This window comes from Sciurus carolinensis, chromosome 17 (genome assembly GCF_902686445.1).
Source record: "Sciurus carolinensis chromosome 17, mSciCar1.2, whole genome shotgun sequence".
Classification (NCBI taxonomy): domain Eukaryota; kingdom Metazoa; phylum Chordata; class Mammalia; order Rodentia; family Sciuridae; genus Sciurus; species Sciurus carolinensis.
In genome coordinates, this window is record NC_062229.1 from 36,272,623 (window position 1) to 36,344,711 (window position 72,089).

Genomic DNA, 72,089 nt, shown 5'->3' on the forward strand with positions numbered 1-72,089 from the left:
TACTGGGATTATGACTCAAGTTCTAATTTCTATGCAATATTTTGCTTATGGTTTCCTAGATTTAGAAATTCAAATCCCAATCATGATTGTTGTGCTGTATCCCTGACTAAAAATTTTCAGCAGAAACATTTTTCTCCTCCTGAAGCTCAGCTTGTTAGTCCCTAGACCTGGGTTTTCTTAGTCCATTTCCCCCTGACATCATGGCCTTTGGAAAGTTCCAGTGCCAGCATAAGATCTACAACTCAAGCCTCAGGACTCTATTAGCCCCTGTTTGCTTAAGGCTCCTGAGGACTTCCCTCACACTTTCGTGAGATTTGCCCTATGTAGAAAAGGATACTTATTACATCTTCCTAGCTTTTCTAGGTATTTGGGGTAGAGAGGATGGAATTTCAAGTTCATCTATTCACTAACTAGAACTGAAAGGTCTCCACTCACAATTATAAGTATATAAAAATATCAGCAAGCAAAACACTTATAATCCCAGCTACCTGGGAGGCTGAGGCAGGAAGATCACTTGAGCCCATGAGTTTGAGACCAGTTGAGGCAACACAGTGAGAACTTACCTCAAGAAAAAAATAAAAAGAAAAAAAAAAAGGCAATGAAAACAAATGTATTTGAGAACTGAGATCAGAGAGAAGGACATTCTTAAAAGTGCCTTGAATATTTATAATGCAGTGCAATTCTGAATCTTAAAAAAAAAAACTTACCGTGGGGCTGCAGTTGTAACTCAGTGGTGGAGTGCTTGCCTGGCATGTGTGAGGCCCCGGGTTCAATACTCAGTACTATATATAAATAAATAAAATAAAAGACCCATTGACAACTAAAAGAATAAAAAACTGACCTACCTAAGTCTATGAACTATGATGACAAGAAGAAAAACAGAACCCACAAGACAGGTTTGGAGGGGTTAAATGTTTATTCAACCAAGCTTTAAATTATACATCCACCTACAGTCTGTAAACAAATACAGTACACGTGTAAGTAAATGGGCAGCAAATCAGAACCAGTGGAAAAACTAAAGTTCCCTTTGCACACTGGCACCTTGCCACGACACCCTCCGTGGGCCACTGCCACAGGGCTATGCTGGATTTCAGAGTGAAATGAAAGAACCAGAAAGTTAGCTCCACTGCTTCCCGAGGGTGGGTGTCAAGACAGGCATCTGCTCCACACCAGGCAGGGTGGACCACAGCAAGGCAACAGGGTAGTTTTTACATTCACAGATTGGCTGAAATAGTACAAATTACCTTTCTAATCTCGGTGTCTCCCTCCCTATCACCATCATTAGTAAGAAGTGTGAATTAAAATACATGACGGACCACAGGTGGTTACAAAAATAGATGACTCGTAGAGTAATAAATATCTATAATTAGCAGAGCATAAACTTATAAAATTTACCTTCTCCCATAATGTGCAGATTATTATAAGTATGTTTGAGAGGTACAGTCAGCAGAATTCAGGTGGTCAGAGGGGATTTTTTTTTTTTTTTGGTACCAGGGAGTGAACCCAGGGGTGCTTAACCAGTGAGACACATCCCCAGCCCTTTTTATATATTTTATTTTGAGACAGGGTCTGCTAAGTTGCTTAGGGCCTCACTAAGTGCTGAGGCTGGTTTTGAACTTGAAATCCTCCTGCCTCAGCCTCCAGAGCCACTGGGATTACAGGTGTGTGCTATTGCACCCAGGTCCAGTAAGAGGGTATTTGGAGAGAAAATATATTCAGGTTCAAAACCCAGAGGAGGAGGCTGAGTGCAGATGGGAAAACACAAAATCCCAATTCCTCCCAGCACTGGATCCTACTTAGTAGACACCACAATTAGCTTCAGCCCTTTTTATATCTTAAATAGTAACTCTTTGTTACCTATGTACAAACTTTAAAAAAGATTTATCAGGAGACCCCAAAATTAATTTAACAGTGGCACCAAAACTGCTGAAACCTGTAGCATCCTGTGCGCTTTCATGGACTTCTATGTATGAGGCTTTAAAAGGCCTCAGAAATGTTATAGATAGTTTTTAAAATTCCCACAAAAATCAATTCCACAATTATTTCAGTTATAGAAGAAAGGAAAAAAAAAAAAAAACAAAAAAACCTCAAACCAGGGCTGGGGTAGGGGTGGGGGCAAAAATCTCACCAAGTAAATAAAAGTTCATGAATATATAAATGACATTCATATGATCTTTTAATACTTATGGAATGCTATATAAGGTAATTGTGGAATGGTATTCTCAAACCAATCTCATTTTAAGGGGTACAGTCATTCCATTCTAATTCTAGAATTAAAAGCACTTATCCCACATAATGTGCGTTTCAGCGAGGCTGACATCTACTTGGTTGTACTCGACAATATCACCTTAAAGCTTCATCAGAGATTCATGGCTGACCTGAACTGCAAAAGTTCAGAACTCACAATACCACAGGTAGTTTATTCATGCTAATTTCTTGCAGGGAGTGAAGGATCCACTTGAGCTAAGATCGCCTCAGCCTACAACAGGGTTCCCTGGAAACTTTCCTGGGTTTGGGACTTGCCAGGTTAAGCAAACAGCTTCCACTGACACTAACATACATTCTACGCCTTCGAGCGGGATGGACCTACGCCGCTTCCCCCAGTCTCCTGTACACCTGGAACAACCACTGGAGTCCAGGACGCTCGCTTCCTGTGGAACACACTGTGTGGAAGACCAGGATGAAGTAAATTTTCGAAAGTAGTGATTCTCAAATTGGAGTGAGCATCAGAAACACACAGAAGGCGTGCTGAAGCAGAGACAGCACTCAGGAGTCTAGGGCAGGACCTGGGAAACTGCATTCTGAAGAGTGAAGCAGATGCTGCTGGACTGAGGACCATACCTGGAGTGACAGCCATCAATACCCTGACCCACACTCATCTCAGTGGCAGGAAGTCCTCCTGTGGCCTCAGGAAAGACTGCATGTGACACTAGCCACGACCAATTCACCCGAGGCCAGATGAGCCCAGTGCTATCTTAGAAGGTCCCGCACGTTGGCCAGTGGAGAGTGCTGCACTTCACTCTTGGCTCTGTCCCCGCACACCCAGATGACAGGGTACAGCAACTGCATCTTATAGGAGGACTAACAGCAGCCCCCTCTCAGGGGATCTTGTGAGGCTTAAAAGAAATGTTTGCAAAAAAGCACTACCTAGCACAGGTAGGTAGTGTCTGTTAATCAGAAGAATGTCAGTCACAGCAGGAAAATCCCAGGTGGGTTTTCTGTCTTCTGCCACTGTTGAGTCTTTACAAAAGCACATTCTGGCAGCTAATGAAGAGAAAGGAGGCTAAAAATTCAGAAAACTGCAGCAAGAGGGAAGTATATAAGTGTAGTATCTAATTGACAGTATCTAATTGCTTAAAAAAAAACCACCAACCCATAATCAAAGTAAGTTAATTATGCTGGCTTGAGATAGTGTTTAAAAGTTAATACGGTGATCTTTGAACACACTCCCTCCCCTCTTCCTACCTACCATTTTAATGCTGGTTAAATTTATCATCAAAAGAATGAGAAAAAAATAATCCATCCACTCAAATACATATGAATTATGTCTAAAAAATTTAGCTGAGATAGTTCCAATCTTACAGGGTACCACAGTGGGGAAATTTCAAATGCGATCTTTAAAAAGGACATATAATTTTGATTCGTAGAAACCCACAGAATGAGAAATGAACACACACGTGCACATGTGTGTTTAGTTGTTGCCCTGTACGGCTTAGCCAATGAACTGCCTCTCATAATTCAAAATTGAACCTGTAACAATTCATATATGTCCATGATAGGGGCACGACCAAGCAAACATCTCATTGCCAAGTGCTGATTTCCATATGAACCCAAAGACTGATGGGAGAGGCAGAACTTTCCCCAGCCCGTTATGTGATTCCCTTTTAGATGTGCTCTGGATGGCTCTGGAGACAGGACAGCATCTCTGAGACAGGTCGGCCTTCGTAGCAGATCTGATACACCGCGGTAAACAACGGAAACCTGGGCAGGAGAAAACGTAGAAAGGTAAGCTTAGGCCATCTGGCTTACCTCCTAGAACAAATTTATTTTCTTGTCCTGCTTACTAGCCTGCAGATCTATACGTCATTCTGGAAAACACAGTAACCGCTTTCCACATTGCTTTATCCTTTGGTCTGAAGAATGCAGAGCCCCTGCACTGTGGCCACAAGACCTCAGGACTGCCAGACCATTCTCTGCCTAACAAGCTGGGTTGCACTGTTGATAAACAAGTCATATGGTCATCCTCCCAGGGTAAACGGCGGTCATTTACAGAAAAGAGTTGTAGCTCAGGATCTTGGCCAAATCCGGAATGAGTCCAAGTTCCTGTCATTATTTTAAAAGATTGGAGAATAAATTTTACATTGCAAGGAGGTATTGCTCTCCTTCTCCAAAAAGGATCATCCCAAGATGACAATGAGGCTGCCCACACATCACCATAAATAATTCAGGCCTGGAACACTCCTGCAAGAATCCAAGTGAGGACCCACAATTAGCAAAGCCCTGATCTCACGTTGGAAGCTTGATTTATTTTGCAGTTTCCTCCAAGATGTGAACACATATAAGTGGAAGTGTGAAATGGATCAGGGCATAAAGGAACAGCCTAATAATCCATTGTAAGAAAAGGTAACATGTTCCCAGGGTACAGCTGGCTCAGCAAGGGTTTTTTTATGGTGGAAATCACAGAAGAAGAAATAATTAATTTCAATCAGGTTTTTAAGCGTGCACACACGCACACACACACTCAACCTCAAGTGAGCTTGACAGAATCAATAGAGCCTTAAAGGCCATTCTGAAAATTACCCAGCTAGAATCCGATAATGACAATATTTAATTTAAGAAGAGCAAACAGTACCAGGACATCACATGTCCTTATGAGAGTCGTTACTGTAGGTTTTAGAAGATATGGAATGCCACACTATTTTTTGGAGTCAGGAGGACTTGGTCTCAAATCTGACTCCACAACCTATGGACACTGGGCAAGTTTCACAAACCCTCTGACTCTGTTTGCTCATCTGTAAAATGGGGCTGAAGACATTGGCTGATTGTAAGAATTAGATGAGTTCCCTGCTGAATAAGGTGGTGTAGTTGGCATCATGATTATAGGGAAACACAGTAACCCAGTGAGATAAAGGGCTATGTAGAGGTGGGGCTGGGTGGTGGTCCTGGGGAGGCTGGGCAGCTTATGTGCTACAGGACTTCCTCCCTCAGTCAGGTGGCCAATTGGCTGACCCTAGCCCAACCTTAACACAGGTCTGGCTGGAAGGGTAGGGGAGGAAGGAAGCAACCAGTCAGCCACACAAGGACACTGTGAGGCTGTGCATGCGCCTTCACAGGGGTCCTTCTGGTAGCCCAATTCTGGGACAGTTGTCCTTCCCTCTTTTCTGAATTGTTTGAAATTTTATTCATGTGATTTTATCTCTATCACATGACTATATTTATATCTATATCTATCTGTCTATATATATATCTATATATGTCTCTATATATCTGTCTATATATACATGCATAATATATTTTATATATAATAAAATATAATATATATTTTATATATATTATTTTATGTATTTTTATGTATAATAAAATATATATAATATATTATATATATATATAAATTTTTTTTTTTTTTGGTTGTGCTGGGGATTGAACCCAGGACCTTGTGCTTGCAAGGCAAGCACTCTACCAGCTGAGCCATATCCCTAGTCCTCTATCTATATATCTTTATATATAGATTTTTTTTTTTTTTTTTTTTTTTTTTTTTGGTACTGGGGATTGAACCCAGTGGTGCTTAACCACTGAGCAACATCCCCAGCTTTTTTTTTTTGTATTCCAGTTAGAGACAGGGTCTTACTGAGTTGCCTAGGGCCTTGCTAAGTTGCTGAGGCTGGCTTTGAACTCGTGATCCTCCTGCCTCAGCTTCCCGAGCTGCTGGACTTCAGGCGTGCACCACTGTGACCAAGCTACCTTTTCACCTTTTAAAAAAAAGTAATCATTGTTGAAAAATTTACATCTAATGGCAGGTAGTTCTTCCTGATCACCCTGCAGGACAAACCAGAATCTAAAACTTCCTATTTTGTCATATGCCTTATAGAATTGAGGTCTCACAGAAGTTGAGCCTGGTTTGGTGTAAACTCATTTTGGGGGCAGATAGGTGTTTCCCACCACGGATGTTCACATCACACAAAGGACTGAACTAATCCAGTACAGTCCTGGGTGCACTGGCCAAATGCTGGGCTCATCTGCCAGGAGCTGGCTGTCATGAGAGATGGTATCACAGACGGTGGGAACTTACTTGTCTAGGAGTCCCTTCTGCTTGAGGATGCGGTATACCTCAGCAGAAGTCTGAGGTCCTTGGAGCTTCTGTCCATTCAGCATCTCCTTCTCCAATTCTTCAATGGTCTTAAAGGCAAAGGATAAAAAACAGTCTATGGCAAAGACTAGAGAGCAATTGATTTCAAGAGGAGAGTAGGAAGGAGAGCTGCCATCCCTTGCTGCAAGCCAGAGGTGTCAAATGAAGGCGGCCAGGGCAGATAGAACGTGGACAGGTGCTGACACTGCTCTCTGCGGGCTGGGTGACAGTGGCCCACCCCAACCCCAAGTCTCAAGTGAGGAAGGAGGGGAGTGGGAGGGCAGGGAGGGGCTACCTTCCCAGTTCTGGCAAACGCTTCTGCCACCCTGCGGTTCCTCCCTCCGTAGCAGGTGGTGATCAGGTCGGCCACCCCGCAGCTCTCCAGGAAGGTGGCTGTGGACACCTGGCCCTTGCAGAAGATCCTGGCGAAAGCGATCATTTCCATGAGGCCCAGGCGGATGACGGCGGCTTTGGTGTTGTCTCCACAGCGGAGGCCATCGCAGAACCCGGCTCCCACGGCTACGATGTTCTGCAAAGGACACGACAGAGCCAGGCTGCTGTTAGAGCACCCCTGGGGATGAGGCTGCAGAGGGGGACAGGTGAGGACACTGGCTCCACCTCCAAATGCTCAGCCCTGCTTCTCCTGCACAAAGGGTGAGTGAGAGGGTGAGGGAGGAGCAGGGGCTTCTGTATCCCACTTACAGGACGAGGAGCCCACAGGGCTGCAGTGGAGCGGGATCCGCCAGTGGCTGACAGCAGTCTGTGCTTTTTTTTTTTTTTTTTTTTTTTTTGGTGCTGGGGATCGAACCCAGGGCCTTGTGCTTACAAGGCAAGCACTCTACCAACTGAGCTATCTCCCCAGCCCCAGTCTTGCAAGGTTTTTATTTTATTTTTTGGTGCCAGGGACAAAACTCAGGGGCACTCGACCACTGAGCTACATCCCCAGCCCTAGTTTGTATTTTATTTAGAGACAGGGTCTCACTGAGTGGCTTAGGGCCTTGCTTTGGCTGAGTCTGGCTTTGAATTCAAGATCCTCCTGCCTCAGTCTCCCAAGCGCTGGGATTACAGGTATGGGACACCGCGCCTGGCTTGAGTTGTTTTTATTAAAACTGATGCTTTGTTCAATTATAACACTCACACAAAAAAGTGTATAAATCCCAGGTATATTAATTTGATGAATTTTCACAAACTGACCACACCAGGTAGCCAGCACCCTGATCCAGAATTAGTGCAACCTGTGCCATATGGAGAGCCCTTTGACATCCTTCCAGCCAGCTCCCCTTCAAAGGTGGCCGCTCTCACCTCTCACAGTATCAACTCTTTTTACCTGTCTTTCACTATTCTAAGAGCTGGGTACAGTGGTGAATACCTGTAACCCCAGCAGCTGGGGAGGCTGAGGCAGGAGGAACCCCAAATTCAGAGCCAGCCTCAGCAATTTAGCAAGGACCGAAGCAACTTAGCCAGAACCTGTCTCAAAATAAAATATTTAGGGGCTGGGGAGATAGCTCAGTTGGTAGAGTGCTTGCCTTGCATGCACAAGGCCCTGGGTTCGATCCCCAGCACCAAAAAAATAAATAAATAAAATAAAATAAAATAAAATATTTAATAAAGGGCTGAGATGTAGCTTAGTGGTTAAGCGCCCCTGGGTTCAATCCCTGGAATGAATGAATGAATGAATAAATGAATGAATGAAATCATATAGTATCCAGTCTTGTACATCTGAATTCATTGTCTCAATTCCACAGTTGTGAGATTCATTCACATTTTTACATATAGCATGCTTAGTTTAATTGTTGCATACTATTTCCTTGCCTGAGTGTACTGCAATCTATCCTTTCTTCTGTCAATGGGCACCGGAGTAGGTTCCAGTTTGGGGTCATTATATATGGTGCCACTCGAGACACCATGGGACACATCCTTTGGTGACTACATGCAGGCAATTCTCTTGGGATGGCAGAGGAGCTGAAATGCTGGGTTATCAGGTCCACATAAGTGTAGCTCAAGTTTTAGGGTTTTGTTTTATTTAATAATCTCTAAAGGAACGCTCATACAGCGTTCACTCTCCACATGCCTCTGACAGCCAAGAGAGAAAACAGACATGAGCCCTTCTCTTCCAAAGGTGATGATCTGGTACAGGGCCTGGCAACCTAAGGGTCAACTGCTAGCTTCTGCAAACACTGCTGTATGGGAACAGAGCCTCTGGGGGCTTTTGTGCTGCCACAGCACAGGCGAAGAAGCCCCAGAGTCCCTGTGGTCCACGATGCTTCAACATCTTCTATCTGGTCCTTATGGAAAATGGTGCCAACCTTGACCTCACAGGAAAAATAAAACATGTGCACAAGTAACGCCCCCTGGCTCCTGGCCCCTTCCACTTTCCTACTTCCTTTTTCCTTTCCAGGAAAAGACAAGTATTTTGACTCCATCTAACCGCACTAGCGTTTCCAGAAATACCTCATGATTATTTAGGTATTTGTGCCTGAGGAGATCTTACAATATGAGGCAAGCTGGGCATGCAGTGGTGCAGCCTGTAATCTCTGCTACTCAGGAGGCTGAAGCAGGAGGATTGTAAGTTTGAGGCCAGCCACAGTAATTTATCAAGAGACCCTGTCTCAAAATGAAAAGGGCTGGGGATGTAGCTCAGTGGTAGAACAGCTGTCCGGCATGTGGCCACCCAGTCCTGCAAACAAAACAAAACAACCGAAAACAAAATCCATGAAGCAAGTTGCTAACTAAAGGGAAATAAGTAAAAATATGTGTTTTTTTTTTTTTTTTCTTAAAAAAATTATTAATGAAAGAATATTTTATTAACAAAAGAATACTTTTGGGGGAGGGTTAAACCCAGCGGGTGCTTTACCCCTGAGCTACATTTTTATTTTTTATTTGGGACAAGTTCTTGCTAAGTTCTTTAGAGCCTCACTAAGTTGCTGAGGCTGGCCTCAAACTTGCAATCCTCTTGCCTCAACCCCTCAAGTTGCTGGGATCACAGGCATGAATCACTGGGCCTGGCAAAAAATAATATTAAAACACACGACCCATCAATTCTGAGGGATGAGGTGAAAAATGGGAAGAACTGGTGCACTTCGTAGCCTGCCCTGGAGCTGCAGACGGTGAGAGAAGACTGGAGCAAGGAACTTGCTGCCAAAAGCTCGGTCCTTTTTCAATAAGGAGGACACGGTTTTGGAGAAAAAGGGAAATGGTTTATTGCTTTGCTAACAAAGGCGAAACATAGGGGATTCCTTTCCCAAAGGCTGTGATTCTGCACATCAGGAGGAACAGGGGGATTTGAAGGAGGTCTTCAAAGGCTACGTTCCAGGTGTGCCCTGACAGGGGGGTCCCAGGGCGTCCTGAAGGTGTGTTAACATTCATTTGTTAACTTGGGAGATATTCACTTCCTAGACCCTCTGGTTGACATCTCCTTCCTGTGGAGCACAGATAACTCAGGGTGATCTTGTTCCCTGCCCCCAGGTTAGGGAGGGGGAGAGGGCGAAGAGGAAAAGGAAAACAAGTCCCATTTAAAATTGAACCTCAGAGCTATATTCAAAAGGTGAAGTGGACCACTGTTACAAGGGGACACAGGGACATGTGGGACACTAGCAGCAGAAGCTCTGAGGCCAGTGTGGATGACAGGGTGAATGGCTTTGTTAAGGTTGCCAAGGCAATGGGCTGAGGCTTAGGATGGGGATAGTTAACCTAGTGGTTAGACTGCAGAAACTACTCTCTGATGCTTCCTGCTCCACATCCCCATCGATTACAATGTGACCCATGCTGTCATAGGTCCCTGACAAACCAATCCCAGGAAACACGTATGGGCTGAATGGAAGGTACTAGGGACGTCATTTAACCCAGGACTCCTGCAGACAGGAGGGCAGGGGAATTACTTGAGTGCCCACGGCGAGCTGCACCAGGCCCACGGCACGCGGGCTCCTCGTCATTTCCCTGGCGACTCTGAAGTGTGCACCTATCCTCCCATTTCCTGCCTGGCACCAACGGGCTCAGAGAGGCTCCCTGGTTTGCCAAGAACACCTCCCTGGAGAGAGAGATGGAGTCAGAGCCTGGCTCTGCGGGACCTGGTTCACAGGCCCGCTCTGTCCCCTGTGCCTCATGCTTACACAGCATGGGACACTCCCTCCTCCCAGGGTCAGAGAAACCTGCACTTCCATGTCCAGAGAGAGTTGACCCCACAGCTTGCTCAGGGCAGCTCGAGAGGAGAAAAGACTTACAGGAAAAACAATAAGAATGGCAGTAGCTAACCTTACTGACTGTTCTGAGTGCTTCCCAGAGTATTAACTCCTTTAAACCTCACAACCTTCCTGCAAGGCAGCTGCCATTATCATGCTCAGTGAGAGCTGAAGACACGGAGGCCCTAGGCAAGCAGCTTGCCGGAAGAGACACAGCACAGCGTGCTGCCCTGCCCGGGGGCCAGTGAGTGAAAGGAATAGAGAGGCCACCTCAAGTCCAGGTAAGAACTTTCTAACAGGAAGATCTGGCCCACCCAACCGAAAAGACTTGGCAGGAATCTCTGGCACCGAGAGAGCTCTTTCCAAGCAGCACTGTGTGGGCAGACCCTGAGCCCAACCAGCGCTTTCATGTTACTGCATCAGGAGAACAGGCAGATGAGGGGACCTGGGGGCTGGCAGCCCCTCTGGGACCCCGACACCACAGGGCACAAGGGTCTGCACCACCTAGAAGATTCCACTAGATAGCTAACCTCCCCACCAAGGGAAGCAGGGACCTGGACCCTCACCCAGTTTAATCGCTTTATGGTGGCTCTTGAAATCTTTGCCCTCTCCCTCCACCACTTATCACTGTCAAAAGAAAAATAAACACATTTGAACCAGTGAGCGCCTGTGTTTGAATAGCATGCAAGCAGATGTCCTCGGAGATCGCTCAGCTGTGAAAGTTATCATTACCCACTGTGCATTTAAATCTGCTTTAAACTATCTGCAGCTAAAAATACCAGGACTCTGGAAAGACAGACGTGCTTAAGCCTTTCCCCGTCTCCTGGGTTACGAAAGGCTATCGTTCACCCCCAAGTGTAGACTTTGCGATTCTGAATTGGGGCAGGCTGGACACGGCTCTGGGCCTCTTCTGTGGCCATCCTTCCATAAAGAGAATGGAAAGCCAGTGAGCCAGTCAGATGCCTGCAGATAACGCAGACATGCACACCTAGGCAGAATCACCCCACGGAAACCAGGATCAGTATCCACTATTCTCTGTAAGTCCAACAACCCATCTGATTCTTCCTGAGGTTAGCTCCTGAAGCACTTGGCCTCAGAGGCAAACTGCTTTCAGGTTGGGCCCTGTATAAAGTACCCAGGCCAAGGTGTCAATGAAGGCCAAGGTCAGGCCCATGCTTAGCCAGGGCCAAGCCAGGTACCCTGAGATGAAGCTGCTTTAGCTGCAGCATCGGCATCCAAAGGAAGTTTCAGCAATGACATAACGTTTTATATCTGCTCTACCCCATACAGTAACCACTAGCCACGTGTGGCCACTGAGCCTTTGCAATGTGGCTACTGTGACACTAACTGAATTTTTAATTTTAAAAATTTTTAATCAGAGAATGAGGATGGTGAGCTGCTGCTGCAGTCCTGAGCCCAATGCACCCCCAGAGCTGCTTTCCGGCAAGAAGGAAGGCCAGAGATGACAGTCACTACTCACAGATGACCTGTGCCCAGGCTAAGATGGCTGGGAGAGTTCCGGGATGCCTCATCAGCTGGAGGGTCAGCCTTGATGCCTGTTGCTGTCAGCTGAGGCTCTGGGCTGAGCAGCGCTCACCTCCTGGATAAGGAACACTACGGGGCTGGCTATCAACGTTAGGCCTGCCATGCTGGATGTGGCGCTGGACTGGCGCTCAACATTTAGGCCTGCCATGCTGGGTGTGGCGTTGGCCTGGCGCATGGAGGAGACCTATGTCTGGGAGATGGGGTGGGGGGCTTGGCATCTCCTCAAAACAGGCCCTGTGGCGCCTGTATTCACATCCCGCCATGCCATGCTCTGTAAGGCTAACTAGACCTTCAAATCCTAGCCAAGCACCTACAGTGTTTTGTTCAGCTGTCCTGCCACTGTGCCCTGAGAATTCAGAGCAGTTGTAGCTGATGACCACCCAGGCCGCGCAGAATGGCTTCACCCGTAATGTGGTGCTGGACCCCCCAAGAGCGCCAAAGCAGAAGTTCTACCGCTGCCTGTTTCTGGGCCTTCACCCTTTCCGCCAAAGGAGCCGAATGAAAACCAGGATGGAGAGAAGGCCAGGAGGCCAGGTCACTAATGAGGAGGTCCCGTACGGGGCTGCCAGGCACGGGGTGGTTGAAGAGTCCAGAGTGGGTGCTGGAGAGGGGGCACCAAGGCAAGGAAGGCAGACTGACAGCTTGTCAGCCACCAGCAAAAGCCCCGCTGCAAGGCTGGGCCAGAGGGACAGCTCTGGCGACACAGCTGTGACCCCTGTGAACCAGCACAGGAACTTGCCTCTGGGGAGTTTTCTATACTGAGTGCTTACTTCCTTGGCTGACAAAATAGTATTTTAGAAAAGTTCTAAAAGCATTTTATTTCCTTTTTTTGCACTGCTAGGGAGCAAACCCAGGGCCTTGCATGTGCTAAGTGGGTGCTCTTCCACTACTTACCACTAGGTTAGTGCATCTCAATCCCTCGTTAAAATTTTATTTTAGGACAGGGTCTTGTTAGGTTGCCCAGGCTGACCTCCTGCCTCAGTCTCCTGAGTAGCTGGGAATATAGGCCTGCATTAATGTGCCTTGCTAAAAGCATTTTCTTCACTAAAAAAAAAAAGCTATGACAGCATTTGAATTTGTTCTAAAAGCAATAAATAAATCGCTTCCTGTGGGAAAAATTATTATTTAATTTGAATGTAAACATAAATCTCCACGTATAGTCAGCAGCCACCCTGTTGAACTGCGAGGACTTGGCTCATTCATCCAAAGGCCTGGCTTGTAGGTCTAGAAGAGGCCCTGACTGGAGACCAGGCACAAGGCATAGTGCATCACAGCCAATGTCCTGGAGCGACCTCCATGCCCCATAGTCAGAACCACAGAACAGCCACACAGAGGAACGCACGAATCTGCTGGCTTATCCCAATCTATTCTCTTCTTCCAGAGTAACAGAGTCACCATCTTGGAATATGAGGACAAAGGCCATACTTCAGGGAGGCTGAAAGAGCCTGGGTCTCTTAGGATTCTATGGAGGAGAGTTGATCATGTATAGTCTACCTTTTTATATTAAGAAAGAAAGAAAGAAAATCTTCTACCTTGCTCAGCCACTATGATTTTGGGTCTATTTTATAAATTTCATCTTAATCCTGATAAAGCAGCTACATACTTATGATTTCATACTTTTTGTATTAGTAGCTCTTAAGATTTACATTAAAACAATACACCCCAAGGAAAGAAGACAGACACAGTTGAATACAAACTGTACAGTATTTAAAAAAAATTCTAGAGCCAGGTGCAATGATGCACACCTGTAATCCCAGCGTCTGGGGAGGCTGAGGCAGGAGGATCATGAATCCAAAGACAGCCTCAGCAAACGTGAGGCATTAAACAACTGAGTGAGACCCTGTCTCTATAAATATGAAAAAGGGCTGGGGATGTGGCTCAGTGGTTAAGTGACCCTGAGTTCAATCCCCAGTACCAAAAAAAAATAAATCTAGAAAATGTAAAACTATAGTGTATAAAAGCAGATCTGTGGTGCGTGGCTGAAAGTGTGGTGGAATGGAGTCACTCGTGCTAAAAGTCACTTCATCAAACTGAAACTATAAAACAAAATTAAAACAAAATTTCCCCCCTCAAAACAGGAGATTTCTCTGTCTTAACTCCTCTTCTCCTCTCCTCCTCCTCCTCCTCCTCCTCCCCTCCTCCTCCTTCTTCTTCTTGTATTAAGGATTGAACCCGGAGGTGTTTAACCACTGAACCATATCCCCAGCCCTTTTAAATTTTTTTATCTTGAGACAGGGTCTTGCTAAATTACTTAGGGACTTTTTGCTGAGGCTGGCTTTGAACTTGTGATCCTCCTGCCTCAGCCTCCAAAGACACTGGGATTATAGGCATGTGCCATCTCTGCCTTAACTCTTAAAAACAAAGAAATCTGAAGTAATCTGGCATTAACCAATCAGGTGTCTCCCCGTTGTTCTGCTTTCTTGTTTTCACCTATAAAAGTCACTGTCATGAATCACAAATGAAAGCCAACTAGAACTAGAACTAAACTTGTTGTCATTTTGTCTTTTGATAATATATTACTGTCAAAATAGACGTCATTTACCTATCATTAAAAAGAATATGTTGTTTTCAGATTAAAAGACTGACATAGAGAAGAGGTGAAAGATATTCTAAAGGTATTAAGATGCACAGGTATACAATGATTATGCATAACCCCTTTGAATTTTCTTTTTATTTTATCCTTGTAGGGAGCACTTTTAGTGTTTCAGTTCTTGTTATTCAGTAAGTGAAATGACCTCATGGTTTTGTGTACATAAACAATTACATACTGCCAGGTACACTGATACACACGTGTAATTCCAGCTACTCAGAAGACTGAAGCAGGGGGATGGAAAGTTTGAGGCCAGCCTCCACAACTTAGTGAGACCCTGTTTCAAAATAAAATAAAAAAGGGTTGGGGATGTAGCTCAGTGGTAAAGCACCCCTGGGTTCCATTCCCACTACTGGAGAAAAGAAAACAAAAACAAAAACAAAGATTATGTACTTTTAGAACTGGCTAGTAACCAAAGGTCACTAAAGGTTCTTAATGTGAAAAAAGTAAAACATCAAACTACTTGAACAGTAAAATCTAGTTTTTGTTTTTCAAAGTGAATATACACAGGAACGCTTGCTGGCAAGTCTGGAAGAATCTACAACAAACATTCACAGATCACTTCAGGTTGAAGAATGGTCAGCGATTTTCACTTTCTTCTCTCTACCTATCAGTTGTATGTGACAAAATGAATATGACTACTTCCATCATCAGGAAAACCCAAGGGAAGTACTGTTTACACAATGAGAGCAACATATGGCCATTTTTGTCTTTGCTTTGGTAGGTTCTCATGAAGAAGGGTTTCATTTTATTTGTAGTCCTTAGATACAACCAGAAAAGTCAACTTGCACGTAGTAACGAGAGCACTCTGGACTACGGTTCTCACCCGTGTTGACGCCAACTGTGCCAATATTTGCTACCCTCCAGTCATTCACTGCTTGGGTCTTGATCTCCTTTTCTCTATGATACAATGATTAGACTCAATAACGCCTGAGTGCCTATTTTTCAATTTTCCAAAAATCCCAGTTCTGATGCAGGCCCACAGGAATGATGGTAACTAATCTCCTTTCAAAGGGTATCCAAGGGGGACGGACAGTAAGTGGCCCTCAAGCGCCACCTGCCTCCACCCCATCAATCATCTTCTGTCATGGTAGCAGGAACAAATCCACTTACAGGCTTCCTGCCAGGATAACTGAAAAGTCATTCGAAGTTCACACACAAGGCCAGCGGGCTCCCAGTAGCAGAAGCTTTTCCAGAACCCTCAATCTAGAATCTTCTCATTCAGCACCCTTTGCTCTGAACAGGATTTCAGAGCTTCTGCATTGACCACCAAAAGCATCCAGTCACTCAAAAACAGCTCTGGAGCTCTGGCCAGTGCTGAGCAATCAGGCATTCATGATGCCCCCCGCTGCTGTCGAGTGGTCATTAGCTTAATGGAGGACTATTAAAAACACATAAAAATCCCAACCAACAAAAATAAACAAAGCATCCGAAGCCAGCATCTTAAATGCGTAACAGGGCCTGCACATAATGGGAAGAATACCCACACACACATTTAGAAATATGGACACATTTAGAAATGTGGATGTGTGCTGCCTGGGAGCCCAAGTCTGTAATTGCCTTTAATTTTTTAAATGCTCATTGCGTATCATGACGATGCAGATAACACACAATATTCATTCTAGAAAGAAAAAGATAACTGGGAAGAAGCTGGGCATGGTAGTGTACACTTGTAATTCCAGCATCTAGGGAGGCTGAGGCAGTAGGATTGCAAGTTTGAGGCCAGCCTCAGCAACTTGGGGAGACTGTCAAAAAAAAAAAAAAAATCAATCCCAAAAGGACCAGTGATGCAGCTCAGTGATACAGTGACCCCTGGGGTCAATTACCAGTACTGCAAAAAAAAAAAAAAAAAAGAACCAAATAGGGTATTCATACTGAGAACTCTTTTTTTTTCTTTTTCCTTTTTTCTTTTGGTATAATCTGATGCATTAGCTGCCTCCTGGCTGTTTCCCATAGTCAGGACAGAAAGAGATCATGACCTAGGTTTTCAAAGGCAGTAGTGGACTAGTCAGGAGCCCAGGTGAGGACATTTTTTCCTTTACTTCCTGTTACTTAAAAATTATGGGGGGCCATTGCTTTGGACTGAAGTCTTGCACTGGGTCCATAGACCAGCCAGACCAAACTAAAATGGAGTCATCCATGCTAAATGCCACATCACCAAACTGAAACTTGAAGGAGAGAGAGATCCTAAAATACACCGGTCTTTTCCCGCCTGAAAATAGGAGGAAGGCTTCTCTGTTTTAAACCTTAAAAAAGTAACTTAAGTAAGTTGATGTTAACCAATCTTTTTTTTTTTTTTTCCCCCTATTGTTCTGATTCCTTGTTTCTACCTTATGAAAACCCCGTTCTGCCATGGCTGCCCAGGCTCCGTGCGAGCACTTGCTATTTTATAGAACACCGTTGGCTGTCCAGACGCATGAATAAAACAGAACTTCTGTTGGTCTCTAACGAAATTCGTTGCAATTTTTGTCTCAGTCACTGGCCAATTGAGGTCGTTTCTTTAACCTGATCTTTTCCTTCTCAAGGGCAAAGATAAAACTATTCTCAGAAAAAAACTCTTGTCAACAGCAAGACTATTTTTTTTCCTTGAGAAAGAACAACTCACCAAACCAGTAGAGCACAGAATTCAGGGGGAACAAGTTCCTTTTCCTGCTTAAGGTAACGGGCAAAACATGAACAAAGGGAATCATCTGCTCCTGGGTTAGACCCCAGGAAAACCAAAGTGGAATGCCACCAAGCATCAGATGAACAAAGCATCAGAATTCCCCATATGTACAAGAAAAGCAAACCCTGGAAACCCAGGAAAGGCTGCAGCAGAAACAGGAAGGGATAAACAAGGCTCTCAATTCACCATTCTTCACCGAAGAACACACCAAACACAGAGCCCTTTCTTCGGGGTGAGATTCAATGACTCGAACCTGGGCAAGGAACTCCTCTCCTTGGGGCGAATGACAAGGCTGACTTTACCTTAAGAGCACCACAAAGTTCAACAGTATCTGCATCATCAACCACCGTTATTCGAAAATTGGGAGTTTGCAGAAGTTCTTTGAAGAGAAGGCCGTTCTCCATGACTTTGCTACCTATTGAAAAGTTAAGGGGAAAAAAGACATGAGTCACAATCTCTAATCTTAATCTTCATACCTGATAGAGGTTAAAATCATAACTGTTAATACAAGACCAACGTGTTGATCACAAAACACTTTAGAAGATGCATAGGAGCAGAAATAGAAAATAGACATCCCATAGTTCCACAAGGGTCATTTACAATTTGACCTACATCTTTAATTTATTGAATGTGAACAGAATTTTTTCAAAATTGGGTATGTAACATTTGTGGGTTTTTAAAAAATATTTTTAGTTGTAGATGAACACAATACCTTTATTTTATTTATCTATTTTTATGTGGTGCTGAGGATGGAACCCAGTGCCCCATATGTGTGAAGCAAGCCCTTTACCAATGAGCCACAACCACATTTGTGGGTGTTAAAATGTTTTCCCTGCTGGGTGCAGTGGCGCATGCTGTAATCTCAGAGAGTCAGGTGGCTGAGGCAGGAGGATCAAGTTCAAGAAAAGCCTCAGCAACTTAGAAACCCTGTCTCACAACAAAAAGGGCTGGGGATGTAGCTCAGTGGTAAAGCACCACTGGGTTCAATCCCCAGTACCAAGTACACACACACACACACACACACACACACACACACACAAATGCTTCCCCTAAATTTTGGAAGCTGGGAATGCAGCCAAAAAGAGTACTTGTTTTTGCTTCTCCTACACTCCCTTCCTTTGGGATAGTGACTGGACTGTGCTCAATGCTCAGTGGTTTTCATATATTTATCTTTACTTATTTGTTTTGGATACCTGTGGTTAAAAAGCAAAACAAAACTAAAATCTTACACTTAAAACCGCATGTAAAACCTGCTCTGGCTGGTGGGGTGCAGGTGGAACTCATCAAATCCACCCTCCCAAGGGGCTCTGAAATCAGGATCACAAGACTTGCCGATCCAGTTCCAGCTCTCAAGTCAAAGACTCCACACAGCCAACAGAAAGCGCACTGAAGACTAGGGCCCTGGGCTCTGCCGGCCTCGAGGCAGGAGCCCAGCAGCTCCCAAGCTTGCCTGCACATTACAGCCATCTGGGGATCTTTAATAACGCCAGCGCCAGGCCACGTCTTAGACCAATTAAATCACAATCTCTGGAACGGAGCAGGCATGAACAGTTTTTGAGTGTCCCTAGATAATTCCAACAGGAAGACAAGTTTGCAAACCTTTGATTTAGCCTCTTCCAGCTTCAGTTTCCTCATGAGTAAAAATGCTCCAGCACTCTCAGGATGGTTGCGAAGAATCACATATGAAAACTGTCTTGGTTATATTAACACTCAAAGATCACAGAGGATAATTATGGAGTCAGCTGACTTTGCATGATTATGATTCTGATCTTCTAGATGTATAGACAGGGAAACAAAGCCCCAAATGGGTTTACCAACTTGCCATGGTCACCCAGTTAGTAGGAGACAGCCCAAATTCTAACCCATAAGTTGTTCTGGCTCCAGAGCCCGAGCTCCAACTTTATGCTATGCCCCCTCCTTAGAGGGAGGGGGAAGAGAGAAGATAAGCAACAAACAAACATCACAATTAGACCTATCCCCCTCCAAGGCAGGAAAAGAAGGGGGATGTCTAACACATAAAATTATAGTCAGAAGTGATACAATGTAAAAATAATCCAGGGGAGGTGGAGATAGAGAGGATGAAATGTAGATGAAGTAGGACTGACCAGGAATTAATCATTCTGAAGCTGAGGGATGGTACATTGGATTAGTGGTAGGGTTCTTCCTTTTTTTTTTTTTTTTTTTTTTGAAATGTCCCATAATAAATACTGACACCCAATACATAGAAATCCATTTTCTATTCTACACACGTTACCGTTATCTCTTATGTAGCTGAGTTTGCGATTTCCAAATATTGGCACTGTGCCAGTTTGAGCAAGCTGTCCTCTTTCTCTTTTGGACTGTCCAACAAGCCTTCTAGGTGGTTCTGTGCAACACTGTCTCATCATCTGGTTGGTAAAGAAGCCCCAGCCTCATGGCATAGTACCTCCATACCATGCCCCTCCTCTACCTCACCATGTCTCTGCTCACATCTCCAAGGGGAGGGATATTCAAGAGCACCACAGATGACTCCATCTCAAGTCACTTCTGTCCAGCTGTCTGCAGCTGGAAGCCCGAGCTGCTGCTGAGAGCAACCTGAGGAATGGGCAGAAGGAAGTGAGCTCTCTGTTTGCCAAACATATGGGCAGGACCGATGTATGAGCTCCTCTGTGGCTGAAAGTACCACACAGTATCCATCAGAAATGGGCTTGACTTCTGGCACTCTCGTGTTTTCTCAAATGTACATTTTATTTATTTATTTGTTTATTTTTGTGGTGCTGGGGATCGAACACAGTGCCTTGTGCTTGCAAGGCAAGCACTCTACTGACTGAGCTATCTCCCCAGCCCTCAAATGTACATTTTAAAAATTATTAATTTAATCATGAATAAGAAAGCACCAACTTTATTATTATCACCAGTCAGATGTAGCAAGTAGTGAACCAGGCCACCTATACAGTACAGGCAGTACCCAAAGCCATTGTGAAGGACCCAAAATTGAACTTAAACCAAAAGACAGGTAAAGTCCCCATCACACCAAGTTGTAGAGATCATCCACTGATCGAATAAAACTCCCTTCAAACCCTCATTTCTGCCTAGGACTTCAGGTTTGTTGGCTGGGAAGTTCCTCAAGGAGCAGATGTATCCTGGATATTTAATGCTGTGCCTGATACATAATAGGTTTTGGAAAAGCCTTTGTGGAATGAGAAGTCTGAGATGGCGTGGTAAACCCCAAGAACAAAGGGAGCTCTTACCACTAGGGGGCACCATCACTCTCCATGACAGAATTTCTACAAGCTGCTCAACACTGTGCCATTTTTCTTCTTCCTGACAGAAGACACAGTGGGCCAAGATTTCTGAATCTACCATAATTAAAAATTAGCTGGTCCCAAAGGTCATTAAGAAAGGATATCTGAAGGATCACAGTGCAATGATCAGATACGTGGAAGTCACTGCTGATATGATATCACCTAACACCTACTCCATCTTCAAGTCTTGCCAACCACCAGTGCTACTTTTTTTGCCTTTTTTGGGGGGTACTGGGAATTGAACCCAGGAGTGCTTACCCACTGAGCCACATCCCTAGCCATTTTTTAAACTTTAATTTGAGACAGGGTCTTGTCAAGTTGCTGAGGCTGGCTTTGAACTCACAATCCTCCTACCTTAGCCTCCCAAGCTGCTGGGATTTACAGGTGTGTCCCACCGCGCCCAGTACTGCTTTTTACAGCAAACTTCTTTCCCAAGCCCAGGGTCCCCCCCAGAATCCCACATTGCATCTAGTAGTTGTCATGCCTCTCTGGTGTCTTAAATCTGGGACACTCTATTAGCTTTTCATTGTCTTTGATGACACTGGTATTTTGAAGAGTGTGGGCCTGTTGTTTTGTAACTCATTGCTTACTTTGGGCTTGTCTGACATTTCCTCATTTTAAAATTCAGATTACATAAAATAATTTTTAAAAAATCACCTTCATATTCTGCTTCACTTTCAACATTTTGCTTAGCTGAACTCAAGAGTGGTTGGTAACTAGGTCACTAGCATCAAGCACAGTCTAACACACAGAGAAGACAGAAGCAACCCTGGATAAACAAAAGCCAAAGGGAAAAAGATGTGACTTCTGAGCATTTGTCTGTCTTTACAAACCAAAAGGCCTAAGGCACCCAATCCAAAAACTTTCCTATAGCAGACGGGGCTGGAGCAGGTAAAACATCTTGCCAAAATATGCAGGTGGATACAAGGTTTAAATCAGGGACTGGAAATTAATTCCCAGGTTAATAGAATAATCGAATAATCAATCATTTCCAACCAACTGGGAAAGGTTTATTGGCAAATAGGGTTGAGTTGGAACACCTAGTTTTCTTTTTTGTTGGGTAAAAAGTAATTACATTGTTTCACAGGCTATATTAAATTTGCAGATGGATAAAAGAATTAACTATGAAAGAATAAACCATACATTACATACTAGTATGTATATGTATTGTGAATTATACTAGTAGGTACTAGTGTACACGTATAAATAAATTATTTTCTAGAAGGATATTTAGAAACTGCTAAGGAATTCCCTTTGGGAAGAGGGAATTTGATGAGAAATTACAATCTTAGCTTTTATTTTCCACCTTTTCCTACTGATTGAATTATTTTTTACCTGGGTCTGTATCACCTTTATAAATGCCAACCTACACAGGTGAGTAAGCCATTCTTCTGTTGGAGTTCAGAAAATGATACCTCCAAACTATGTCACTGTGCACTTAAAAGTTAAAGGACCCAGGGATCAATGACACAGGGAGGGGCTTCCCTGCAATTCCCTCATCTACCCAAAGATAGAATCCGTCAAAAAGGAACACAGTTGCTTTCAAATCTCCTTACTGAAATGCCATTAACCACGGAAGATTAAGCTCATATCACAGAGGAGGAGACAGAAAATCAAACTCTACACCCATAGCCCAGGGGAACTTTATCCCAGGCCTCTGTCGGTTCTCTGGGCTCAGTCTCTCCACTAAAAATCATTTACTCCCTCTCTAGAATTGCACCCCACCCCCCTCCCCTATGAAGAGGGTATTTAAGCTTCACCATCTGGCCCTTCTTTGAGTTTCATATTTTGTATGACTCCTAAGTGCACGTGCTCTTCAATGCATTCACATTCTTTGTCTCATGTTAATTTATTGCCAGTATGTTTCAGCAAACTAGATTACCAAACCTTCAGAGGGAAAGTGTCAACTTCCCTATACTTTAAAAAAAAAAATTTTTTTAGTTGTTGATGGACCTTTATTTTAATCATTTATTATATGTGTTGCTGAGAATCAAACCTAGTGCCTCACACATGCTAGGCAAGTTCTTTACCACTGAGCCACAACCCCAGTCCCCCTATACTTCTTAATTGTTCAGCTACCTCAGCTGTTCAAAAAATGTTGCTCAAAAAAGTTTTAAATGTCCAAATATGGAATCATTGGTGGAATAAGATCTAGCTATGAAGATATATATTAATGGACTTTAAAAATTGTTACATATTAAGTGTATAAAGCAATTATAAAACAGTTGATGACTTAACAATAAACACAATAGTGTATATAAATAGAAAAAAAATAGAAGTATATATACCAAATTAAAATTAAACAAAATAATGAATGGTTTTCTGGCTGGAGTTGTGGCTCAGTGGTACAGCACTTGCCTGGCATGTGTGAGGCCCTGGGTTCAATACTCAGCAGCACATATAAATTAATAAAAGATCCATTGACAACTAATATATTTAATAAAAATAAGAATGGGGGGCTGGGGAGATAGCTCAGTCGGTAGAGTGCTTGCCTTATAAGCACAAGGCCCTGGGTTCGATCCCCAGCACCCAAAAAAAAAAAAAAAAAAATGGTTTTCTTTCGATTGCCTCTATTTTTCCCTAATGATACAGTGAAATCCCTATATATTAAAAAATAAAGGGCAAAATGCACTGAAACTCTAATTGCCTTGTCTATGAGCAAATGTGAGAATCTGCAGCTACGCTTTCCCCAGCTCCTCATCTCACTCAAGACAGCCCAGCCTCTCCCAGGCTTCCTTTTCCCATGACTCATGTTACTTGTGCATCTGACGAGGAAGAAGTGAGTTCTGTAGTGGCAGATAAAACTTTCACCTTTATATGCAAAGCATCTAAAAATGCAATAATCTTCCTTTTCCAACAGTGCGTCCTTTAATATGGCCCACAGGCACTTGAGAACCCTCAAAACCCTCTTCAAAGGAAATGAGAATTTTCACACCAGAGTGAGAATAATATCTCCACTTCCTAATGTGTAAGAACAGAAAAAACTCACTATTTTAGGACACAGGAGACCCAAATTCATGCCTGGGTTCTACACTGGCGTGTGACCTTGGGGCAGGTAACTTATTTTTTGAGAGTTGGCTTATTCACCTGAAAATGGGGACCATTCCCACCCAGTTTTTGTTGTTGCTGTTGTTCTTACTGGAACCAGTGAGGACTCAGATACTAGCATTTGTGAGCAAAGAAACAGTTGGATTTCTAAAGCAAGGGATCAGCACTGTGACTGTAGCCACCTGCTTCTTGGTACCAACAACCTTGCATTTCTGTGCCTAACCTTTGGGGTCACATAGCCTGGCATACATTCTGGAGGTTGTTGAAAGACTTCAGTTCCACAGACTGTTCTCCTTACATAAAACTCCCACCACTGAATATCACCATAGGAATAAGAGGGGCAGAGAAGAGTCCACCCTAGAAAACACCAGACACGGAAATGGTCTTGTTCAAGTGCCAACTGCCTGGCTCCCGGGGCCCTTCCTTCGGCAGCCCTTACCAATGGTGGTCTCACAGAACTTCTCCGCAGCCACCTCGCTGGCAATGTTGGCGCCCATCAGCACGCTGATGTCAATGCCCATCTTCTCACGGATGATGTCAGAAATGAGTTTCAGTCCCTCAGGGCCCTCGTCTATGCCCTATAGGGATATCAAGATGTTAGTGGGGGAACCACTCAGTTAAAGAGGCATGATTAATTGCTTTATAAGTAATCTAGAGTCAGATAACCAATGGCATGCACGACTTGAAAACCCTACCTTAAATACAAGAGAAAATGTACGTACTGCCTACGTGCTGCTTAAAGCACAATACGTTGAAAAGAATAAAACAAACATGTCTCTACCAGTCAGGTTAAGGAATAGAAGAGAGAGAGAGAGAGAGAGAGAGAGAGAGAGAGAGAGAGAGAGAGAAGGAAAAAGAAAGAGAGGGAAAGGAAAAGAAAGAAAGGAAAGGAAAGGAAAGGAAAGGAAGGAAGGAAGGAAAGAAAGAGAGAGAAAGGGAAGGAGGGATGGAGGGAAGGAAGGAAGAAAGAAAAGAACATAACATGACTAAAACCACAGAAGTCCCCATATGTCTCTCCCCAAGTTCATCCTCCACCTTCACCCTTCCCTCCCCCAGACTGAACCACCACCCTGAATGTTGGAAGTGTTGCTCCCTGCTTTTCCTTATCACTCTGTCACATGTAACTGCCCTAAGCAATTTTATGTCCTTATGCCTCCTTTTGAAAGTCTATAAATGGAATCGCACTGTTCACCTGGGATGTGCTGTTTTGTGCTACATTCTTACTTTAGAGCTACATGAAGGTTCTGGTTCATTTGTGTTCACTGCTACATAGTATTCCAAAATGAATAGTCCACAATTCATTTCTCCACTCTATTGCTGATTGACATGTGGGTTACTGCAGTTCACTCTCACAACATTCACCTATGAACACTCTGGGACTTCAGGGAGTTTGTGACTTCTTTTAATGTCCTGGACTCCACTGCATACATACGGTGAAGCTTACAGACTCATCTTCAGAATTTCGCATGCATAAACCAAAATATATAAGATTACCTAGGGAGCCAATTACATAGAAATACTTATCAAAACTTTTTTGAAACTCTAAATTTGCAATCAAGTAATCTATGCACTGTTTTATGAATGCACTTAGAAAAAGATGTCATGACAGGGCTAATAATTATTATAATTTCCAAGAAGCAACAAGCATAAATGGCATCTTGGAAGATCTGAAACTATTTTGTAACGTGATCTGAAAGTCCCTGTGACTTCAACTGACAACAGGGTCACAGGTCCTGCTAACGGTACTGTTATGGAGACACTGGTTGTGTTCCATAAATGTCCATTTCAGTTAGAGGTTAAAATGAATAAAAATGCAAGATTCTCTTTCCACAATTAAGTGCATGAAGCTCTGGGGGTGATTTGAGGACTTTTCGTTAAAAAAAATCCCTGCTTTATTTAGGACATATGCCTAGGAATGGTGATCAATGTCCCAGTTAAAGCAAAGTAGTGATTCTCAGGTGCAGGCTTAGCCCCAAAGTGGGTTACAGGTTGACAGAAGGGCCCTCACATCACTCTGCTGCTCATCTGCTACAGTAGAAAGTAGCCTTGGACTTGACCTTGGCCTCAACTAGGCTTCTGAGGTGTTCTTTTTTTTTTTTTTTTTAAATCACCTTTTAGGCATCTTTAAAAATGTAAATGAAAAACTGAACACTGCCACCACCTTCCCTCCAGCTCCACATCTCAAGCAGAACAAGGAGGGAAAGAGACTTCCGGGTAACCAACGTCTAGCCATGCATTTCCGGCCTGGTGTGCTCACCAGTTACCTTGATGAGGGTGATCCCCAGGGCTTTCTTGGGCACTCTGCCGGTGATCTCATCGCAGATTTTGTGAATGAACTGGTGGGGGATGACAAACACCAGCAGGTCTGCATCCTGCACGGCCTCGCTGAGATTGGAGACGGCAACCTGCAGTGAGGAGGAACAGTTACTCCTCTGCCTATCCAGGATGCTTTCCCTCCCTGTGCCTTTAGCAGGTGAGGAGGACTGCGACCTTGCCTTTCTTCCCAGGAAAAGTGCCCCTAAATTTCCTTTTAAAAACTGCTCCTTAGATTTTATTTTATTATTATTTTTTTATTCATTTTTTGGTACTGGGGGTTGCACTCGTGAATGCTCTACCACCAAGCTACACCCACAGTCCTTTTTTAAATTTTTTGAGACAGGGTCTTGCAAAGTTGCCCAGGCTGGCTTTGAATTTGTGATCCTCTTGCCTCAGCCTCCCGAGTCACTGGGATTACAGGGGTTTACCTAGCTGCATTTTACGGTGAAATTTTGGCAAATTTGGCCCCTCCCTTGCTGGGAGGTGGCGTCCTTAATGTGCACAAGCCCATCAAACGGAGCCAACAAGAAGCCAGCAGATGCTTGCCGGGGTTGTTGGGGAACAGCTGCTTCCTTCCTCTTTGGAGATGGCTATGGGTCTTTTCCTGGAACAGTGTGGAAAGCTGGTGTAAAGTCTGGAATGAATGCGACCATTTTAGAAATAGGAGAACCTAGGCCAAGAGGCTCCCGTGGGATGAAGCCAATGCTGTGGAAGGCAGAGGAGAAAAACAGGGCCTCGCTGGTATTTTTTAAGCCAATGCACCTGAAACCAGCCCTACCTGGATTTTTTTAGTTGCAAGAACCCAAACCTTCTATCTTAGCTTAAGCTGGTTTGAACAGCAAACATAAAGGATCATTGCCCACAGAGCACATCACAGTCCGAAGTTTAGCATTTAAAACTTCACTGGCTTGCCCGCAGGCAGGGAAAGCCTTTCTTCTTCAAAGGGGTTGTCCAGATTGGTAATTTAGGTTCAGCAGCCACAAGTGAACAGGATTGATTACCAATGTTGGGTTCAGAAAATGATCCCCCCAAGTGAAGGTCTTACAAGCAGCCTCAAAAGCAAAGTTTTTCCCTGACCTTTTCCTTCTCCCACCCATTCCCCAGGCAAGCCACGGAAACCAGAATTTCTCTGCGACCAGACTGCCTAGTGTAGTGGCAGGCACTCCAGGAGGCTGAGGCGAGAGAAGGATTGCTGGAGTCCAGGAGCTCAGAGTCAGCCTGGGCAACATGGTCTCAAAAACAAAAACAAAAGCTCTTCCCAAGGCAAGTCATAGAAACCAGAATCCCTTTTCCCCAAAGCCAGTCATAAGACCTTAAAAATACTACTCTAGCTCCCTGCTCCTTTCTGCCCTGGAGCTGGCCACAAAGAAATTATTTGACTTACCTATGACAGTAGGTCATAAGACCCCATTCCAAAAAGGGTCCTGCCCCAAATCAGGAAGGAATGCTACACAGAGGCCCAAGAAGAATTGGAATAGAAAGACCTGGCTGAATTCCATGCCTCCCCTTATTACTATTAGATTGTACTCCCTTTTTTGCCCAATCTCCCTGCTACCCCAGTACTGGGGATTAAGCCCAAGGGCACTCTGAGGTTTTGTTTGTTTATTTGTTTGTTGTTGTTTTCTTTTCTTTTTTTTTTTTTTTGAGACAGGGTCTTGCTAAATTGCCCACAGGCTGGCCTCAAATTTGTGGTCCTCCTGCCTCAGCCTCCTGAGTAGCTAGGATTACAGGTGAGCACCATGGCACCCAGCTCCTATATTTTTACATACATGACTGTTCATGCTTTACTGAACCTAAGGATGAAAATGTATAGCTTATCATGGCACTTCTGGTCTTCAATCTGTAATGTAAAATAAATTTGTTATACTTTTCTCTATTAGCTTATTGTTACAGGGGTGTCACCCACGACCCTACAAGGTGAGCAGGAAATGGGTCACCCCTCTTCCTGTCCTTACAGCAACAATCCGTCTGCTTTGATCAGTTCCCTTATACCTGGAGTTTCTACGCCTCCCACAAAGCCCTCAATGGCAAAGCTCATGCACTTGCTGTACCCCACTCTCAGCCTTTGCTACCACTTTGATTCCTCATTTCCCCTTGAGTTACTACCCTTGGTTAGGGGGAGGCTGACACTCCCTACTCTGCTTCTCACATGGAGCCTGATGGTCTGAAATCTAACTAAACATTACTGCTTCTCTGGACCTCCTATTTCTTTACTTCCCATCCACCTCTAATACACACACACACACACACACAACCCTCCCTTTCTTCCTTTTCAGGGATTTTCATCATGGTAAAATGGGAACATCCCCATCAAAGAGAAAGGATGGGGAGCTGGGGATAGAGCTCAGTTGGTAGTGTGCTTGCCTCACATGCACAAGGCCCTGGGCTCAATCCCCAGCACCGCAAAAAAAGAGAAGGGATGTAGGTCTGAAGTTCTGAGTCACATGCCTGTAACCAACCCACTGTATAAACTCTGGCAATAACTTAGCTCCACTGACCTTTGTAACTTCCTATGTAAAATAGGAATTCCCTTTGCCACCTAGCTACTTCAAAACAGGTTATATAAACAATGGTGTTTTGAAACTACAAAGACCTGAACAAACAAAAGAGATCATTTAGGTTGGGCATGGTGGTGCAGACCTGCAAATCCCAGCAGCTAGGGAGGCTGGGGCTGGGGGAATCACAGGTTCAAGGTCAGCCTCAGCAAATTAGTAAGAACCTGTCTCAAAGTAAAAAATAAGCTGGGCATGCAGGCGCAGGTCTGTAATCCCAGCAGCTCTGGAGCCTGAGGCAGGAGATCACAGGTCCAAAGCCAGTCTCAGCAATTTAGTGAGGCTGTAAGCAACCTAGCAAGACCTTGTCTCTAAATAAAAAATAAAAAGGGCTGGGCCTAAGTGCCCCTGGATAATAATAATAATAATAATAATAATAATGTTATTATTACTATTTTTAAAAGGGCTGGAGTTGTGGCTCAGTGGTAGAGTGCCTCTGGGTTCAATCCCTAGTACCACAAAAAAGAAAGAAAAAAAGAGAGAGAGATCATTCATTAGAAAAATGTAGTTGCCTCCTATAAACCTGTAACTTTTAAGAAGTCAGCCCCTTCCCATACCCCTTGTTCAAAATTTTCTCAAGGAACCTGCCAGCTGATCAGGATTTCCTCCTGTCTCTTTTATTTCCCTCTTAAATAAATCAAATATGAATCTGCAGGTGGAAGAACCCTGAGGACAATACAACTGGGCTCAGCAGCATGTGAAGACGTTCTTCTATTCCCCTTGGTGGGACAATCAGGTTGAAGCTACAGAGCCATGAGCAACGCGACACAAGCTGTGTTTGTATGGTATGCGTGGCACACTCACGAACACCATTGCTCTTACGCAGCCTCACGATCGGTGGTCTTCAGCTAAGAAAGGAGAGTCTGAATCTCATTGTTCAGAATAAAACCTTTCACTGTCCTGCACCCTGCCTTCTGCTCTGAAAATCCTCAAGCTGCTGCTTTGGACAAGTTGACTGCCAAAAATTTTTCTAAGGCTGTCCATTGCTAAAGACCCTGAAAGATATTAGGAAAGACAACCCAGAACCACAGAGCTTGCCTGTCAATGGCAAGCAGGACAAATAAATCAGAACAAAGACATCAGGGCTGGTTGCTTAATGCCCGGATTTTCAGGAGTCCGGTGCTCTCAGTACAAGTTAATAGAAACTTAGCTATGAACAAAAATCACTGAAAACAAGCTAGATACAGTGGCACGCACCTGGAATCCCAGCCACTCGGGAGGCTGAGGCAGGAGGATCATGAGTTCAAGGCCAGCCTCCGCAACTTAGCAAGGCCCTAAGCAACTTGGTGAGACCCTGTCTCTAAATCAAAAATAAAAAGGGCTGGGGGTAGCTCAGTGGTAAAGTCATCCTGACTTCAATACTGGGTACCAAAAAAGAAAAAGAAAAAATAAAGGGCTGGGTGTAGTTTAGGATTAAATTGTCCCTGAGTTCAATCTCTAGTTTTAAAAAAATAATACTGAAAACATACTGATAACATCTGTGTGGACAAGTCTGACCTTACTTTTGTATCCTTTGGAGGAGTTATACTGTGTATTGTGCACTCAGTAAGCTCCTACGCATTATCAACATGTTATGTGCAGCCATCAGAGCGGGTAAGAGAAATCCCCCTTCCTAGCAGGTGAACCTTCTGACCCTCTCTAGATGCTATTTTATGGCCTTTAAAGCTGAGTTTAAAAGCCTCTCCATTCATTTATAACTAGAAACAGATGCACTGGATCAAATTTGGGGGGGAAAAAGTGTATGTAGGAAAATAAGAACTATTCACCATCCCGGAAACTAGAAATAATCACTATCAATATTTTGGTACATTTCTGTCCAGGGCTTTTTGAGCCTATAGAAATATCTGAAAATATGGAAGTAAAGTGACAGGCTTATATATTTTTAAATATAGTATTATGAGATTTCTGCTCTCTTTCAGATGAGTATTTTTCTCCCCAGGTCCATGAACCTTCTCATATCAATATGATCATAATGATGGATAAATAATGATAACCCATAGAAGAGATACGAAGGTTGTCATCATTTTTATCTGATTTCTTAGAACCATTAAAATTATTTCTAGCTCAAGTCTGTTCAAATCTACCTGCAGACACAGTTTTTTGTTTTTTTGTTTTTTTTGGTACCAGGGATTGAACTCAGGGGCACTTGACACTGACCAACCTCCCCAGCCCTATTTTATATTTTATTTAGAGACAGGGTCTCACTGAGTTGCTTAGTGCCTCACTGTTGCTGAGGCTGGCTTTGAACTTGCAATCCTCCTGCCTCAGCCTCCTGAGCTGCTGGGATTACAGGCCTGCACCACCGCACCCAGCTGCAGACAGTTTTGATAGCTAACAAAAGTGGCACAGTTAAGCTCTATCCTAGCTAGCTTTGTTTGAACAGGATCGTGACTTCCCTTCTAACCCCACATTCGACAAATGGAACAATCTCCTGATTTCCTCACCTGCTCACCCTGGTTACCTCTCTTTCTGCAATCTTTGCTAAGAGTGGAACAGACTAATATTCCTCCCTATACTGTGTTGCCCAGAGAGATTGGCCAGGTTAAAGACATTACTTTCCCATTCGTTCCTTGCAATTGATGGAAATAAATTAAATTCAATTTCTGAGATGCTTTAAAAAAAAGTGGCACAGTTAAAATGGTCTGACTGCCATGGGCTAGGTGAGAAAGTTTGGCCAACCAATTTGCTGAATAGACCCGAGCAAACTCACCCACATCCTTGGGAAATAAGTATTCAGATTAAATATGATACTATGAGTAAAACATAGCAAAGTAGTACTAGGGCATGGCAGAGGCTCAAAAATATTCTAATTTCCTTCTGTTCTCCTAACTTCATTTTTTTTTTTTTTTTTTTTTTTTTTTTTTTTTTTTTGGTGGTGCTGGGGATTGAATCCAGGGCCTTGTGCACGCTAGGCAAGCAATCTAGCAACTGAGCTATAATCCCCAGCCCCTAACCTTGGACCTTAGGTAAAACGCATGTCCTTGGATCTACAAGCAGAAAATTTATCCTCAGGCACGCAACCTCATCTGATGATTCTTAAATGCCAACCTGTTTTGTACACCTATGGTTCTCAGCACATGACCCCTAGACCACCTGGAACTTGGAAATGCAAATTCATGGGCCTGACACCCAGTAAACCAGAAACTCTAGAAAAGGGCTCAGGAATCCCCGTTAAGCTATCCAGATGATTCTTTTTTTTTTTTTTTTTCTTTCTTTTTTTTTTTTTTTAATCTACTAACTTTTAATTAGAATTCAAATAGTCATTTAATATACAAAAATTGTTCAAAGTTAGTTTTGTGAAGCTAGAGAAATCATTTAATTATATGATCATGCCATTTAAATATTCTCAGCGTAGCATTTTATCTATCAGACTATGGTCAGCATTTGGTAAATGAGTGAATGAACTGAGGTACTCCACTGAACAGGAGTGGGCCAGATGATTCTGATGAACAATGAAATTTGAATAACACTACTGTTACGGTTTGGATGTGAGGTGTCCCCCAGAAGCTCACGTGTGAGCCAATGCAAGGAGGTTCAGAGGAGAAATGATTGGGTTATGAGAGCCTTAACACAATCAATGAATTAATTCCTTGATTGAGATTAACTGAGTGGTAATTGAAGTGGTAGGGTGTGGCTGGAGGAGGTGGGAACTGGGGTGCGGCTTTGGGGTATATATTTGTATCTGGCAAGTAGGGACCTCTCTCTCTCTGCTTCCTAATCAATGTGTGAGCTGCTGTCCTCTCCCACACATTCTGCCGCGATGTTCAGCCTCAACTCGAGCCCTGAGGAATGGAGCCTGCTGTCCATGAACTGAGACCTCTGAAACCGTGAGCCCCCAAATAAACTTTTCCTCCCCTAAAATTGTTATGGTCAGATCTTTTGAGTCACAGCAGTGAAAAAGCTAACTAAAACAACTACTAAGAACTTCTACTCTAGTAAAAATAAAAAAGGTAAATCCAGGGAGGAAAATAAATAACACTGTGACTTTCCACTGAACTGATATTCCAATTCTCAGAAGTTCTTCAGTTAAAATTAACAGGTATTATTATCCCAACCGTATTACCCATAAGTAAATGGTTAGTTTAAAAAAAAAAAAAGGTCTTGGAATAATTTATTTCCCATGAGATACCACCTAAAACATCAAAACAAAACTCTTCATCCTGGTTTGTACTTCTTCACCATTTCCACGATCCCTGGCATTTAGTCAGACCACAAAAAAATGTCTGGACTATTCTAGGTGCTAAGGAAACATCAGTGAACCTTTGCAAGAAACCATACCTAAAGTGTTAACAGGCCAGAAAAAAAGTGTCAATTGGACTTCAAAATATAAAAGTTTTGTGCTTCAAAGGATATCCTCAAGCAAGTGACAACACAACTCAGATAAGAGGAAAGTACTGTGAATCATATCTGAAAAGGGACTTGTATCTGGAATACATGAAGAATTCTTACAACTCAATAATAAAAAGTCAATCCAATTTTAAGCCGGGCACAATGGCTCACGCCTGTAATCCTAGCAGCTTGGGAGGCTGAGAAAGGAGGATCGAGAGTTCAAAGCCAGCCTCAGCAACTTAGCAAAGCTTAGCAAGACCCAGTCACAAAATAAAAAATAAAAAGGGCTGGGGATGTAGCTCAGTGCTTAAGCAACCCTGGGTTCAATCCCTGATACAAAAAAATGAAAAATAAAAAAAGACAATCCAATTTTATAAATGGGCAAAGGATCTGAATATACACTCCTCTAAAGGTACACCAAGAAGCACATGGAAAGATGCTCAATATTGCTGGGTGTGGTGGCGCACACCTGTAATCTCAGTGCTCGGGAGGCTGGGACAGGAGGATTGCAAGTTCAAAGCCAGTCTCAGCAATGGTGAGGTGCTAAGCAACTCAGTGAGACCCTGTCTCTAATTAAAATACAAAATAGGGCTGGAGATGTGGCTCAATGGTCGAGTGACCCTGAGTTTAATTCCCAGTACCAAAAAAAAAATGATGCTCAATATTATCAGTCATCAGGCACATGAAAACCAAAACCATTAATGAGATACCATGTCACACCTACTAGGATAGCTAGGATTAAAAGGCCGGATAATAACAAATGCTGATGAGGATGTAGAGAAACGAGAACTCCTGTATACCACTGTGGACATGCAAAATGGTAATGCCACTTTATGAAACAGTCTGGCAGTTCCTTAAAAAGTTAAACACAGAACAACTATATGACCCCAAAACTCCTAGATATATGTTCAAAAGCACTGAAAACATATGTTCCCACAAAATACTATACATAAAGTTTCATGACAGCATTATGCATATTAGCCAACAACTGGAAACTACCCAAAGGTCCGTCAACTAAAGAAAGGATAAACAAAATATGGTACTGTCATGGCCTGAGTGCTTGTCCCCCAGAATCTGTGAGTTGGAAGTTGGACTCCTAATGCAGTGATGTTGGGAGCCGGGCCTAATGAGAGGCACCCGGGCCATGGGACAGAGCCCTCTGCATCAGAGTACTATTGTTATCATGGGAGTAAATTAGTTCCTGCAAAAAAGGGTTGTTACACAGGGATTCTGCCCTCAAGCTTTGTCTCTTACACACACTTCCGCCATGTTATGATGCAGCATGAAAACCCTCACCAGATGCTCCCACTGTGTCCTTGGACTTCCCAGAACCGTAAGCTAAAAAACTTCTTTTCTTTATAAATTACTTCATCTCTAATATTCTGTTGTAACAACCAAAAATGGACTAAGACACATATCATAGGATAGTATTCACACCTGTGTCGTAGCATGTACTGACTGACAACATGCTACAACACAGGCGAACCTTGAAAACAGGCTAAGTGAGAGAAGCTAGTCACACAAGGCCACACGATGCATGATGTCATTTATATGAAATGTGAAGACTAAGCAAATGAGGCTGGGCATGGAGCTCAGTGGTAAAGTGCTGGCCTAGCACATGTGAAGCCTGGATTCAATTCCCAGTATGGCAAAAAAAAAAAAAAAAAAAAAAAAGCAAATCTGTAGTGATAGAAAGTAGATTAGCAATTGCCCAGGGCTGGGGAGCCACAGGGGCCAATCAGAGGTAACTATAGGTTTCTTTTCAGTGCGATGAAAATGTTTAAAAATTGACTAGAGTAATGGTTGCTCAACAATGTGAATATACTAGAAACCACTGAAATGAATGGCTTGTGGATTGCAACTCAGCAGAGCAGTTAAAAAAAAAAAAGCTGGCAAAGCTTAGAAGACAAAGATGAGAGGCAATGACAACTGCATTTCATAAAGGACGCTGTAATCATAAATCCTGGTGTCACACTGATGCAGTTGAAGCCGGAGCATGAAAGCAGAAGAGCCCTGTACCTGGATGAGCTCTAAACACAGGCTCTGGATGGAGAGCCATAAAATAGGATCAACAATTTGTGTCTTGCAGTGACAGGAAGTAGGTATTCTCTCCATTCAGGTCTAAGGGGAAATCACACACTCAGACCAGCCCAGCTTCCAGGGAGCAGGCGATGCCATGGGGAAGAGAAGGTGCCTCTGGGGACGGGGTCAGTTATGAGTGTGGGCCCGGGGGAGGGCGAGGTGGGCAGCAACCTGGGGGCTCCAAGCTAAAAGGGCTCACAATCTCAGGCCCGCTCATTAACTTATGGATATCATAAATAGAATCCTGTGTTGATGGAAATGCACGTCTCATCCTTCGATTTGCAAGAACAAAAAAGGTTAAAAACAAGTCTTTTATGGAGTAAAGTCTGTGCATTCCCTGTGACCTTGGGATTCTGTAACTAGGCATGTATCGGCAGTTCCCGGGAGCACTCTCCACTGTTCCCAAAGGCACTGTCCATAACAGCAAAAAGTCAGAAACCACACCAGTGTCCACTGCAGAGAACACATACGTTCATCTCCACGAGCCTACAAGCCTTTGGACATCAGTAGGATCCTGGGAATAGTCTTTTTCTCCTTTCTCTCCGCCCTCTGTCCACACCTAGGGACCTGATGCAGTTGGAGTCAGGGGGTGGGGGCGCCAGGCTGTCCACAGGGATGGTGGCCTTGCTCCTCTGTGGGGTCTCCTCCCTCCCGTTCTGCCTATTCACAGTACAGGCTCTGACTTCACAGAGTCACTTCCCCCAACATGCCCAGTGGAGGAAAAGCTCCAGGCTAGACACCGTGGATACCTAGAGAGTTAGACCCAGAAAGTCAGGGCCACATGCGGAGGCAGGTGGAGGGGGACAGGCAGGTACAGGTGGACTGGCAGAAAGCTGAGTCGGGGAAACATAACATGAGGCACATGCATTGCAAAAAGGTAGGAGCAATTGAGAAACATGACAAAAGGGAAGGTCAAGAGAATTTCCAAGCCCAGGACGGATTAGTGATGACCCTGATGCCTTCTGTTGCTGTCCCTTTTATTCTTTCCATCAGAAGCTTAACTTCCAAATTCATAGTCCTAGGGACCCTTCCTCCCTGCACCACCAATAACTGCAGGGAAATGCTGGTTCACCCTAGTTCAATGACATAGAAGAGAAAGTTGTCATTGCCTAGAAGGTCAGCAGGCTCAGCAATGAGTCCACCAGGAAGCAGATCCAAGGCTGGCCCTGGCTCATGACCTTGGGCAAGTTCATCTGCCTGAGTCTTGGTTTCCTCCCCTCCACAACAGTAATCATCAGCATAATTGGAAAACTAACAGCACCCACCTAAGAGGGCCCTTAAGAAAATTAAATGAGACAGTCTATGCTCGGCACAGTGCTTGACACCTACGAACACTGTATAATTAAAAGCCAAATAAAAATCTTCAGTAAGCAGGCCTGGGCACCTCCAATGTCCCCACATTTATTAGTTTACGGATCGGTCTCCCCTGCTCAATTCCTTGAGGAAAGCAATGTCATCCTCTTCCCCTTTCTGGGCCCATACCCAACCCTGCTCCACACTCACAGGACATGTTCATGAAGGACTGGTGAGTGAAGACACAGCAAAGGAGACGTCATTAACACAGGAGATGGCTTCTCAGGTAAGTCACAGGAATCGGGCAGCCACAGCTGTCTGGTTTTCAAAGACTACCACAGGAAGCCACCGAGGGTGAATCTGGCCACAGAAGTTCATAAACTCCCTCCAACACGCAGGCAGCAGGGTGCGCCCCCTTTCCACTTCTCAAGGTCGTCTTTTTCTTCCCCCAAACCCAACAAGAATTAGGACAGGAAATAACCTGTATTTTTCTCTCCCCGACCTAATAAGCTTGAATTTTAAACTATCGGTCTTACACTTTCTCATTTTCTTCTATCTTCATCTGTAATTTCGGCCTCAACCCCGATTTTAATTTCAGACCAGTGCATTAGCTGCCCTGGCGAACTGAGCAAAGTCGAGTGCACTTAGCAAGGGTACATCAGGAGCTACAGGAACACCAACAGCCAGAGGCAAAGGTGCTAATCTAGCTCTGATGTGACCCGCACTTTGAACGCCAAGGAAGAAGTTTATTATGGACTGTACCTTTTTTTTTTTTTTCCAGCCACAAATAGCTTTATTGATGAATTCAACCAAATCCTTAGAGAAGAAATAATATGCAAAATCTTCTGGATAACTGAAGAAGGGGAAATATGTCTAAACTCAATTAGGTTACCCTCATACCAAAACCAGGCAAAAACATGACAAGAAAAGAAACTAAAGACCAATATTTCTCATGGATATAGATGCAAAAAGTTCTTAATAAAGTTGTAGAAAATTAAATTCAATATTAAAAGGATAAGATATTATATACCCAAGTAAGATTTGGTTCAGTAATTCAGGGTTGGTTTAACATTTAAAAATCAATTTAATTTGATGGAACCCTGCAAACTCGTATGTTGACATCCTAACCCCCAGGACCTCAGAATGTGCTTGGAAACAGTGTCTTTAAGGAGGTAATGAACTCCAAATGTTGTCTACATGGAAAGAGCTAATTTAATAGGACTGCTGTCTTCATAGGAAGAGGCAGTTATAACAGGTTAGAGAGAGGACAGTCATCGACAAGCCAAGGAGACACTAGAAGAAACAAATCCTGCTCGCACCGTGACCTCAAATTTTAAGCTGCCAGTATTGTAAGAAAATAAATTTCAGCCAGGTGTGGTGGTGCATGCCTGTAATCCCAGCGATTCGGGAGGCTGAGGCAGGAGGATTGAGAGGTCAAAGCCAAACTCAGCAACCTAGCAAGACCCTGTCTCAAAATAAAACATAAATACAGGATAGAGATGTGACTTGGTGGTAAAGTGCCCCTGGGTTCACTCCCTGGTACCAAAATAAATAAAAAAATAAATTAATTAATTAGTTTCAGTCTGTGGCACTTTGGTATGCCAGACCTAGCGAATTAATACATAGCCCGTTTTCAGAGTCAAGAACACCAATACCATAAGAGAAATGCAAATCAAAACCACCCTAAAATTCCATCTCACCCCAATTAGAATGGCGATTATCAAGAATACAAGCAACAACAGGTGTTGGCGAGGATGTGGGGAGAAAGGTACACTCATACATTGCTGGTGGGGCTGCAAATTAGTACAGCCACTCTGGAAAGCAGTGTGGAGATTCCTTAGAAAACTTGGAATGGAACCACCATTTGACCCAGCTATCCCACTCCTTGGCCTATACCCAAAGGACTTAAAATCAGCATATTACAGAGATACAGCCACATCAATGTTCATAGCTGCTCAGTTCACAATAGCCAGATTGTGGAACCAACCTAAATGTCCTTCAATTGATGAATGGATAAAGAAACTGTGGTATATAAATACAATGGAATATTACTCAGCCATAAAGAATGATAAAATGATGGCATTGGCAGGCAAATGGATGAAATTGGAGAATATCATGCTAAGTGAGATAAGCCAATCTCAAAAAACTAAAGGACGAATGATATCGCTAATAAGTGGATGATGACACATAATGGGGTAAGGGAGGGGTTAGTGTTAGGGTTAGAGTTAGGGTTAGGGAGGGGGGCAAGAATGGAGGAAGGAAGGACTGTATAGAGGGAAAAGAGGGGTGGGAGGGGTGGGGGAAAGGGAAAAAATAACAGAATGAATCAAACAACATAACCCTATGTAAATTTATGATTACACAAATGGTATGCCTTTACTCCATGTACAAACAGAGAAACAACATGTATCCCATTTGTTTACAATAAAAAAAACAAAAAAAAAATAAAATAATGACAAAATTATTTAACAGTGAAGATTCAGAATCTGCATAAGAAGACCTAAAATAACTGACTGAAAGACAAGTAAGATCTGAATAAATGGAGAATCATTTGTATTTTTAGATGGGAGGATATTATAATAAAATGACAATCCTTCAAATTGAAAAAAAAAATACCAATACCAATCAAGTAATTGGTCATAGAAAAGAACTGGGAGAATGGGAAATAGCTTCCCCATATCTAGGTCCCAAGTGCTGCTCAGTCAGACATCACCTGCAGAATGAATCAAATGTACTTTTCATCCCAAAGTCTTACCACATTTTCTGGCAGCTTGTGTCCAGGGAGATATTTTACATTTTCGTGGTCATTATTTATGATGTCTGTCAGTTTTCTCCCATTGACTGTTTCCTCAAAGACCCACATCTTGACTGTGGAGGCAAACTTCTGCAGTTTCTTGACATTATTACCAATTATTTTTGCAACAGCTGAACCCCTAGGAAAGAAATCATGGAAAAGAAAGAAAATATTACATTCATTGAGCAGATGAGACAAAGCATTCAATCAAAATTCAGAAGACCTGTGTTTTGATTCTGACTCAAGCACTAAGCTTGTGCAAGACGGGATGTGTTTTGGCCTCAAGCCACTTGAAACTTAGCTGTTCTCATCTGGAAAGACCACCCCTGAGATCAGGAAAGTCCCAGAATTTGGTACAAGGTCAAAAAGCACCACCCCTTGAAACTAGTAAGAACCACACTATCTTGGAACAGTGTCACAAGTAGAAGAGAAATCGACCTGAAAGCACAAACTTGACCCCAGAGGGTTTCTGAAGCCTCCAAGGAAACGAGGCCATATTTCAAACTCATCAAGGAGATTAAAAAGTAGCCACTATAAAATAAACTGTGTTCCCATGAACTGCAACAGGCCCAAGGCAGAATCCTAAAGGCAAGACAAGAACCTGAGTGGATTCCAGAAAAGGAGCAAAGTAAGAGTGTAGGGCCCAGATCCCCAAGCAATATGCACCCCTCTACTTCCCCTCTTGCCCCCCACAGGCATCCAGGGGGGCTTCAGTCCAAGCTCCTTTCTTTCTGCATCTCTGTTTGGCTCTAATGATGGATAGTCTCTTCATTGGACACAGGGAAGTGTCAACATCAATCTCAAGATAGCTGTGGCTATGGGCAGAGGGGGCCAGCCAGGCACCTGTGCCCTATGCCAACTGGTAGAATCCTACTACTGGGTGGGCAGGCGCCTGATTCCAGCTGAGCCAATCAGCTCTGCCTCCAACTTGAGAAATGACTTTTTCTTGGACAGCCTTCCCAGTGTGAGGAACAATAGAAGAAGGTTATAAAGAGCACCTGGCAAATTCAAATGGTAGGCATTTGTTATTTTTTCTAACAATTATGGGATAAGGAGTGATAATTGTGGGGGATGGGGTGGCAAGCCTAGCTGATATGGAAGAATATATTAGAGATGTTTATCTTTACTCCCCTCCATGAGCCTGTTATTCTGACCCAGCTCTAATTCATCTTAGCTGTTTGTGTGTGTGTGTGTGTGTGTGTGTGTGTGTGTGCGTGTGTGTGCGGTTCTGGGGATTGTTGAACCTAGGGGGCATTGTACCACTGAGCTACAGCCTCAGTTCTTTTTTTTATTTTATATTTTTTAATTTGTTCTAATTGGTTATAATGACAGTAGGATGCATTTTGACACACTGTACACAAATGGAGCACAACTTCTCATTTTTCTGGCCGTACATGGTTCTTCAGCTCTTTTTATTTTTTATTTTGACACAGAGTCTACTAAGTTGCCCAGGCTGTCCTTGACCTTGAGACCCTTCTGCCTCAGCCCAAGTCACTGGGATTACAGGTGTGGTCACCGCCTTTGGCATCCTAGCATTTTGATCCCTGTGCTTTAAGGAGCACAAAAATTCTAATAATTCTAACACAGATTATCATTATTTTCCCTGTCCCGAGACAGAATAGATAAACTAAACCAGAGGGTCTGAACTCTAGCTACATCCTAGAATTATCCGGGAGAGTTAAAAATCCTGGGTCCCAGGCCACACCCCAGATCAGTGAAACTGGCACCTGCAGGGTGTGGTTTTTAAAGCTGGCTGGTGACTCAATGTGCACAATGTGCAGCCGGGGCTGAGAAGCGCTGTTCTGCACAATGATTTAGAACTCCCATGCCCTCCTCCCTCACAAAAGAATGGCTATAAATGTCAAGGCTAGGCCGCTGTACTCTACTCTATGCCAGCAGGACGGCTCATGAGATAAATACCTCTTAATCCAATTCTCCCCCTGACACTTTGTAGAAAGGAGCCAGGAATCTCTCCACCAGCCCTGTTGCTTCCATTCTAATCTTGGAAACGGCTGCTCGGCTGCTCGCTATTCAGGGAGACAACAGCTCAGTGCATAGTGTTCCCTGGAGTCAAGGAACTTCCACAAGGTCAAAGAGAGCACGTGTGACTGTGGGGACCTGGTGTGCTACGAGGGTCACCTCTTCTGGCCAGGGGGAAGGAATGGCTTTGCTTTCCTTATGGGTCAAATAGAGCCATGGGAGGGCCTGGGAGGAAACTGAGTCTATTTATAGGTGATACACCCTCTTCTAAAAATAGCTTACTGGGGGCTCAGTGGTACAGCACTTGCCTAGGGTAGGTGAGGCCCTGGGTTCGACTGCCAGGACCACATTTAAAAAAAAAAAAAAAAATCAAAGCACAGCCCACGAAGGTGGTTTGTGAGTGAACTGCCGTGGTTGGGGTTCCGCAGCTCGCTGGTGGAGTCTCCACATCCAGTCAGTTGTTGTGACACTGCACAAGCCCAGTCACAGGGGTCCATTCCTGGGTCATGGGCATAAGTAGTCAATTCTACACCTGGTCCAGATCATTCCAATCACCAAATGACAGGCAGGACAGGTAAACTTAAGGTCCCCTCCAGGTCTTTGATTGAATCCAGTGTTTTCCAAAGTGAGAAATGGGAATCATGGGTAGCCCCGCAGGCTGAAGGCCACCCACACACAGGACCCAAACAACACAGACTCATTTGCCTGTATCAAGACTCATGGTCCTGAGAGTGCACAGTGTGTCTCATCTGAGTGCGACCACCTCTCTGGCATGTGCCAACCTCTTCCCAACCTCCCTCCTTCACCAAGCCTGAAGAAGCCTCAGTCTAAGCCTAGGCAGGTGGAAGTATCTGGTACAAGTTTATTAACACTTTTGTTTTCGTGCTACCATGTTTTTTTGTTGCTGTTACCTTCTACATGTAGTATTTACTAGAGTACTCTAAAGAATTCTTTAAAGTCAACTTGCAAATAACATTATGCAAGTTCATTCCAACTGAACTCAGTTACTCTGAACTTGTCTCATATTATGCAACCAGGTACGGGGGCCCAGGTGGGCCTTACCAGGAGAGGGGGTAGAAGAGCCTTCCAGGAAGGTCTCTGGAGCAAAGATCAGTAGCTAGGGAGTGGGAGAACTAGAAGAGACTCAGGTCTGCTGACAGCCAATCCTGAGTCTTTACCCAGAGCCTGAAATTACATTACCTATGAAATCATGAATTATCTCAAGCCTCAAAGTATACCCTAACTCATAACCTCTATAACGTTAGGCAAATAAAACTTAAAAGCATCTTGCAAAGGTGTGTATTTGATATAAGATCTTATTTCAGCTGGGTGTGATAGTGCATGCCTGTCATTCTGGCAACTCAGCAATCTGAGGCAGAAGGATCGCAAGTTCAAGGCCAGCTTGGGAAATTTTGACCCTGTCTCTAAATGAAAAAAAAAAAAAAAAAGAAAGGTGTGGATATAGCTCAGTGGCAGAGCACCCCTGGGTTCAAACCATAGTGCCACAAATTTTTTTAAAAATCTCATTTCTTCTTTATCCCAGTCCATAAGAGAAGTACACATCATATCTATTTTACAGATGAAGAAACTGAGACTCAGAGAGCAGTAAGTTACCCAAAATCATGCTGTCTCTCTTGTATTTGGGCTGGGGAGATAGCTCAGTCGGTAGAGTGTTTGCCTTGCAAGCACAAGGCCCTGGGTTCGATCCCCAGCACCGCCAAAAAAAAAAAAAAAAAAAGCTGTATCTCTTGTGTTTGCCATGTTGTAAAGTAGAATCATTTATTGATGCAGTCTGCACCCCAAGGAGGTGCAGGAATACAAGGGAAGAAAAGCAGACAAGTCCCCACCCTCAGGGAGCTTGGAGACTGGTAAATGGAGATTGATGATGTTCCAGTACAGTGAGCAATGTGGTCCATAAGGGGGTGTCATGGTGACACTTGTCAGGCCATTCAGGGGAAGCTGGGAGAGCGTGCAGCTAGAGCTGAACTGGGAAGGTTAGGTGGGCCTCACCTGGGGAGGCGGCAGGGGAGCCTTCAGGCAGAGGGAAGGCCAGAGCAAAGGTCAGTAACAGGAGGCTGGGGCTTATCTTCTGTTGTGACAAGCAACAGGCCATTGCTTTCTCCTAGAGCCAACTCTTCCCGGGTGAAGGGAAGGGGGCGCAGAAAGGAAGGAGTAGAAGGAGGATTGATCAGAAAAGGAGAAAGGGGATGAGGTTAGGGACCTTAGGAGAGGGAGGAGGAGACAGAAGCAGAGGGGGATAGGGAAGGACAGGCAGGAGGAAGGAAACAGGAAGAAAGGTGGGATTGCAGGGAGAAGGAGGGGGAGGTGAAGAAGAGGGAAAGGAGCAGGTAAGAGGTGAGAAGGGGACAGGGTGGGCAGAAAGAGCATTGACCAGGCATGCACCAGGGGTCAGGCCCTGTTTCAAACACTTTTCCCAGCTGTCCTTGTTAGCATAGGGGTGAGTTCCTGGCGGGTCGAATGCTTTACCCATCTACCCACATTCTCTGTTTCATGCCTCACCACCTCTCTGAGGCAGGTACTATTATTACGCTCCCTGCCCTTTACATGAAGAAAGGGAAGCCAGGAGACTAATTCACAGGAGAAGAGTCACACCCCAAGGCAGGGCCCATTGTTTCTCTCACCGCCCTGGGTCCTAGGTACAAGGACACTATGTCCTAATCTCCAGCTTGACAAAGGCCCAGCTGACCCCTTGGCCTTCACTCCATCCTTGGCCTTCCCTCCCACTCCTAAGAAGGTATATTTCAATCAGGTTGAGGATTCACTCATTAGCCAACCAATGGCCACTTATCAAATCAGGCAAAACTCCACAGAATTTCAGTGGCCTAGCCAGGCAAGGTGATCCCAGCGATTCTGGAGGCTGAGACAGGAGGATTGCAAGTTCAAACCCAACCTCAGCAATGTAGCAAAGCACTAAGCAACTTAGGGAGACTCTCAGAGCTGAAAAATAAAAAAAGCTAGGGATGTAATTCAGTGATAAAGCACCCCTAAGTTCAATCCCCAGCACAAAACAAGAATTTGGGTGGCCCATGCACTTTCTGGAGTACAGAATCTTTTGAGGCCAGAAAGGACCCTCCAGTTCATCTCTCCTTTTACTAAACAGGAAATAAAGGTCCGGGAGGTGAATCAGTAAAGGTTCACATGTTCCATGCCTTTATCTCTCTCACAGCTGATCTGAGTTATGGTTCCATGGGCAAGAGGGTGGTCAATTTTGGTTTAAATAGCATCTACTCATTCACTCATATGACCAATGCATGAAAGAAGAAAAAAGAATTATGAATAATCTTGCCACCAAGACAGAACCACAAATCAAACATTTTGTGTAATTCTTTATAGTTAAAGGGCTTTTAAAGTACAATCAAATGCCAGAGTATGAGATGCAAATGTAAAAAATGAAATATTAAAAATAGGTTTGGCTTGGTGAATGTTTATTTGATCTTCAGATAGGGAAGCTTTCTAAGTTTCTAAGTCTTCTTTTCAAAAGAAGAAACCACAGAGAAGAAAAAGATCAATGAACACTCCAAGAAAAGGAGACAAAAAAGGCCTTCTATCTACCAAAGTTCAAACTGCACAGGAAAATGCTTCCACAGAAGGATACATTTAGCTAAAAAGCAGGAGGCAAACCTGTATAAGTCATGTGATCATTTGCAATTAATAACACCACCTCCCACTCATCAGAATGGCTACTATCAAAAACAGAAAATAACAAGTTTGGATGAAGATGTGGAGAAATCAGAATCCTCATGCACTTCACTGCTGATAAGACTGTATAATGCTGCAGTTGCCATGGACAACGGAAAGATGAATCCTCAAAAATTAAAAATAGGGCCAGGCACAGTAGCACACACCTATAATTCCAGAGGCTTGGGAAGCTGAGACAGGACGATTGAGTTCAAAGCCAACCTCAGCAACTTAGCAAGGCCCTACGCAACTCAGTGAGACCCTGTCTCTAAATAAAATACAAAAAAGGGCTGGGGATGTGGCTCAGTGGTTAAGCAACCCTGGGTTCAATCCCTGGTGCAAAAAAAAATTTTTTTTAATTAAAAATAGACCCAGCCCTCCCACTTCTGGAAATATACTCAAGAGAACTGAAAGTAGATAGTCAAACAGATATTTGATACCATGTTCATGGCAGAAGGTAGAAGCAACAGACAAAAGGCAGAAGCGACCCAAGTAAGGATGCATCAACTGATAAATGGACAGACAAAAAGTGGCAGGCACGGTATACACAATGGGACATTATTCAATCTTAAAAAGGAAGATTGTGACACATGCTAAATATGTATGAGCCTGAATACATTATGCTAAGTGAGATAAGCCAGGCACAAAGAGTGAGGAATGTAGGATTCCGCTTACAGGGCCACTGCTTATTTGAGTCCCACTATAATCAAATCACAAAGACAAAGTCAAGTGCAGTTAGTTGCCCAGGGCTGGAGGGAGAGTGGTGGGAGAAACTGTTGTTTAATGAATATCCAGTTTTAGTTCTGCAAGATGAGGAGGGTTCTACAGATGGGCTGTGCGACAGTGTGAACATATTGAACTAGACAATTAAAGCACGGTTAAGAGGGGAATTTTATATTGTGTATATTACCACAATTTTTAAAAACCCACAGTAAAGGGATTGTGAGAAAACACACAAGAACTAGCATAGAGTCTGGTCTGTAGTCAGGCTCTCCGTAAAGTGTAGTAATCATGGACCAGTAGCAAAAGCGTCGCTGGGAGCTTGTTAGAAATGCCACTCAAGGTGTAGAGGAAAATGGGGTGGTGGGGGATGGAAAGACAGTAGAATGAAACAGTATTACCCTATGTATATATATGGTTACATGAATGGTGTGAATCTACATTGTGTACAACCCATAAAAATGAAAAGTTGTACCCCATTTGTGTACAATGAACCAAAATGCAGTCTGTAAAAATAAAAATTAAAAAATTTAATAAAAAAAAAAAAAGAAAAGAAATGCCACTCAAGATTTGCCCCTTCTGCTGGGCGTGGTGTGGCATGCCTATAATCCCAATGATTCGAGAGGCTGAGGCAGGAGGATTGCAAGTTCAAGGTCAACCTCAGCAATTTAGCAAGACCCTGTCTCAAAATAAAAAATAAAATGGGTTGGAATGTGGCTCAGAGGTTAAGTGCCTCTGGGTTCAATCCCTGGTTCCAGTTCAAAAAGAAAAAAAAAAAAGATCCACCACTTCAAAATCTGTACTGCAGCCCCATCCTCATGAACACCATCCACATTCAAGGTAGGAAATGCTGAGTGAGCACATCGCCTTCCTGTTAGTAGGACTATAAGCAAAGGGTAGCTGTGCACTTTGCTTCACTTTCTAAAACAGATATGTATCATTGAAGCTTGCCTACATTGTAATTACAAGACATTCTTGACTTGTGGATGTTTTAACAGAACCCCCAAAATACAAAGCAGATGAGTTTCAGCAGGTCCCAAGGCCTGTTGGTCGATCAAAAATATGCAAGCTAATGGAGGAACTGAAATCTAGATACCCCCCCAAGCCTCATTTTCGCCAACATTTATGCCCATGTTTTCTTCAGAACACTTTTGGGCGGGTCTCACCTCGAACAGCCTGTCCTAAAACACCTACCCGTGACCTGGTCAGCCGGGCCATCAACTCCATATACCATGGGGAAAATGGTCACCCGAGTGAGTGGAATTCTCAGGTGAATTCATATTAGGATCACGGCACAGGTAGCCTGAGATCCGCCCCCCAGGAGAGCAACCCACAGCATCCTGGAGGATATCTAAGTCATGGTCTCATAAACTGAACCTAGTGGTCTCACTCTTAAGCACAGATGGCAGAGAATCACCTTGTTCCCAGGGCTCTAAACAAGCAGATTCTACATCTTTGCCCAAGGCTTTTGGATAAGCACAACTTGCAGGCCCATCTATTGATCATGGAAAAGAACCACACAGTGCAAATTCTAACAGCCACCTGGCACCTGCTCCCTGTTGACACAATAACTGGAAGACAGACTGTATGCCCCTGCCTCGTGAGAATCGTTTGAAACTGTTTCCAAACACACACTAGAGTCTCAATGATGCAAAACCTCAGTTTTTAAACCTCAGCCCTACCCTAGACGTGCTGGGTAATCCAGAGCAAACTAACCTCTTTTCTGCATATATTTCTAACCCCTCTGGAGATAGGATGGCACCCTCTACCTGCCTAATACTTGTTTATTACAAAGTAAAAATGAAATAAGAAATCATTTTTCATGTGTTGCTAATAGTTTTGGCTCTTACACACTATCTTTACAGATATGAGCATAGGTTATTCACTGCAGAACTGTTAAAAAACAACACCCCAAGGTCCAAATCAGGAGACTGGTTAAACAAAGGAATAGTCATACCTGGGAATATAATACAACTATAAAAAAGAATGACAGCTAGGCACAGTGGTGCACACCTATAATCCCAGCTACGCAGGGCACTGAGGCAGAGGGATCTAAAGTTCAAGGTCAGCCTGGGCAACTTGGCAAGACCCTATCTCAAAATTGAAATTTTTTAAAAGGCTATGGGTGTAGGGTAGCATACAGGAGGCTCTGGGTTCAATACCCAACACAGAAAAAAAGAATGAGATGTTCTCTTCTCTGTGTACAGATATAGAAAATTCTTCAGAATGCTTAAAATGCAAAATCAAGGAGAAAAGCAGTGTGTGGAGCTCTGTGGTCCAAGGAGGTAGCTACACAGAATATTTAAACTTCAATTTGAAAGCTAATTTTAATAATTAACATTTAAATTTAGTCCCAATAGTCACATTTCAAGCGGGTGAAGAAGGGCAGAGAAGTTTCAACTACTGCACCACATGGCAGCTATAGGACCTGGATGTGACCTTGCATGCAGACTCCTCATCTATACCATGATAGTAACAACACCCACCACTACAATCATAACAGGTGATACATAAAGCGGTTGGAACTCCTGGCCTACGGAAAGGGCTCAACAATCCTTATCACTGAGTCTGACACTTGCACCACTGTGGACCAAAGCTAAGTTTGAGTTAGTTGTGTTAAGACCTTCCAGATGGGTTCTATTTTGGTAGAAGTAATTTAGTTCAAGTGTTATTAAATATTATTAGTAAAAAATTTGGCAGTAGTAAATTAGTCCAAGCTAATTTAGCATAGATGCAGCCTGTCCCCACCCCAATCCCATCTAAGTTTGCTATTATCAGAGATCCCAGCAAGCATTCTTGCCAAAGCTGTTCTCTTAGAATCTGTCTTCACACAGAAGTCTATGTGGCCAATACTTGAGATGAAACCTCAAGGACCCTCATTGCTGGTCTTGGGTCTGAAGAGCACTATCAAGCTTCCCCAGTTCACAAGAGTTCATTATAAGCAGGTTACCATAAGATGTATTATTTAAGTTGGGTGTACTTGAGCATGCCTATAGTCCCAGTGATCGGGACAGAAGGAGCCCAGGTTCTACACCAGTCTCAGCAACTTAGCAAGACCCTCAGCAACATAGCAAGAACTTGTCTCAAAAAAATAAATAAAGGGCTGAGAATAGAGCTCAGCTGGTAGAGCGCTTGCCTTGCAAGCACAAGGCCATGGGTTCAATCCCCAGTACCGCAAAAAATAATAATAATAATAAAATAAAGATCAGCTGCCTTAAAAATAAGCCTTAAAAGTAAGCCAGGTGTAGTGGTACACACCTGTAATCTCAGTGACTCAGGAGGCTGAGGCAGGAGGACTGTAAGCTCAAGGCCAGCCTGGGCTACTTAGTGAGACCTTGTCTCAAAATAAAAGTAAGGAAGGGAGTGTGGAAGGGAATGGGAAAGACAGTAGAATGAATTGGACATAACTTTCCTATGCTCATATATGAATACATGACAAGTGCAACTCCACATCATGTACAACCACAAGAGAGGGAAGTTATTATACTCCATGTACGTATAATATGTCAAAATACATTCTCCTGTCATGTGTACCTAAAAGGAACAAATTTTAAAAATAAAAAATAAAGGGGCTGCGGGTGTAGCTCAGAGGTAAGCACCCGTGGGCTCAATCCCTGGTACCAAAAATAAAAAAATAAATAATAAAAAAAAAAGGACCAGAACAAATGTGAACCATTGTTTCAGACAGAACAAGAATGCATGGTCACCTACTTATATGATAATGCAAATTTATCCATAATAATGTTTAACACTGAGATTGTATTTTACAGTTTTCAAATTACTTACACATGCAGCATCTCAACAAATAGCCCAAAAGGGTAAGAACCAAGGAGTCGGATCTATGCAAGATACTTCCTATCACTGGGTCAATCCACTAATGAAATTAAAGTACAAAGTTCAAATAATCTTAGACAAAGGCTTCAGATGCTCGTCAATACTTTCCTATCATGCTGCGGTAGCTATGTGAATCACTCATTTCATCTGGGGATATTTCTGTATAGACAGCCAGTGATCAGGCTGTTGGGTCAGAGCTCTCTTGGGATGGAGAAACAGATTCTAGGGGCCTCTGGTTCTTTGTGCTTGTAACCCATGCAAACCACTTCCTTTTCTCAGCACTGGGAAAACCAGGCAGAAACAATCAAACGCTGAAGATGCAGTCTTCTTGGGACATACCCATGCAGCTGGGGAAGTACTCTGGCTATGATGATGAGAATGGAAAATTATTTTTCTACCTAAGACAGTGTATCTCAAACTGGGTTCTGCAGGTTCTAAAATGTAAGAAACAGGAATAATGAAAATATTAGAGTCCATCACCTTCCTAACATTTGCTGCTGTGAAACACGGTTCCCATGGTATGCGAAATGTCCTGGGTGATGGTGTTAATTGTATATCAGTGGTACTACAAATCTCCTGCATTCAGACTGGAAAAGTACCTGGATTAATTGTGGTAAAAGCTTGAAGAGTGTGCTTGCTCTTGTTGAAAGACAGTAACCATGTGGAGAAGCCAGAACTAGCCTGCTGAGGATGAGGCAGGTGGCCCAGCCCTTCCTGTCACTCTGGCTGAAACCTGTCCACTGCCAGACACACAACAGAGATCATCCAGGACCAAGTATCCCAGCTAACCCACCAGTGACTCTGACCATGATGAGAGAGCCCAGGTTAGACCAGATTCTTCCCTGGTTAGTCAGTCAAATTGTTGACCCCAGAATTACAAGCTAATTAGTGGTTGCTGTGGAAGCCACTAGCTTTTGGAGTAGATGGGTAGGCCGCAATTGAGAATTGATTCAGTTCCCTGCTCCCAGTTGTGAAAGAAATCAAGCCAAAGTCGAATGACTGAAAAATGCCACCAGTACGACTTTAAGGGAGCCAAGAGACCTACAAGCACTGAACTCAGTACTCCATATTGCCAGCGTTGGGGTGGGGAGGAGGAAAGGGAGAGAAGGTGGCTTGGACACCACTAACCACAGAAACCACTGCCCCACTGCAACATTCAAGAGACTTGGGGATACTACTGCACCCCCACTTAGTGGACACATGACATTTCTACCCAAAGGCACATGTCTTAGAAAAGAGGCTCAACCAGGTGCTGCTGAGATGAACAGGTAAAAATTGAAGGTTAGTTCAAAGGTTAAGATTGTTCTAAATTGGGAGCAGGGGCACATGCCTGTAATCCCAGCAGCTCCAGAGGCTGAGGCAGAAGAATTGCAAGTTTGAAACCAGCCTCAGCAATGTAGCAAGGCCCCAAGCAACTCAATGAGACCCTATCTCAAAGTAAAAAATAAAAAGGGCCGAGGATGTGGCTCAGTGGTAAAGCAACCCTGGGTTTGATCCTAGGTACTCACCCCGCTCCAAAACAAAAACAAAAACAAAAACAATTGTTCCAACAGTTATACCCCTCTTTATTTATAAACTCAGGAAAAATTTTCCTAATGGAAAAAACATCTGTCCTCCAGGGTAACTTGGATCAAGACTTTTTATTCTTTGTGTGTGTTTCAATTGCCCTTCTAAATATCATTTTGATGTCTGTTTTACTCATGACTTGTCTATTGTTAATAAATAATAGCACTCAATAAATCTCATTTAAAAATCTGTGAAAAAAAAAAATAGCCAGATGTGCCTGTAATCCCAGTGGTTTAGGAGGCTGGAACAGGAGGATTGCAACAAAGCCAGCCTCAGCAACTTGGCAAGACCCTGTCTCAAAATAAACAATTATAAAAGGACGAGATATGTGGTACAGTGGTTAAGTGCCCCCCAGGGTTCAACCTCCAGATCAAATGAAAGAGAGATAGAGAAGAAAGAGAAGGAGGAGGAGGAGGAGGAAAAAGAGGAAGAAAAAGAATATAGACTGCCTTAAAAAATAAATAGTAAACCAGAAGTGGTGGGACATGCCTGTAATCCCAGTGACTCAGGAGCCTGCGGCAAGAGGATCACAAATTCAAGGACAGACTAGACAACCTAGCAAGACCCTACTGGGGATCGAACTCAGGGCCTTGTGCTTGCAAGGCAAGCACTCTACCAGCTGAGCTATCTCCCCAGCCCAAGACCCCGTCTCAAAAAATAAAAAGGGCTGGGGATGCAGCTCAGTGGTAGAGCACCTCAGTACCACCACACACAAAAAAGTAAGCTGTGATCAACTTTCATGATCTATAGGAGAATAGCGCTTGCTTTGGAGGGAAACTGGTGAATTTTACAGCTTCATTCAGTTTCATTTTTCATAAATGGAATATTAGTTAGATGAGACTTACATTGGAAGGGTAGATGCTCAACGTTTTTATGACAAGGAGATTTGAGCTCGGGTTAAAGGATGTTTCTCCCTGAAAATGATAGGAATTTATAGAAACACGATCTCTGGAGCAAGAAGGACCTGCGTTTGAACTTCCCCTTATTAACTACTGACCTTGAGCAAGTTTTCGCTCACTTGTTTTCAATCTAAGCTAAGGTTAGAAGTCAGACCACACAGGCTCACTACCAGGTTTAAAACGAAGTAAGGTGCATACCTGATAATCAGAAAATTATTATTATTATTCCTGTTAAGGGAGAGGAGAGAAGAGAAGAATGAAGAAACATGTGGGGGTTAAGCTAAGAAAACTGAGCGTTCCTATTTCCAGAACAGTCCTTGTGGTTTTTATGCTGAACAGGTGGGTGGGAGGAAATGGGAACAGGTCATTAAGTGCCACTTCTTTTTTGTTTGTTTTTGTATTAGAGATTGCTGCTTTACCACTGAGCTACATCCCCAGTCCTTTGTGATCTTTATTTTGAAGCAGGGTCTTGCTAAGTTGCCGAGTCTGGCCTCAAACGTGTGATCTTCTAGCCTTGACCTCCTGAGTCGCTCGAATTACAAGGGCGCACCACCATAGCCTGGTTTCGTCACTTCCTTTTTTAAAATATACCAATGTGTGTGAACGTTCTTGGCCCAGCCCAGGAGGGGACACTGAATATTCTCCCAGCTCTAACCCATCCTGTCATTGAACTCTCCAGTTCCCAAGGCAGAAGGGTGTCAATGCCACCTGTTGACAGGGAAGGAAGCAATTACTTCTGACCACAGAGGAGCTAAGTTATAGTCACTCAGACTGTTTCTTAGCTCTCTGTATAGCATGAATCATGGCAGAAACTGAGTAGCACAGACAAAAGGGTGGCAGAGGTGGCCAATGAGCTCAGGTTCCAGCAGAGTTGAAGTCTTGCTTCTGGCATTAATGCAAAGAGGGCCAGCACTCACCCTGACCTTCAACCTCAGGAAGATGTCAGGCTGATGTGAAAACAAGGTCACTCCTGGGAAAACTCCTAAAACTGTGTCAAAGTCACTCTTCTTGTCCCCTCTCCCATCCTCTGCCTGTACTCCTTGGCCAAACTCCAACCCAGTCCATTTTGTGACTTAAAGATGGCTCTGATCAAGGATGATGAAACTAATAATGATAATAGCAGCTGATATTTATTAAGCGCTAGCCATCATGCACTGTCCCTGGATCATCTCATGTAATCCTAACCGTAATCCTGGACAGCAAGTACCAATAGTATAAGCGATCATTCATAGAAGCCATTTGCCAAGACCTCGAAGCTGCCAAGCAGGGGACCAGAACTGAAATCTGGGGAGTCTTAAGCCCCTCATGCTGCTGCACTACCCTGCCTTACAATGGAGGCTGGGGATATGTCTTTGGACATATGCTCCCATCACAGAGGTTAGCTGAGGTTTTAGTTCTAGAACTGTGGTTTGCACTGGATCGGGGTGATCTTCACAAGGGGCTGGGAAAGACACATCTTTGGAAGAACCTGCAAATCTTTTGTTTTTGCCAAGTTACAAGTCACAGGGCCATGAAAAGTCAGGCAGTTTAAGCGGCCCCTCCCTGTCTGTCAACAATGGACAGGACAGAAGGGCTCAGCTGGATGTACCAGGGCTTCTCCTCCAGCCTTCTGTCTCTTGGCAAAGGACAGGACTAGGCCATCTTACACAATTCACTTTACCTTCCTACACAGGTCCCTCCTTGCCGAAGGGCCTTGGCAAGCCAGCTGGAATCAGAGACACAGATGACAGGTGACATGGGGGAGGTTCCATATGAGGGTTCCAGTTACCTTTCAACTGTGAGCTTATAAGTAACAACACCTTTATTTGCATAAGCACCAGAGCTACTTCAAAGTCCCCAGGGTAAATATTGCTTAAGGAACTTTATGTTCCTGAGACAGGGATCAGATCTGGATGGGTAGGTCCAGCTCCTAGAGATATATTTAAAATTAGTGAAAGGCTTAAAGTCCTTAGGGAAAATCTTCCCTACCCTCAGGGAATATGATTCAGCAAATCTAATTTCAGTGGTAATTCAGGTACAAGTAGTCTTCAGAAAATGCACTCTTCTAAGAAATACTATTTAAAATGTAATGTTCAACCTTGTGACAAATCTCCATTCCACATTATATTTCCTTTGATCTTATCTTCCAAGCCCTGAAGGTAAGTTTCCTACAGGCAGGGACTGTGTCTTGTGTATTGCCAGAAGAATACAGTAACTAGTTGGGGAAACTCTCAAATGTCTACCAAGTCAGAGCTGAACACTCCCTGCAGCCTTTGGGTGTTCTTCATGCTGTTTTTAGCTCCTAAGTTTCTGAATCTCTCTGGGGAGGCTCTGATCCTCTCTCTAGGACTGGAGTGGCTCTGTACCCAACCAAGGCAATGGCCCAGATGCCAACATCTGTTCCCATCTGATCCAGTAATTAATGGAGTCTGGCAGCCAGCCCAAACCATGGGCTCATTTCTCAATTGCTCTGCTTCCAAGTCACTGGCCAAGTTCTAGTCCATTTCCCCAGGCTGGAGTAGGCCAAGAAAACAGTCAAGTACATCAGAATGAAGAAGCCATGGGCTTGCAGCCAAATCTCAGTGGGAGGTGGAAGAGGTTCTCTTCACTACTATTGCTCAGGCTCAAATCCAGGGTGGCAAAGCTGTGCCACTTCTACCTGCACCTTCTAAATTAGGAAAGAGGGCTGTCATCCCTGGTATTTTATAGGAGAGGAAACTAATTTTAAAAGAACATGTGCTAAATGGGAGCTTTTCCAGGGGCATGTCCAACAGGGCAGCTGACATCTCATTGAAATGACCTTGAGACCCAAATTGACAAAGTCAAGCTGAAAGTCCGATTGAAGCTCTGCCATGGATAGGTACTGACTCCATGAAATGAGCAGAACTTTCTGTCGTTGGTTGAAAAAAAGTGCACGCTACTCTTGTATTGGTAGGACAGAGGGAGAAAAGAACATATATAAACATTCACTTGTGTCTGGCAAAATTCCTCCAGAAAGGTCAGAAGAGATCAACACTGATTTTCCTTCAGAAGGTTCCTGGGGGCCAGGGTGGGGGTATGACAAAAGTGGATGGGACCTTTTAGTTAATAAAAAACATGAATGAGTTGGACATGGGGTACACACCCGTAACTCCCGTAAAGAGGCTGAGGCAGGAGGATCACAAGTTCATCACCAGTCTCAGCACATAACCAGACCCTGCCTCAAAAAAAAAAATTTAAAAGGTCTGGGATGTAGCCCAACAATAGAGTACTTGCCTACCTTATGTGAGGCAGTGGGTTTGATCCCCAGCTCTACACACACACACACACACACACACACACACACACATATGAAAAAAGTGAATGTATTACCCAATCAAATATAATTAGAGGTTTAAAAATTAATTCAGGGGCTGAGGGTATAACTCCAAGGTATAGTATGTGCTTAGCATATGACAGGCCCTGGGTTCATCTCCAGCACCAAAAATGAAAAAAATAGTTTTCAGACATTGATTTAGCATTTACTTAGCATTTGGAGGGCACTAAAGTAGATGTTAGCCTTGAGTTGGGCAGGGAAGCTGGGTGGTGGCACTAACCTGTAATCCTAGCTACTGGAGAGGCTGAGACAGGAGGATCATAAGTTCAAGTTTGAGGCCAGCCTCATCAACTTAGCAAGACTCTGTCTCTAAATAAATAAACAAACAGGAATGGGGATATAGCTCTGTGGGAGAGCACCCCTGGTTCAATTTCAAGTGGGGGAGGGAGGAGAAGAGACCAATAATGAAATTATTTTAGTGCAGGGACAGAGGTCAGCAATAGGAGTGCAGAGAGGCCACCCCTTGATGGAATGTTAAAGTGGAGAACCAGGTTAAGATTTCTTCAGAGAAGTATTTTCTCCTTCTTAAGAGTAAGACCGAGACCATGACTGCAGTACTTCTAGAAGGCTGAACTGGGATGTGAGTCAGGGCACAGAGATACAAGTAAACAAAAGCATTGAAAGGGAAAGGGCACCCTGATCTAAATGATTCTGTACCACTCCCACAGAGGTGGGAAGAGCAAAGCAACGGGAAGGGCTGGGAAATGCCCATGCTAGAATCTGCCTCCTTTCCTCCCCACGCTCCTCCGCATTCACCCAAACACACCATAGAACCCCACTATGGAAGTTTGATAAAGGGTACTACTAAGGAGCTGCCACGTGTAAAGTACTTGGAAGAGCGCCTAGCACATAGACATAGTGCTTTATAAATGTTAAAGTCAAATCAAGCCCTGCAAACGCAAAGCTTTGCAAACATCTCCCCAGAGAAGAACTCTCAACGTCCAAGGCCCGTTGGAACTTGGATCTTCTTCCTGATACCACGTTACTAAGATATTGAACGTATCAGAAGCGGAGATGAGAACCGTACCTTAAAGGGCAGAGCCCGCCCCTCCAGAGAACCGAATAGCAAGACCTGGGTGCGTCGGTTTGCCCAACACCAAAACTACACTAATACTTGGACTTCCTTCAATTCCTTGACCCGGGCGATCGGCAGGGAGAATTGAGAACGACCTTAGGATATTGCGCAAAAAACCGGGGCGTGGTGAGCAGGTGGCCTCCGTGCGCTCGCCGCGCGGTTACCTAGGCGCAGACAGGTGCCCGTGGGCGTGCGGTGCCCTCGGTCCGCGTTGCCCCCGGCGGGCACGAGGGCCCAGAGATTCCCGGGCCAGTGCCTCGATGCGGCCTCCCCCGGCGCGCAGTGCCCAGCCTGGTCCCCAGGTCGCCCACCCCACCTCCCTGCACGCTGTGCCGGGTGCCCACGCTGCGGCGGGGCGCGCAGCTCTAGACCGCCTGGGAAAGGGGCTTCCTGGAGGCGGAGCCCGCGCCGCCAGCCCGCCTCCGCTCACCAGTTCCCAGAGCCCACGATGCACACTTTCAGGGGTGCCGCTGCCATGGCCAGGTCGGTGTGCAGCAGCCTAGACCGTGCCTCCCCGGCCGGCTGCCGGCCTCCACCCGCTTAGCCTAGCCCGCAGCGACTCGCGACGACCCGCCCTGCCTGCCTCTCCGCCAATGGCCACGGCCACCCCTGCCGGAGCGCCGGGGGCCACAGATGACAGCCGGGGAAGACCCGCCCCGCCACTCCCAACAACCACTGCGCACGCCTGGCCCTGGCCTCCCAGCCCCGCTCCTGTGCAGGCGCACCCCTGCCCGAGGCATGTCGGGACATGTAGTCCACACCACCGGCCACTGCGTGCTCCAGTACAGCCGCCCCCGCCGCGCCATGTGCCAGCCTGGGTCTTGGCGCAGAGACTTGCGTACCCAGCTCTGGGGGCTGCACTGCACCCTCCCGGGTAGAGCTGGCCTGACTCAGCTCGCAGCTACGCCGCCTGCACGCCCCTTTCTACCTACTCGGGAACAGCTGCTACTCTGCGACGTGGACTCGAGAGAGGGTCCTAGGTTGACTCTGAGGTCAACCAGCGTGGACCAGAGCTCGAAGTGCGCACCTTTGCCTCACTTGTATACACAATGCACAGAGAGGCGCCCCCGATCTTCTCAGCAAACTTGGATTATCTGGGACCCTAGACTCTTTGCCTACCGGGTAAAGGTGGGGGAGTGCCTTTACCCACTTTTGAGGCAGAACTCACCCCCTTATTGCTTTACCAGGGCCTGACTGGTCCTTGTTTGTGGCGAGACCACGAGACCACGCTTCTTTCCTTCCTGACAAATAGAACATTATTTAATCTGACCATCTGTATCCCTAGGCAGTGTGTGCCTCTGCTAAACCAGAGGTTCTTAAACTTTACAGCACGTAAATCACAAGAGTTTTAACAAATCCCCATGCCCAGGCACCACCCCAGAATGATTAGGTGGGATGCGGGCTTTCAAAAAAAATTGGGGGCAGGGGGCGTATCAGGGATTGAACCCAGGGGTACTTTACCACGGAGCCACATCCTCAGCCCTCACACCCCACTTTTTTTCTTTTTCTTTCTTTCTTTCTTTTTTTACCCCCCAGTGCTGGGGATTGAACCCAGGGCCTTGTGCATACACTCTACCAACTGAGCTATATCCTTAGCCCCTTTATGTTTCATTTTGAGACAGGGTCTCCCTAATTGTTGAGGCTGGCTTTGAACTTGTGATCCTCCTCCTCAGCCTCCCGAGTTGCTGGGATTACAGATGTGCGCCATCGTGCCCAGCCTAAATTCCTTACAGTTCAAAAGGAGATTGAAAACAGCAGCTAAGATTGAGAAGCTGAGAATAAAAGTATCAGTGGACACTGGCTAAAGAAACAAATATTGCAGCACCTAGAAAATAGTAGGCCCGGTATTTGTTTCCATCTTTGCATTGTGTGAAAGAATTATCTGGCTGGCTTCTCTGTCTCTGTGACTTGCTGAGGAGGCTGAGGCAGGAGGATCGCAAGTTCAAGGTCAGACTCAGAAACTTAATGAGACCTTGTCTCAAATTTAAAAAAAAGGGGGGGGGGTGGCCGCTGGGGATTTAGCTCTGTGGTAGAATGCCCCTAAATGCAATCCTTAATACCAAAAAAAAAAAACAGAAAGGAACGAATTATGTGTGTTGTTCATGCTATTTGCTTAAGAAAAAAAGGGAGCAGGTGAAATAGAGCAGTCTCTCCGCTTTCTCTCTGATGGTTTGTTTTCAATCATTTGCGCTAATGCAAAGAGACATACAGGGATGATGGGGGAGTTGGACTAGTGAGGCTTTATTCCTTTTGCATTTGTGTCAAAAAATGCACTTGTCAGATTAATGAAGTCAATGGGTAGTATACTTGTGTCGCAAAGACAATTATGCCCAATTGTTTATTTTAACCTTTGCCTGAAAGTTTTATATCTCATATGGAAACTTCTTCTCACAAAAGTTACAACTACACCTGTATGATCATGAGCAACCTGGTTATTCTGTGAACACATCTGGCCCAGCATAGACTTACAATGTTTACTGATCAGCTAATATGTGCAACACTGTATGCCAGAATGGATAGAGTAGGTCATCATTTGTTTTGTTTTATAGACTAGTTACAGATATTAGGGCTGGGAATGTAGCTCAGTGGCAGAGGGCTCCTGGTTTAATACCCAGTACCACTAAAAAAAAAAAAAAAAAAAAAAAAAAAGTCGTTACAGAGACTAAGGTGAAAGGGAACGTCTCGGCTTCCTTCCAGGTGAGGCTTTTCCATGTGGGCTCCACTGGGAGCTCTTTTCCTGTGGTGCATTTTCTGTGTTCCACAAGCAAGCATCCCAAGAGAAATGAAACAAGAATTGTCAGATTCTTAAGATCAGAGCTCCAAAATTGCCAAAACAACATTTTTGTCATGCTCTTTGGGTCAAGAAATTACAAAGCCCAGTTTATAAGGGAGGAGACATAGGTCCTACTACTCAGTGGGAGAAATGTCAAAGAACTTTGGGACCCTGTTTTAAAATTGTCATACTCTAGAGCTCCATAGTATAAACTGAGACAAAAAATGACTTTCCAAAAGTCCAGTGGGGAGCCAGGAACAAGCTTTTTGGATTTCATATCCTATACTCTTCCAACTATTCATTCATACATTCAATGTCTATTTATTGAACACTTACTATGTGCCAGTTACTATGCCAGGTCCCAGAGATGAAAAATTAAACAAAAGGCAAGATCTCGTCCTTCTTAAATGCTTACATTTAGAGGGAGGCCAATTAACAGGAACTTATCCAAGACTGTGATAAGTGCTGCTGGCGTGCTCTGGCAACACAAAAGAGACCTTTGCCCCAGATTTGAAGGCTCAAGAAAGCAACTTGGATAACCTAAGATCTCTGTTGAAACCTGAAAGTAAAAAAAAAGTGATGTTATTTTTGGTGGTGTCATTTTTCCAGTTCATACAAAAGCATCAGTATGGGCTAGCCTCAGCCCTGGTTGTTGCTGATCCTGGAGAAAGGAGGTAAAGATCAGTCTGGGGACAGGGCATAATAAACTCAGTTTGTAGGCGAAGGGGTGGAGGAGCAGCAAACAGGCTGTTCCACCAAGGGCAACAGCACAGGGAAAGATCTGGAGACTACAAGAGAAAATGTGTTAAGGAACTAAAAGGAGCTGGGTAGGTGGGGAGGGAAGACTAGATGAGTGAAAGAGAATGAAGGAAAGGAGATAGAGAGACAGGAAGGCAGAGAAGTAGAGGAGATGCTTAATCAGGATTCTCCTTATAACCCACAGTGAAGAATTAGAATTTAATCTTCCTCCTCCTCCTTCTCCTCTTCTTTTTCCTTTTCTTTTTCTTCTTCTTCTCTTTCTCCTCCTCCTCTTCTTATTCTTCTCCTCCTCCTCCCCCTCCCCTTCTCCTCCCCCTCCCCATCTCCCTCCCTCTCTCTTCCCCTCCCCCTCTCCTCCCTTTTTCTCCCCCTCCCTTCCCCCTCTTCCTCCTCCTTCTCCTTCCCACTCTACCCACTCCTTCTCCTTTTTCTTCTTCCTTTTTCATTGCTGAGGATGGAACCCAGGACCACTTGCAAGCTAGGGAAATAGGAAAGCACTATATCACTGAGCTGCATCCCTAGCCCAGAACTTAAATTCTGAGAGCCAAAGAAACACTATAGGGAGTTGGTCATCATTAGCCTTTGTCATGGGAAGCGTCCCTTGGAGGAATGCACAGGCAGAAGGCCTGGAGGCAGTGAGGGGTGGGAGCCTGTTGCAGATTCCATAAGAGAGGTGATGATAACAGCTTAGACTGCAGTGGAGACCAGAGTGGTGGGACAGTGATGGGAAGGAGTGGGTGGAGCTCGGACATCCGTAGAAAGCGGAGAAACGTGACTTACTACTTTCTTGGGTGAGAGAGGAGAGTGTAGGATGACTCCAGCTTTCAGGCACAGGCAATGTGCATTTTTTGGCTAGAACAGGGAACCCAGGAAGAGGAATAGATCTGGAGAGAAAAATGATGAGCTCAGTTCTCAACAAGTGAAGTTGGAGGTATCCAAGGTCAAGTTCAGGAAGGCAGTTGCATATGTGAGTCTGCGCGGGACATATGTGTAATTCATCAGCATGTAGTTGGAATTGCAAGGGGTCAGTGCCTAAAGCAATGCCTAACAGAGGGCACTGGTAAATGTTGAATGAAAGTGATTGACATCACTCAGAGAGATGAATTAAGTAACAGAGGACAAACCAGGCAGGACTCTGAAATGGACTGGATATTAAAGAGGAGGAGTCTGAGGAAATGAGAAAGGAGCAATAAGAATATACTGTGTGGGATCACAGTTGCCAAAGGAAGACAGCAATTCAGGAAGTAGGAGTGGTCACAAGGTATCCTTCAGGATAGCTGGAAAGAGGCCGCTGATGGAGTCCCCACACATGGTCGTGAGCACCATGCACAGAGGACATTGCAGATGGGTATGTTGAAGATGACTTTTTTCTCTGACAGATGCAAGTCTCATTTTTCAATCCATACAAAAGCATCGGTATGGGCTAGCCTCAGCCCTGGTTGTTGCTGATCCTGGAGAGAGGAGGTAAATTTCAGTCTGGGGATAGGGCATCATAAACTCAGTTTGCAGTGGGTAGAGATATAAATGGAAGGCAAACAAATGGAGCTTGAGAGAGTATGGATGTCACCGTCTGTGCTGCTGTAACAAAATACCTGAGACTGGGTAATTTAAAAAGATCAGAAACTTAATTCACATAGTTCTGGAAGCTGTGAAGCATCAAGCGTCCAAGATAAGGGCAGCAGCTCTCTGTGTCTTATGAGGGACTTCTTGCTGAAATTGCAAAAAGGGAGGATTCCCACTTGCCAAATCTGAGTCAAAGCAAGCACCAAAATAAAAATAACAATAGCAACAGATTTAAACCCTTTGAATAAAATAAAAGTTCATGAGTATATACTGATTTGAAAAAATGAGTGAACAAAAACAGGAAAGAAAGGAAAAAAGAGAAATAAATGTACAACTGAGGCAGAAGGGAAATCTCTTCCTTGCAGTAGAATATCAACTAATAAATAAGGAGGAATGATGACACCAGTCATCAGCAGATGCTGTCAAGGGTGGTGGAAGCTGCCTCTGGAGAGGAGTCCCACCCAGCCTCATAGCCTCCACGCAAACCGCCCCCAAGGAGAGAGAGTGATTTTACCATGGAGAAACTGGCTGACACCACTTTAACCTAGTGGTCAAAGTCAACACCTCAGTGACAGAAAAACCAATGCTTTTGCCTTCTTTAACAGGTATAACAATGCATTTATTTAATACTGGCTTGTTGAAAAAATTTATACTTTATTTATTTGTAGTGCTGGGGATGAACCCAGAGCCTCTAGCATGCTAGGCAAGTGCCCTACTACTGAGCTACACCCTCAGCCAAAACCAGCTTTTGGAAGTAGCTCTCGGACTTGGGAATTTTATAGATTCAAACTATGTTTAATTGTTCTTTCGTTTGTTTGTTTTGAGAGTGTTTGTTTTGTTTTGTTTTGTTTTGGTACCAGGGATTGAACCCAGGGGCACTTAACCACTGAGCCACATCCCCAACCCTTTTTGTATTTTATTTTGAGACAGAGTCTCACTGAGTTGCTTGGGGCCTCACTAAATTGCGGAGACTGGCTTTGAACTGATGATCCTCCTGTCTCAGCCTCCCAGGCCGCTGGGATTACAGACAGGTACCACCGCTCCCGACTCTAATTGTTCTGATGTTTGACAGAGTATTGCCAATCTTTTTCCAAGTCAGAGCATAAACTACAGTGTTGCCATCTACTGTTGACATTTCATTTCATATCTGATTTTACTTTAATTTCATCTTATTTATTTTGATGTAATTAATATATTTTCTGAAAAATTAATTTGTCCACATGGTTCAAAACCCAAAAGAACTGCAAGGGTATATAGCAAAATTCTCTCTCCTTCTCTTTTCCAGCAGCTAGCTGCCAGTTTCCTCCCCTGAGGAAACCATAATTATGACTTTCTTGTGTATCTTTCCAAGAATATCCTACACATCTACAAACATATTTTTTCTTTCCTTCTCTTTTTAATTAGTATATTATACCAACTTTTCTGTATTTTTTCCTCTTGACATCATTTCCTGTTAAAAATGTCAATCAACATCAAGAAATAGATGCCTGTAATGAAAACTTAAAAGAATAAATTTGAAAAACTTCCCCCAATCTTTATTTTAATTTAGTTTAATTAATTAATTCATTCATTTGTTTGTTTATTTGGTACTGGGGTTTGAACTCAGGAGCACTTTACCACTGAGCTACATCCCCAGCCTTCTTTTTTATTTTAATTTTTATTTTATTTTGAGTCAGTCTCTCTAAGTCACGTAGGGCCTCACTAAGTTGCTGAGGCTGGCCTTGAACTTGCAATCCTGCCTCAGCCTCCCAAGCTGCTGAGAGTACAGGTGTACACCATCATGACCAGCACTTTATTTTGATTTTTCTCTGTGGCACTGAAACCTTTTTTCTGAACTGACATGGGTTAAATCCATTCCTCTAATTCCATGGAAGAAAAATGCTGGGGCCACCCTAGAGAAACGTTTTATCTGCTCCCATCCTCTGACTACATCTGCCAATACTCTCTACCTAATTACACGCTATACAATCTCTGGGGGTGACATTTGTTCCCGGTACAGCTGGCTTCAAGTGAAATCGCCCATCTTCAATATTGCTATTGACAGTCCAATGAGAAATTACAGATTTTTGGCTTAGGAAAACAATGCCTCAGTCTGCAAACTTAGAAGGGTTTTTATCTCACTTCCTTGGGGAATAGAGACATAATGGGTAAAAGGCAGGTTTGGCTTCTTGCAAGAACCAAATAGAACCCCAGATACCTAGCAATAGCAGGTGTCAATTGTAATTTGTTCACATCAAAGTTTATTAAGTTATCAAAGGAGTCTATATGCCAGGTTTTACTCAGCAACTGCAGCTTTTTACCTTTCCCTTACATTGGGATAGTTTGAGAATCTGTTACTTTTATTTCATATTTCTTTGATTTTTGGTTTGTTGTTGTTTTGTAGTGTTGGGGATCAAACCGAGAGCCTCACACACACCAGGCAAGTGTTCTACCACTGAGCTATACCGCAGGTTGTTTCTTTTTTTAGAAAAAGCATACTATTATAATTTACCTTTAGTTCAGAAACCAGTTTTCAGCCAAGCCGGAGGTATTATTCTAGATTATGTCTGGGCTGCCAGCCAGCTTGGATCCCTGGAAGAACTTGAGAGTTTTCAAAATGAAATTACCAGACTTAGCACTGTACCTTAGCACAGAAAGGCGGAGACGATTATTAAGTTTCTACTGGATTAAAAGTCAAATATCAACCTAGCCTTGGTTCTGAATTTGAATCTTGTTTATTTGTTTATTCAACAAATAGTTACTGAATTCCTACCATGGAACAAGAGTTAAGGACACAAGGTTGAAGACAACAAATAAGGTCACCACCCTCCATGGAACTTCCATTCCAGAGCGGAGACCAGATAGAGAAAGAAATGAGTATCTTGTATAGAGTCCTGCTTGATGTTGCTCTGATGAAAGTCAAGGGTCTTTGGGAACAAATCAGATAGGTCTTGACCTGGACCCCAGTGCCCTGGACCCTGGCAGTTAAGGCTTTCCAGAGGAATCATGCCTAAACAGAAGGATGGTTTGGAATGAAACAGGGGAAGAGTGTTTGAGGAAGAGGGAAAAACATGGCTTGGAGGCAAAAGAACGAGTCGCTAATTCCTTTGAGAACTGAAAACTATGTTGGATTGAGCAAGAGGTGTAGACAGATAAAACGGACAGCACAGGGCAGCCTGATGATGCAGGGTTCTAGTCTGTTCTGTCACAGAGGCTCAGGTTTTATTTTGAAGGCAATGGAAAAATATTCAAGTGCCTCCTCTGGTGAAGGATGTGGTCCTAATATGTCTTAAAAGCTCTGATGGCAGCAGGTGTGGTGGGGCACACCTATAATCCCAGCCCTTCAGCAGGCTGAGGCAGGAGGAAGCAAGCTCAAGGCCAGCTTGGGCAACTTAGTGTGAGCCTGTCTCAAAATAAAAAGGGTGGAGGGTGTAGCTCAGTGGTGAAAGAACCCTTGGGTCCAATCTCCAGTACCAGAAAAATAAATGAATAAAAAGATTAAAAAAAAAAAGTTTGTGTGGGAAGCCACCCATGATTTGTATGAGAACCAGGCGTAGCTGGGCCATTAACCAGGAAAATCTGGTCTTAGGATCTCTGAGTTATCATAACTGATGGAGACTGCCTGAGTCAAGTGGTTATCCTGTGTTAGTTCACTGATGAAATTCAAGTACAGTCATTGGTTGTGGGAATGACCCGCTAGAACCAAGTGGCTTGCTTACCTCCACTTCCCATCCTGTTTCTCAGGAAAGAAGCTCCTACTGGCCCCCTTTTGATTTGTACCGATATAAATAAAGCAAACACGGGCTCCTTTTTTTGTTAGAGCCAGATCCTTATGGACAGCTCTATCGGTCATGTCCCTGCTTTAAAGATAGTTCTGTCTTCAGTTGTTATTTCTGATAAAATTCATAGCTTTTATTTTGCAGCCAGTCCATACCTTCTACAGAAATCCTTTCCCTGGCCCACATGGGACATGCAGTGAGAAGTTTGTTGATTGTAGGGATTAAAAAATCCCATTTTTATGTCCCTTTCCAATGCAAGAGACTAGAGACTTGTGGACAAATTCACTGTGGTTGCTCTCCCTGGTTGTTTTGTTTTGGTACTGGGGATTTAATTTTACCACTGAAGTGTATTCCCAGCTCTTTTTTATTTACTTATCTTTTTTTCAGACAGTGTATCACTAGGTTGCTAAAGCTAGCCTCAAACTTGGGATCCTTCTGTCTCCGCTGGTGTTACAGGTGTGAGCCACTGTGCCTGGCTCTCTTAATTGTTTATTATTAATTAAGTAACTTTGTGGTGCTCGGTATTAAACTCAGGACCTTGAGTACACAGGGCAAACACTCTATCAATGAGCTGTACCTCAAGTCTCTCTCTTAATTTTAAAAAATTAAAGTAGTACATACACATAGTTTAAAAATTATCTAATGACAAATAATTCTAAAGGCAAAGTAGCAACCCTCTCCCCAGATTCCACTCTCTAGAATCCACCACTTTCAGTGACTCTTACTCTTTCTTCTGGCATTTACATCTGCCAGATATATAGATTTACATCTATAATATCCTTATGCTAATATTTACCTTTTTTTTTTTTTTTTGCAGTGCTGGGGATTGAACCCACGGCCTTGTGCTTGCAAGGCAAGCACTCTACCAACTGAGCTATACTTTTTAAAAAAAGTGCTGGATATGGTGGCACATGCCTGTAATCCCAGCAACTCAGGAAACTGAGACAGGAGAATTAAAGTTCAAGACCAGCCTAGACAATTTTGCAAGACCCTGTCTCAAAACAAAAAAAAAATTTTTTTTTTGGTATCAGGTGTCAAATTCAGGGACACTTACCACTGAGTCACATCTTCAGCCCTTTTTATATTTTATTTAGACATAGGCTCTCACTAAGATGCTTAGGGCCACACTAAATCGCTGAACCTGCTTTTGAACTTGTGATCCTCCTGCCTCAGCCCCCTGATCAGCTGGGATTACAGGTGTGAGCTATTGCACCCGACTCAAAAACGTTTTTTAAACAGGGGAGAGGGCTGGGGATGTAGCTCAGTGGTTCAGTCCTCATTGTACCACAAAAAAACAGATTGATATGTAGGTAGATAGATAATTGAAAAAGTAATGTAATCCCATAGTTATAAAACAGAACAGAATGGGCTGGGGGTGTAGCTCAGTGGTAGAGTTCATGCTTAGCATATGCCAGGGCACAGATTCAATCCCCAGCATCAAAATAAATAAAATAACCATAAAAAGTTGTGTAGTATTGAATATCTTCCCTGTTCTTGTCTCCCTTCCAGTTCCTGCCCAACTCCATTATCCTTGGTACATCATTGTTATTTGTTTTCACTGTATACCAATATATAAGAAAAATACTATGGTAGATTTATTTCTTCTACCTTTTCCTTTTTTTTGCACCACAAGTGGTCTAGCATCCTGTATCAGTCACAATAAAGTGAGATGTGCTGCACCAACAATTCAAACACCTCAGAGGCTTCTGTCTTAACACACCCTGTGTGTCCATCCTGGGTTGGCCGATGACTTCGGTTCACATTTTCCTCACCCTGGATCTCGAACCAACAGAATCTCAACCATTTAGAGGGTCATGCTCTCAGGGAACATGACAAACTGTTCACTGGTTCCTAAAAACTTCCTCCCAGAAGTGACACATGGATTTCTGGTCCCCTTGATTAAAGCATGTCACACGAACCTGACAGATTGGGAAAGTGCGTACTGACCACATGCCCAGGAGTCCAGCCATGCTGACAAATATGTACACACTGTTCTTCACCTTTGTGTTTTCAGCTAAGAAAACAATTAGTCATGTTGTTTTGGAAAACGGAGGAGCTGCACAGTTTGAATGTTTGTGTCCCCACAAAATTCTTCTTTTTATTTTTTTAGAGTCAGAGTCTGGCTGAGTTGCTTAGGGCCTCCCTAAGTTGCTGAGGCTGGCTTTGAATTTGTGATCCTCTTGCCTTCGCCTCCTAGACCACTGGGATTATAGGTGTGTGCCACCTCGCCTGGTCCCACAAAATTCTTAAAGTGAAATCCCAATCTCCAATGTGACGGTATTTGGAGATGGGCTTTGGGAAAGTAATTGGGTCATCAGGGTAGAGTCCTCATGATGGAGTTTGTGTCCTCATAGGATGAGACAACAGAGACCTTGCTCCCTATTTGCCTGTTTTCACCAAGGAAAGGTCATGCCAGCACACAACCAGGAGGAGAGCTTCACCAAGGGCCTGACCATGCATGCTGGTACTCTGATCTCAGACCTCCAGCCTCTGAGCTGTGAGAAATAAATATGTTTGTTGTTTAAGTCATTCTGTCTATGCTTATTTATTTTAGCAGCCTGAACTGTCTGAGACAGATGGACATTTGCTGATATTATTTGTGTCATTTCCAATAATTCCTTTACAAAAAATGTTGTGGCATCCACGCGTTATTTTGCATGTGTCAGTGTATCTCTCAGATAAACTTCCATAATGGAATTTCTAGGTCAAAGGCTGCACACATTTGTAACGCTGATGGTGGTATGACTTGAATATGGTTTGTTCCCTCCAAAACTCATCCCCACTGAGAAGTTTAATCCTCACTGTGAGGTATTAAGAGGGTGGAGAGTTAATCCCACTATGGCATTTAGTGGTGGGGCCTTTGTGAGGTGTTTAGGATTGGATAAAGTCATCATATTAGTACCCCATGACGGAATCCTGGTTGCATTATAAGAAGAGGGGAGAGATCTGAGGATACACACATACACACACCCAGTGTCTCACCCCGTGTGATTCTATGCTGTCTCCAAACTCTGCCAGCAAGAAAACCATTGCTAGGTTTAGACCTTCCACCTTGAATCTCTAGGATGATCAGCCAAAATAAGCCTCTTTTCTTCGTACCTTACCCAAAGTCTGTGGTATTGTTGTTGTTATTAGCATCAATGTCTGAGCTACCTCTCAGACATTTTTTATGTCATTTTATTTTATTTTTATTTTGAAACAGGGCCTCTTTAAATAACCCAGGCTAGCTAGAACTTGCAATCCTCCTGCTTCAGCCTCCCAAGTAGCTGGAATTACAGACCACGCTTGGCTCACAGCAGACTAATTACTCAAGAGGAAAGTTCCATGTGGGATGCATACCTCACCCTCAGAGGGAGAGGCAAGGGGAAGCATCCCATGGACACTCGAAACTAGCTTTCTAGTGTAAAGAGACTCACTTTAGTGAGTCAAGTCTTTTGAATATCTTCCCAGCAATCATAACATGTCTCTATTTGTTTATTCATTTAAGGAATATTTATGCTGAATCTGGGGGTGTGGAGAAAATTGAGGAGACCCTCATTTCTGCAGTAGTGAGGGCTGTAATGGAGTGGTGTGGAAGGCACCGGGGCCAACCCAGCCTGCGAGCTCACCTGTCCTTTTCTGGGGGAAGGTTATGGGGGTGTGGAGGAGCGAGTCTATTCCTTTCCACTCAACCGATACAGAGTTTCTTCCTACTTGCTCTCCACCACCTAAAGGGATCTATCCAGTATGTATGAAGGGATTAATTTACTTTGGTATAACCTTTGATTTCTTTTTTTGGTACTGGGGATTTAACTCCATTTAACCACTGAGTTATATCCGCAGCCCTTTTTATTTTTTATTTTGTGACAGGGTGTTATGGTTTAGATGTGGTGTCCCCCAAAAGCTACATGGGAGACAATGCAAGAAGTTTTGGGTGAGAGATGATTGTGTTATAGTATTAACCTAACTGGTGGATTAGACCCTGATGGAATTAACTGAGTGGTAACTGGAGGCAGGTGGGATGTGACTGGAGGAAGTGGTTCATTGGAGGCGTGGCTATGAGGTATATATTTTGTATCTGGTGAGTGGCGTCTCTCTCTGCTTTCTGGCCATCATGTGGGCTGCTTCCCTCTGCCACACTCTTCCACCATGATGTTCAGCCTTACCTCGAACCCCAAGGCATGGAGCCGACCTTTTATGGACTAATACCTCTGAAACTGTGAGCCCTCAAGTAAACTTTCCCTTCTCTATAGTTGTTCTGTTCGGGTCCTTTAGTCACAGCAGCGTAAAAGCTGACTAAATTTGCTAAGTTGTTGAGGGTCATACTAAATTGCTGAGCCTGGTCTGGAACTTGTGATCATCCTGCTTCAGCCTCCTGAGTTGCTGGGATTACAGGCATGCACCACTGCAGCCAGCTTGGTATAATATTTGAAATGCCAATACACCCTAGCAAATGAAATCTTACCAGTCATTCATAGCTAGGTCTCAATTACCTTAACCAGATAACCTCTTAAGCTTTACTGCATGGTAAGATGTTAAATGGTAAGAATCAAGATCTCTTGATTCAAGGTCAGTGTATAACAACACTGGATGCTTTTACTAGACTGGTAACTGGGAACTGTGTCGTCTAGGTCTAAGTTTAGAGATCTCCTAGCAGCAACCACAAGGCTAGGTTTAAAACCCCAAGAAGCAAGCTGTTTCTGAGCACAGGTCTCTGGTTGGTGCACAAGGAAGTGAGCAGGGCTGTGAATTCCTTCTGTGAAGGCCTCATTGCTCCTAAGTGTTCTACCACTGACTCTGAGAAGCTTGGATCCAAGCAGGTCTGGGAGGGATTTTTGTAAGGTACTGATGGGCCTAGGACAGGACCCAACAGACAGGATTCTCTGAAGATGGTGGAAGCGCAGCATCTATGAGTGAACTATGTCATTACCATAGACCAAACAGGTTTGTGACTTTCCACAATGTCAGAATTTATTAACAATAAATTCACAGGCTATAGCACTTTCGTGTGACAGTTCACTGAGTACTTGTGGGTCACTTGGCAGTCATAAGCCAATCACAAGTTCTTTTATTCCTATCTTAATTTCTTTTTTTTTTTTTTTTTTTTTTTGGCGGTACTGGGGATCGAACTCAGGGCCTTGTGCTTGCGAGGCAAGCACTCTACCAACTGAGCTATCTCCCCAGCCCTCCTATCTTAATTTCTAATGTCTATAACACTCAAGTCACACATATACTTCACAGAAAGGCTAAGAAAGGGTTAACGCAGCCACAGGGGTTCTAGGGCATGAATTGAGAGCAAAGGCAGAAAGCAGATATGAATGGGAGTGTCACTGTAGGTGGTCAGATAAGATTATGAGCCTGTTCAGGGTGCAGAACTGTCAAGGTGCAGGAACTTATTCCAGGCCAAGGTCTGAATGGATGGCAGTTTCACAGTGTCAGCCTGGAATGTTAACTTGTGATGTCAGCTTGGAGGAGGCTGTGCAAGGTTGTCACCGGCAGGAGAAACTGCACTCTGCTAAAGCCGGAGGACAGAGATTCGGAGGTTCATCATCGCTGTGGTGATTTTCCTGGCCAAGTCTTGTGACAAGTGGCCAGGCTCTGTATGCTCTTCCTTTTATTGGCCTCCAAGAGAGGGTTTCCTCATTTGGTGATCTGGCATGTTTGATAAGCTCAGGGGCCTGATTTTTCTGATAAGAGTTTGATATGCCCATGCATCCCTGTGCTTCTGATTAGTTAGATAACTCCACAGGTAGTCATTTTTATTGGCATGATTAATTTATTTATCAGTGTGTGTCTTACAGTTTGCCAGGCAGATGGTGAGGTTTCTTTTCTTTTTGTTTTTTGTTTGTTTGTTTGTTTTTGCACCCAGGGGTGCTTTACCACTGAGCCACATCTTCAGACCTTTTTATTTTTTATTTTGAGACAGGGTCTTGCCAAGTTGCTGAGGCTGAGGCTGGTCTTGAACTTGCCATGTCCTGTCTCCCAAGAGTTGCTGTGATTACAGAGTGAGCCCCTGTGCCTGGCTCAGGTGGTGGTCCATTGCTTCTATAAACAAGGTGTAGGGTCATTCCACCTTAGCACTTAGATTCAAAACACAGTCGCTTTGGCAAACTACTGCTTTACAAAATGGAGCGACACAGGTTTAGGCACAACCTGAAAACTCCTGTTCTATATATCAAAGAGTAACTCAGAGCTGGGCACAGCAGGATGGTTGTGTTCTTTTGTTTTGCATTTCTACTCAGACTGTGCAGTGGGGGGGGGGGGTGGATTTTCCAGCAGTCTGGGGGGTGGTGCATTCCTGAGTTGGGCAGAGTACTCAGGGGAGGGGGAAGGAGGCCTCTGGCTGTGAGAAGGTTCTGGAAGGGGAAATCTACCTGTTTGGAAGAGGAATGTAGACTTTGATGTTTTATCCAGGTGCATACACACCTGCTTCTAAAAATCACTAGTGTGTTCTTGTCTTCCTTCATTGTGGTAATAGTAAGTGGAAGAGTTGATTGCCATAGAGAAGGTAAGTTTAGGTGAATCAAAAGCAACTCCACACAGTCTTTTCAGATGGACTCATTCATGAAGACCCTCTTACTCTACGTGCTTCCTCTCAGACACCCTTTGCTGCCTTGGGTTCTTGTTCTTTTCTTCCTCTTCATCATTTCCTCTCATGAGCTTCCCCATGCTGCCCAGGGACCCACCTTTGTGGACATTCTCCAGCTGGACTCTTCCTCTATTAGCAAAGGGCCCAGATCATTCACTGCCCTTTAAGCTTCAGAAACTTGTGCAAAATGTGAACTGAACAATGATAGAGATCCTGATACATAAGGAGCTCGTGTAGATTAGTAGAGAGAAAGTGGTGTATATCCTAGTAGAAAAATGGGCATAGAGTCGCAAAGACAATTTGTAGCAGTAGAAACACAAACGACCAACATATACATAAAAATGTTTAGGGTCAGATGTAGTTTGAATACTGCAAGAGGAAACAGCAAACAAGAGGTTCGATTTCTTTCTAGAAGCTGGCACAGAAGTTAAAAGCATATGCTAATATCCAGCATTGATGAAGATAGGGGGAAGGGGCTCTGTCATACTTTGTCCATGGAAACATAAAAGTGGCATAATAAATTGGCACATGCCTATAAT

At 43.9% G+C, this 72,089-nt stretch overlaps 1 protein-coding gene across 2 annotated transcripts; it reads right to left on the reverse strand.

The window, feature by feature from the left end:
* Positions 1-897: 897 nt before the first annotated feature.
* Positions 898-56,775, reverse strand: Gpd1l (glycerol-3-phosphate dehydrogenase 1 like). Of its 2 annotated transcripts, none has more exons than XM_047531979.1 (8): positions 56,560-56,775; positions 38,984-39,161; positions 25,921-26,061; positions 24,096-24,234; positions 17,627-17,739; positions 6,642-6,875; positions 6,290-6,396; positions 898-3,981 (listed from the first exon to the last, which is right to left on the reverse strand). In XM_047531979.1, the coding sequence occupies exons 1-8, from the start codon at positions 56,604-56,606 to the stop codon at positions 3,885-3,887; spliced, it is 1,056 nt and encodes a 351-aa protein (XP_047387935.1). In that variant the 5' UTR covers positions 56,607-56,775; the 3' UTR covers positions 898-3,884. The 2 variants fall into 2 exon arrangements, with proteins under 2 accessions (XP_047387935.1, XP_047387936.1); XM_047531980.1 differs by lacking the exon at positions 56,560-56,775 and adding an exon at positions 56,082-56,100.
* Between the last annotated feature and the right edge of the window lie 15,314 nt (positions 56,776-72,089).

Excerpts from the sequence above, each read along its gene's own strand:
- Gpd1l (XM_047531979.1), bottom strand. The coding sequence starts at position 56,606 with ATGGCAGCGGCACCCCTGAAAGTGTGCATCGTGGGCTCTGGGAACTG. Across the intron at positions 26,062-38,983 it reads ACAAGCTGCCAGAAAATGTG|GTTGCCGTCTCCAATCTCAG; the intron begins GTAAGACTTTGG and ends TCCTCACTGCAG. Across the intron at positions 17,740-24,095 it reads GTTCTGTGAGACCACCATTG|GTAGCAAAGTCATGGAGAAC; the intron begins GTAAGGGCTGCC and ends ACTTTTCAATAG.